This window comes from Juglans regia, chromosome 5 (assembly GCF_001411555.2).
Source record: "Juglans regia cultivar Chandler chromosome 5, Walnut 2.0, whole genome shotgun sequence".
NCBI classification, from domain to species: Eukaryota; Viridiplantae; Streptophyta; class Magnoliopsida; order Fagales; family Juglandaceae; genus Juglans; species Juglans regia.
The window spans coordinates 13118687-13181174 of NC_049905.1; the positions used below are offsets into that span (position 1 = coordinate 13118687).

Here is a 62488-nt window from a genome sequence, read left to right on the forward strand (position 1 = left end):
GAACCGGTAAGTCCCAAGAAACTTCGAATTTTGTGCACCGTTGAAGGATGTGGCCAAGCCAAGAAAACTTCGACTTTACTTGGATCAACTGCTACTCCATCTCGGGACATAACATGACCAAGAAATTTAATCTCCTCCAACCAAAATTCTCACTTATTCAGATTGGCATAGAGTTGATGTTCTCTCAACTTACCCAGAACCAATCGAAGGTGACTGGTGTGCTATTCCGGTTCTCGAGAATAGACCAATATATCATCAATAAAAACAATCACAAATGAATCTAAATAGGGTCGAAATACTCTATTCATCATATCCATAAAGGCTGCAGGGGCATTGGCTAATCCAAAAGGCATCACTGTAAACTCATAATGCCCATACCTAGACCTAAAGGTAGTCTTAGGTATATCCTGATCCTTTATCCTTAATTGATAGTATCCCGACTTTAAGTCAATCTTTGAAAAAGTTGTTGCACCCTGGAGTTGATCGAATAAATCATCAATCCGGGATAAGGGGTACTTATTCTTGATGGTTACCTTATTGAGCTCTCGGTAATCTATACACATTCTAAGGGTACCATCATTCTTCATAAAAAATAGCATTGGTACCCCCAAGGTGAATAACTAGGCTGGATAAACCATTTATCTACCAGTTCCTGCAGTTGACTTTTCAGCTCTTTTAACTCTGCTGGCACCATTCTGTACGGGGTCTTATGAACTGGTGCCGCACCAGATTCTAGATCAATGGCGAACTCCAAATCATGAACAGGTGGCAAGCCGGGCAAATCATCCACAAACACATCAGAGAACTCATTCACAATCAGAATATCTGCTAAAGATTTCTTCTCCGAAAGTGCAGATACCACTTGAACCAAGAAGGCATCCGCTCCATTTGCCAAGTCTCTACTTGCTTGAATGGCAGATATAACTGTAGGTTTTGACTTTACCTTACTTCCTGCAAACTCTAAATACTTCCCACCGGGTAGTTGGAAACTAACTGTCCGACTACGACAATTAATACTGGCAAAATACTGATTTAACTAGTCCATTCCTAAAATAATGTCAAATTCAAGTAATTTAAACATTATCAAATCTACCTTAAGAGTCATTCCACTAATAACCAAAGGACAACCTAGGGCAACCTTAGAACACCATACAGTCTCTCCATTTGGTAACTTTACCACCAAAGACTGAGATAAAGGTTTAAAGACTAGGTTGCAAATCCATGCAAAAGTGGTAGATATGAACGACTGAGATGCCCCCGAATCAAACAAGGTGCAAGCATAAAATTCAAATAGTCGAACTCTACCAAAAGAGATTAAAATTACTGATGTAATCTATCAATCAACTCACATGGTATAGCAATTTCAAATGATTGGATAGAAATCTATACTTGTGATGACTCTAGCATTTTGGGTCTCTGGAGCTTCATCATCTACCTCACCAGGGGTCATTGCGTACACCCTTGCCTGAACAGTTGGTCTCGGGCTAGTCTTTCCACCACGGTAACAGCCTCAGTTCGCCTGAATCATGGTAGGGCAATTGCGAGTAAGATGTCACGTTTGCCCGCATCTGAAACATTGAATCCCAGAAAAATGGCACTCACCTACATGTGACCTATTACATTTGCCACATACTGGAGCTCATCTCCCCATTCGTACTCTGGTGACCATCTGCGGTCGGGCTCCAGTCCTGGTAGTAAACTTAGGTGCAGACCCGGAACTACTACCTTCCCCGAAATTTCTCTTTTGACCAATTGGAGCGGCAATATGGTCAATGAATTCCCGCTCTGCAATCGTAGCAACCTCCACCAACTGCTGGAAGATCAGGATTTGCAGACAAGCAACCTGTCTACGAATCTCTTGCCATAGACCCTCCTGAAATCACTCAATCCATATTTCTTGTATGGCAATTAAATGCGTAGCAAATTTCTCAAGTTCTATAAACTTTCGAGCATACTGCTCTACCGTCATCTCCCCTTGCACTAAATTGTTAAACTCTCGGGCCTTTTGCTTCCTCATAGTGTTCGGGAAGAAATGGTCATTGAATTCCTTTTTAAAACGTGCCCAAGATACCACTGCAATAGATCCTAACTCCATTTCCAAAAGCTCTCGCTTGGTCCTCCACCAAGCAATTGCATCACCTTGCAGCTGGTAACTTGCGTATAATACTTTCTGAGCTTCACTACACCCACAAATCTCAAATGTCCTTTCGAGATCACTAATCCACCTCCTAGCTTGAAGTGGATCCTCTTGCCCAGAAAAAGCAGGGGTCCTATGAGCTAAAAAGCGCTCATACGGACAACCGTTCTGTTGCTCCCTTTGTGGCGGAAAGTTCTGTTAAAGAAATTATGTCATACGAGTTAATGCTCTAGCCATAGCGAGATTCCCATCAGTACGAGACAAGTCATTCTCAGGTTCCGGATGTGGTATCCCTGATCAGTCTATCTTTATGATAAAACGTGTCTTTTAAAACTCGATATTTAAATCCAATAAACAATTTAAAATACAATAATATTTTATGGTACCGCACTTAGGTATTTTTACGGTTTTACCCAGAGCCAGACCGTTCTGATACCACCTGTGACGCCCTCGACCCCCACGTGTTATTTTTTGTGGAGTTCGTGACACCGGTATGATGACCACACAGATCACGCACCCCAACGACCAGTGCTCAGAGTGTGTACATCATGCAATAAGTGTACAAAATAATATTCGTAACTGAGAAATAAAAGGTCTTTCTTTATTAAGTACCAGAATTGTTCAAAAACAGTAAAGTAACTTTACAAGGATTAAACAATCATCCGACAGATAAATTAAAAACAGGAAATAACATATGGGAAACAAATCCCATAACGCTGAACAGTTTCTCAGCAACTCAAACCTCCGGCGAAGCTGATCCCTCGGGTTCATACTCGGGCTCTGCATCAGACTCTACGGCACCATAAGACGGAACCGTAGAGTAAAACACCACAATGAGATTATGACATCTCAGCAAGTAATTAACTAAAACAACATCCAAGAGATTTATAGCACAATATTGAAATCACGCGTCCCCATACGGATAAATATGCAGAAAAACAACATCTCATTTCCTTTTTCCCAAAATACCCTTTTTAAAACTCAAGCCAAAAATCCCATTTTTGGTTCAGTCATAACCATTAATTAATATGCATGCACCACGGTCTCCCCTATGGACCGTCCGCACGCCTTGGCTCTCATCGTCACACCACGGGTAACATCCGTGCATGAGACTTTGTAACGAGCGATGCCCAGTTCCGCGCCCTGCGTGTACATGGCCAAGCATCCTCTAACCTCGCTATCCAAAAGGTCACGAAATCGGTATGAGAGTGTTACAGTTTCTTCCGTTCCCGTCGTCGCCCAGCGACAATTCAGGGGACTTCACGTCAGTCTATTACGCTCTCGAGTGACCAGAGGAGCTCCATCGAGATAATGCCCCATCTCGGCTTGGGGTCGTGATACACACACACCCACATATTCAGTCACAATTTCCAACAGACAACGTGACATCACAGCACAATTTACTAAAAATGATAAATATGTATTTCAACAGTTTATTGGAGTACAATTAAATAAGTCATTTATAAAATCTCAATCATTTGCAAATATACAGTTTCACAGCTACTCGCGTAATCCCGTCCTCCAATCCTACCCATGGCCCAACACCAAATCCAACCATGAACACAACTTAACATTTTAACGGCTCAAGACCCAATTTCCAACATGCCAACAGTTACAGATTTCATATGACAATTACAACAATATTATTTAAAACTAGAAAATTACATACACACGAAGATAGGAATAAATCTGAAAGATCAAGCGAAATGGGCGTTGCTCAAGGCGGTGACTCAACGGCGGCAACAGTGATTTTCAAGAATTAAAACAGTGGCTTTTCTAGAGGGTTCTCTCAAAAGAAATTCGATCTATGAAAAATGATGAAAATCTCACCCACGGCAAGTACAAAATTCTCCAAAAAACCGAGTAAAATTTCACAACTTTAGAACAAAAAGAGCACGGCACAACTCGTCAAACTCTCAGATTTTACCACCAAAATTCACAATTTTAGAATCAAAATAGAACTCAGCAAAGCTTCACAAGCTCACGGATTCAACACAAAAATTTATAGAACAATACTCAAAATACCAAGAGAAGCGAAAATCTTAAGAGAGAGAGAGAGAAGATGATGATCTCGGAAGGTTTTAATGTAGAAACCGTGGCCTATTTATAGACCAAGAATAGTGGTGGTAGGTGCCCGTGTGTCACACGAGTAGAAGAAGAGAAAACGGCAGCAAGTCGTGCATGGCAGTGCGGGTTGTGTGGTGAAGCAGGGGTCTAATAGCAGATGTGGTATGGTGTAGCCAAAGGACACGGAGGCAAGCAAGAAAGCTCGAGGTGGAAAGTGGTGGCCACGTGGAGTGATGGCTTGCCAGCAAGCCTTCGGAGTTACTACCAAAAGACACGGAGCTGCCATGAGGTTGAGGAGAGGAGGTGGTGGCAGCGGCAGCTGGTAAAACAAGAAGAAGCTGGAAACTGGTAGAAGAAAGAAGAAGCAAAGAAGGAAAGAGAAGCAGTTGTGCGGCACAAGAAAGAAAACAATGGAACCCTAAGGGGTTCCTCAAAACAGCACCATTTGCAATTTAAAGGGGAGGGCTGGGTTACAATCCGAACGGGCTGGGCTCACACGACATGGGCTTTAATCACACAGGTTGAGCCAATTTGCACATGGGTTGGGCTGGGTTACACATGCACGGCTGGGCTTCAATCTCAACATGGGTTGGGTTTTTTAAAACTCAAAGGATTGTGCTTCTAATCGAGCTGGATTAAAACAAAACACACACACACACACACTCACACATAGCCCACCAAAAATAAAAACACTACAAAATTAATGGCCCAAACCGAAAATACACCAACATAAACTAAAATAAAATAACATAAATAAAATACCATAAATAAAATTACACAAACAATAAAAATAACACATTAATTAAAATAACATGGAATTAAAAACACATGCAAAAATTAGAGACCTCACACGGTAGGCTAAGTTTTATGGGTTGCATTGTTGTAGAGTTGCTTGGTAAAGGTGTGATGGTGAGGAATGAAGGTGAGTAAGGCCCTTGCCGTAGGGAACCACCTCTGGGTGCACGTCGGGTGCACCAAATTTCTTTCGTCGCTGAGCTTCCATTGGTAGGGGTCGGCATACCAGTGATAGAAAACACTGGGGCATATGGTGGTGGCCGGCGGTTGCCTCGCTAGCTTACTATTAGTTGGCGGGATGGGGAGTTGAGAGTCCTAGGATGTATACACGATGAGATTTAGGTGGAACGGGCTCTGCCGACTCCATCCAGCTTCCTGAAAGGGTGGTTGGACACAAATGGTGCGGCTTATGAAGGATGGTGGGCACCACCCGCGACCTCAAGCTTCCTGGGTGCGCGATGATGTGCACCCATAGTGCCCCTGTGCATGGCACTGTACATCACAGCGGGTGCATGTGTTCTATGCATTGTGCAAGTAAGTGCACAATATGCTTAACTTGCATGGCCGGGGAACTTTCTTTTAGGGCGTAAAATATTGGGTGCATGTATTTTATGCATAGTGCACTTTAGTGTACATTGCTCTTAACCATATGGGTGAGGAACGACTTCTCGCCCATTCTTCTCTTTTTTCTTTTTAAATAGTCACTAATGAAATAAAAAATACGAAGTGAAAAGCTGAGAATACTTAACTGAGGAAAAATTTATCTGCTCATTCGGAGACAGTTTCATAAGCCAAAAATTCATTATTTCCCATTTCCTTTGTAGAGAATAAGTCAATCCCACAGACAACATCAACTGTTAATGTAAATTATGCACAACAGGCTAGAATGAAAGAAAGAGGCATTCTCGGCCATGGTGGTGGTGCAGGGCGTCAACACGGTGTTTGTACATACATTTATAACGATAAATATAAAATGAATACTGAAAATGTAAATATAGATGCAAACATACAGTTTTATGTGGTTCGGCATAGGGTTTTCGTCCATGGGTCGTATGGAGGGAAAATCTACTATAATAAGAGTATTTTATAATCTCTCTTGGTCTCTCGTTTCTCTATGTATAATCGAGGTTGGAGAACCCTATGCCCGGAGAAGATAATATCTCTAGGGCTCTCATTGTGAGGTTGAAGATGATGATCCCTCGTTTGATAAGATCAGATCCCTTTTTATTGAGGTCTCCTGAGTGGCTGTTCAGAAGTTCAGCTTTATGTCAGTTCTTTCTTTGCGTGTCTAACTTGCTTTCCTCTCTTTTCCCATTTTTCTCGTCAATTCTCTTTTTCATTGACACCCTGTCTTTTCTTTTTGTTTTGTCCCCTAACTTCGTTTCCCACTTGCCTCCTGATGATGGTTCTTTGATGGGTTGAGCCTGTTATTATTACCCACAATAGTTAGAATATAATATTTTAATATTATTTTTTATTTTAGATTTGAAAATTTTTATTTTTTTAAATATTTTGTTTGGAAGTTTTGGAAAGTTGTAATGATTATATGAAAATTTTGAAATTTGAAATTAAAACGTATTTGTACTTGTGTAATATTTGAGAAAAAAAATTAGATATGGTATGAGATGAAACATATTCCCAAACAACCCCTAAATCAAATAAGGGACTGTTAAATTGTAGTTTTTTTTATGCTATGACTAATGTAATACCCAAGTCCTACTACGTAGGTTTTTATGTCATTTTGTTAATTCTTTAAGTTAAATATTTTGAGATAAAGATTTTTATTATTTTTAATTATTTTATTTTAATATGAGTATGCTTTATTTTAAAATTTGGATTTTTAAGACTTTGAAATATTTCCTTTAAGCCCTTTAATTTTATTAATTTAATAAATGACTCAATTATTCTCTACCATTAGATTGGTAGGTGAAAAGTATCATTGAGGTGGATAGATCTCCACCATCCATTTGCTTCCTTGTGATGGAAGGAGGAAACAAGGACCAAAAAGTCCTTACCCCTCCCCAAGCTTACAGCGAAAGCAATACAAAAGGAGAAAAGAAAAACAAAAAACTAATCCTAAAGCATTCTACTCTTACCCGTCGATCAACACCCAAGAAAGAAATAAAATTTCACATTCCTTTCCAAGCAAGCTAAAGCCGATGCACACCATCCTCTCTTCTTCTCCTCTCTTTTCATCTTCAAGAAACTAGGTTCCCCTCATCTCCTTCAAGCTTTGTGACTCCATGGCAAGGGAAGAAGAAAAACATTTTTTCTCTCATCCTCTTCAAACCGCACGAGAACACTCCCTCCATGCCCATTTTCGGTTTTGCCTCAAAGCTTGGAACCAAATCTTGTTTTCATATTCAAAAGGGTGAAATCGTGAAGGTAATAGACTTTCGGTTTATTTCCTAGTATGATTTTCATATGGGTTTCAATTTTCATCACTTATCTTATCTATGGTGTTTTGATTTTTGGGGCTTAGCATAGTGCAATCATCCTTACTCTTCATCCACATGGCTATACCTTTATTTGGTCTTCCACTTGTGTTTTGAAAAGGGTTAAGAGCTTAAGGTAAAAATCCTAATTTGACTCATTTATTTTTAATGTGATTTTGGAAGCCAACTAAGTTGTTTTAGCTCGTGTTTTGATGTAGTTAATTTCCTATATTGCAAATAAATATGTATGCCCTGTTTTTGGCCCAAACTGAATGGTATTATGATTGTTTTGCTATGTATTTTCCTATATTTTGAAAATGCTATGTTGCTACTAAACGTGGTTTAATCATAGGTGATGATTAAAGTGATTTTAGTTTATATATATATATATATATGTGTGTGTGTGTGTGTGTGTCTTGTGTTGAGGTTGGTTGGTAATATGTTTTTAGCATACTAAGAGGTTGGGTTAAAGGTTTTGCTTGGTTCTATAATTTTATATTTTGCTTTCAAAGGGTATTAAGTGGATAAAGCATGAACTTGAGTGTTTAAAAGTTTGCTTATGAGTAACTTTGCTATACCTTATGCTACTTTAATTTTAATGGGAGGTGTTATCTATACTATTTAAATATTGTTTTTGTGATTAGATTATAGCATAGTTGGTTTAGGTATAAGAGATTAATTATGCATGATATATTATGATATGTAAAGCTGTCCAAATATTCCTAAGTCCATGTCATGCCATGTCTTGATGTAAAAATAGTTCATTTATGTTGTCCCTTATTTGGTTAAATTCTACCTAGCCCAAGAGTCCAAAATATTAATAAGCTAACATTTTTTATAATGAGGGACCACAAGTTGATTTAAAGGGCATGTTTCATAAGCTAGTTTAGCCTACTTGAGATATCTAAATCTATTTTAAAGCACATTGTTGAGAATTTCCAGACTTTATCTCCTAATGTCTACAACCCAAAGTGAGCTTGAACCAAAGAGACCTTGCTTGAAGCCTATGAATTCTTAACTACTTTTCATGTAAGCTTTTAAAATAGTTTTTCCATGGACAGCTAGCATGTCTTAATGTTTAAGTTATTTCTCTTGTAAGTTGAGGTGAGGAGTAGTCATTTAGGTTAATGCTAAGCATAGAAGGGATGTTAGATTGTAGTATCGTGACTTTCTCTTTTAACGGGAGAGCTAAAGAATATTGTATAAGTATTACCACACTTGTGCTATTTATTGGAATAAGACCTATATTGACGTTGGAAGTATCAAGAAGTATAAAGGTAAGTAGTTATGATCATGCTTCTTACGCCAAGTTCTCTTTATGAAAGAATGTTTATCTCTCTTATTGCAAATGTTCTTCTAAGGAAAAGAATAAATGAATATAGTATGTATAAGCCATTTCTTGATAGCCCCTATTAAGCACCCCATCGATTATAATTGTGTGTATGTGTATAATAAGGTAATGCATGCACGTAGGTTCTAAATCATGGGATTTTCATACATGCTCTCTCAAGAAACTTATTGATTATTCCTATATGTAGTATAGCATGAAAATGTATCTTGTTCATTAAAATGCATATGCATAAAACTAAGAAGGATGATGAAAAAATGTTTTGATTGCAAAGGAAAGGAAAGAAATGTCTCATGCCTTATGCTTTAAACGATGATTTAAATGCTGCGAAGGAAGCGTTTTAAAATGTCCCAATGAACGGATGCTTTAAATGACATGAAAAAAGTATTTTAAAATGTCCCTATGAACTGATGTTAAAATGTCCCTATGAGCTGATGCTTTATGGATGCCATGAAAAATTATATTTAAACTCATGCATTTAAATTATGTTTTTCCATGAATGCACTGTTAAATGAAAAGGACTGAAATAAATGACTGAAATAAATGAATGAAGGAAATGACTGAATGAATGAATGTCTTATTGTATGAAAATACGTAACGACCATATGAATGAAAAGGGTGCCAAAGGAATGGAAAGATTGCAATGTCGGGTAAGTAATATTGGTAGTGCACCTAATGCTGCCCCTTGATTGAAAGAGATTTTCAACCTGTGGCCACGGGCAGAATCCAGGTCCAAAGGAAGACCGCTAGCCCTAATACATAGGGTGTAATAGTGTGTATTGGCCAAAGAAAGTGAAATATGAAAGTATAGTTATTTCTTAAAATGTTTATGCATGAAAGCATAGTTATTGCTTATTTCTTAAATGTCTATGCATGAAAGTATGGCCGTTGCTTAAACTATTTAGGCATGAAAGCATTGTCACGATTAGCAAATGTTTATGTATGCATGTTTTCAAAAGAAAAGATTACGTGATTAATACGTTAACATCATGGTGTACTGCTTACTGAGTATTCGATTCACTTTTGTTTTAAATGTTTTAAACGTCCAGGTAATGATGAAAAGGCTGGGGAGCAAGGTACTACTGTAGAGGGAGAGGCAGATGCTCATTGTATTCCCTAACTAGAATAGTTATGTTTATGGATGATGGGTAATGTTTATGGTCAAACATTTTATCCGACCTTATATGTATAATGGGTTATGTTTATGTGTAGACGTTCTTATGTTAGGAGGACTTTGAGAGTCTCTTATGGGTGAATGTTTGAATAGAATGTCTATCAGGTGTTCCCTTTATTAAATTAGAAATTTAAAGTACACTTGTGTCATGTTCATATTGATCGCATATTACTAGAAAAAGAAAAGAAAAGAAAAAGGACAAGTATGTATACAGCGATCTCGCCCTTCCTGGGCTGGGGTTGTGACAACTAAAGACCATCTTTTAGAGCTTTTCGTGACCTTGTTCTTGATCCTTAGAGATCCGCATCCAGATGCATATTCCCTAAATTTTAGTAAAAGTTGCAACTTTATGACAAAACCACTCTCCATATGGCCCTATTTTAGGGGAAGGTTTTGAGATTTGAATAGTGGCTCTGCATATTTTTTATAAATATTTTATTCTAACTAATAAAATAAATTCTTCTTCCAATCATCTATAGTATTATACTTTCTCTCATGCTCATATACAGTCTTGGAGTGTGTCGTTCTCGCGTATTCCTTTTGAAAAAAGTAGGAGATGCCATTAAAAAATAATTTTTTCAAGTAGGTTCAAAGTTTACTCACATTTTTTAAAGGAAGTATGTGAGAGCTGCACACTCAATGATTGCAAATATCCTTTCTTTTTTATTAATCCAATCACACATTTTGCCTTTTTTCTCTATTCCACTTAAAGATTGGTCAGGAATCTGGTAGTTGCTCGACTAATAGGCAGGAGGACTTGCTAGGTTAGGATGCTTGCAAGAGTTGGCTTGAAAAAAAAAACCTAGCAGTTTCTCAATCAAGAAGTTGAGCAGTAGAAGAGCACAACAGCAAAGGTCACCCATCTGGCCACCTCTAGCGTCGATGGCCGATCTAGGCAAAGGCGTCGAGCTAGTCACCTCAAGCCAAATTGGTCACAGATTCTAGAGGTGGCCAAATCAAGACTACTCTAGTCGAGTGCTCTGATCCGGGCATCGAGCTCATGGTGCAATAGTCTGAAAAACCAATGTCCACATCTCAAGCACTGGCTCAAGGACTCGTGCGTTGCATCATGGACCCCCAGTTTGAGAACCATTGGCTAAGCAAACTTGGTCTGTAACGCCCTATTCTCGCAGGGATCGAAGAGTTACTCCCTATAACTTAAAATTCACAATTCATCAATATATTTATACACTCCAAAATATAACGTCATCAAAATACTACAAAATCTCTTAATAAAATCCGCTACTTCTCATAAATCTTCTATGAGTAATCCACTATGCTTAAATAATCATCTCATCGATGCTCCATAATCCTGATCCTTAGCTAGACTATTCAAAAATCATTTGAAAAATAATTGGAGATAAGGGGTGAGTTATCAACAACTCAGTAAGTAGAGAACATATACTAGTATGTAAACATGAGCATTTTTATAGAGTTCAAAATGCAGAAACCAGACATTTAAGTATCAATATGCAAATTTCAACAATACATATTATCAGAAAATCAGAGCAACTTTTCGAACATTTCATATTCAGAAAATCAACTTTTCATATTCAAATACTCATTTGGCACAACATGATTGAACATCTTCATCTTATCATATCTTATCAGAGCATCATATCATAATAGAGACCATGTTTAACCCTCGTGGTAGGGTTGTGCATCCTGCGGAAAGCCAAGCAGAACATAAATCACCATGTTACCAAAGCGATTGCACTAAGAACAGAAAATCACTATTATATCCCGTGGTGGGCCAGAGGTCACTATTGTATCCCGTGACAGGGCCAAAGGTCACTATTGTATCCCATGATAGGGCCAGAGGTCACTATTATCTCCCTTGATAGGGCCAGAGGTCACTATTATATCCCGTGACAGGGCTAGAGGTCACTATTGTATCCTGTGACAGGGCCACATATTAGAGTAAAACAGAATCAGAATCACCATATCAGAATTATAATCAGAGTCAGAACAGAATCAGAAAGTCATGCCCAAGGGTTTTTCAAGTGCCACATCTTATCAACACAGAGTACTGAACAAAATCAGATCACAACAACATAACTTATACACAAAATTTCATATTTGGTCTCTTTTTCAAAGTTTAGAAACAGAATGTCAAAAATAAACTCATGTCTACACCAGTCATGACAGAAAATACATTCTTCTTAAACAGAATCTCATGAGTAATGCAGAACAAATATCTGAGGATGTTTTTAGATTTCTTTTCATAGCAAAACATGCACATTTTCCAAAAAGGACCTCAATTCATTTTATTTAATGCAAAGTCTAGCATAGGAACCCCGCTTACCTAGACTTCTTAGCTTTTCAGGAATTTCCTCAAAATGCTGAACAATTATTAATTTTCACCTATAACATAATAACGTAATTCTCATAAATTTCCAATTGAACACAATTTCAATATTTAAGCCTAAGATGCTAAAATAACCTATTTTAATTCTTCAAAAACCTAACTTGACGTAACCCTAAAATATCGTCACATTTTCTAAATTCATCAATGTCCCAATAATCAGTCTAAACAAAACTCAAAACTAACTTATTTACTAATGAGATCAAATTATAAGATTTAATTCTAGCTAATATATTTATACCAAAATATTTTAAAAATTAAACAATTAAAATTATAATAAGCAAGATCATAATAATAAACACAATATTATTGTTTACTCTTTGGAAGAAAACCTTGCTTAATACTAATTTAATTTACTTAAAAGGTTTCTGTAAACATAAATAAATTAGAGAGTATTAATACATAATAAAAGTTTAAAAGCACATTAATACAACAATTAGTAAAGGGTACTAATGTAATTTCATATAATTCTTTGAAAACAAAAAGATAACCTGCGTGAAAAAAAAACTTTGCATGGCAGGGGCTTATGCAAGGAGAAATCATGCGGCAGCGTGCGACGGCTGGACTGGGTAGGCAGTGGCGATGAGGTTGGAGAGCAGGCGAGCGGTGGAGATGCTGCCTATGGAGGGCGGTGAGAGCGAGAGAAATGTGAGAGAACAAAGGGTGAGTGCGTGAGAGGAAAGAAAGAAAAAAAAAATAAAAAGAGCAACATAAGAGTGACTCACCGTGTGGGACAAGGCGGAACTGAGGCGGCTCGAGGCTGATGCAAAAGTGACAACCGGCAGATTCTGTGGCTAGTCCGATAGTTTTCCTATCGTATGGTGGTGATCAATCGGATTTGTGGTGGTGCTTTGTTTTCGGTATGGAAAACAGAGGATTTTAACTTGATAAAAGTTGTGGCTTGCTGTTTCCCGTGGCTGTCGAAAGTGTTTTCCGATGGTTGCTCTGAGCGTTGGTTTTACATGGAGATGGAGGTTAGGGGAGGATAAACCGGGTAGCAGTAGTGACAAACACGTTTGGGCTTCCATGAGGGTGTTGGACGGCAACGGGGATGGCTGAAAGGTGCAGAGATGACTATGGGAAACCGAGAGGAGAGGGAGAGAGAGAAAAATCAAAAGAAGAGGCTATTCTAGGTTTTCGTCATGCACACTAGTGGTTGGCTACGGGTGCAAGGTTGACGAGTGTTGAGTTGAGGGCTACGGGTTGGCTGAGTCAAGATTACTCTGTTTCGGGTATTAAAAATAGGGGTCGTTCGGTGGTAGTGAGCAGCGTCTTCCATCGTGCAGGGGGCTTGCCGTGTGGGTTGCAGGGTGGAAGAGCTTCGGTGGTGGTTGTGAGGTTTGGGCAGGGTGACTCCGTGCGGTGGACCTACGTGTGATTGGCTTTCATGGAGTGGCTCTCAGTGGGAGGGTCTCTTGCCATGATCTTAGTGCTCGTGGTCGAGTTTGACCTGTGCTGGCCGTGGGTGGTGCACTGCAGAAGTGCACGGTGCGGGGTGGAGGTCAGTGTAGTTGTTGACGGCAGTGCGGAATGCAGCTATGCACGGGTTGTTGCGGCAACTTCTTTAGAGAGAAAAATATGCATTTAGAGTTGATTAAAACCCTAGATGCGAAGATCACGTACGTGCATGAGATATGGAAATGAAAACTGCTTTCTGGTTGCATCGGGTTGGGCTTTCTGGTCCATTCCATGCATTTGGGCCCATGGGTAAGGTACGATAAATGATTTGGGACCCAAAAGAAACTAAAAGATACATAAACAGGCCTAGTCTAAAGAAAAAAAAAAAAGTCCAACAAAAGAAGAGGGCACCATAAAAAATAAATAAAAGCCAATTAAAAACACTGTAACTCAATATTAATAAAATAAAATAATAAAAGACTAACAATAAAAGTATTCATTAAAGTAAAGAGTAATTTAAATGCAAACACTAATTAATATCAAGAAAGCACCTCAAAGTAAATTTCACAACTAAAAAAAATTATAAAATAAATCCAACAAGAAATTCAACAAATTTTAAAACAAGAAAAATAATATTTAAATTAATTAAAAATAAATACACAAAAAAAATACAGAGTATCACATGGTCTGAGTCGCAATTCGCAATACGTGCACTCGTACGAGGACCACTCGTACGAGGACCAGTGCACGTGCTGAACAACCTAGTTCAAAACTTCAAGGACCATTGGCCTATGAGCTAATTATTGTTTGGAAAACAATATTTCAAAAAACCTTTTCGCTTAAAAATTATTTTAACTTTAAAAAGATATTTTTAAAAAAGATATATGTTAACTAAAAAATTATAAATCAGTTTAACTCAAAACTTCTCCCACAAGCAGAGTTGTTTTTAGTTTTTTCTTTTAATTTTCTAATTTACTTAATATTTTTAAAGTTTTTTATGTTTTAGTTAAATAGTTTTTGTCTTTTTTAATTGTTAGTTCATTAAATTTTCAGAATTTTCTTATTTACACTGATTTTTTAGATAAATTAATTAGACATATTTATTTAAAACTTGCATTGGATTTTATTTTTAGAGTTCAACCTATTTTCAAAATAATTGTTAGTTAGAAACTTGTATTTGCCAGATGAGATGAAACTTCTCATCTGGTATGCACGATTAATTTCATTTCTAAGTTTTTAAACCCATCTCATTACTTTCTGACATAAATAGTAAAAACATCGTGCACAGTAAAAAAAATTCATTTGTGCTAAAAATAGAATAATCAATAAGTCATTATTAGAATAATATATTTTCACAAAAAAATTGATAATTTTGTGAGTATTGAATAGAAGTGCATTTTGGGGGTTTTATTAGAAAATTCAAAATTAATAAATTAGTTAAAGCAAATCTACAACATAATTCATATACTTATTTATTATAATTTATAATTAGAATAAAAAATGATGAATTTCTTATATATAGAAAAATAAATAGATAAAAATATCTTTTAAAAAAGAAAAATTATGAATTTCGGCCAACAACTTCCCAATATATCTTGGGATTTAAATTATTTTTTAGAATAATAATATCTTCAAGAATAATATCTTTTAAAGAGAGAAATTATTTTTTGAAATTATAGAGTAATTTCAGCCAACAACTTCCCAATATATTTTGGAATTTAAATTTATTCATAAATATTATTCTTGAACTTTATTAATATATTCATCAATATTATTTTTTATTAATATATTCATAACTACTACTCAATAACTGGTGGGGCCCACCTCTTTATCAAAGAGTGCTTCTATTCCCACACATGGGGGATCCCGACTAGGATTTCCTTTTTTTTATTTTTTTTGCTTCTTTTTTATGCATTTTTTTTTTACCTTTTTTAAATAGATTTTTTTTTCTTTTTAAGAAAAAATCACAACATCAATAAAAATTCTTACTTAATAATTAATTAAGAAAAACCAGTCCGGATCCCAGTTAGGAATACCCAGTTGTGGTTTTAGTATTTTTATTTATCAAATCTCAAAAAGTCAAAACTATCTCATCTCATCTCACTATCCAAACATACACTTTTTTGCAAATTATCTCATCTCATTTGAACTCAAAAAATCTCACTACTATTTAAAATAGAGAAAATATATTTGCAACCGTGAATTGTGCAACTGTCGAATAATCACTTTGAAAAAAGTGAATAAAACATGAAACTCATATGAAAAAAATTAATTTTTTTATAATGAACCCCACTCTTTTTCAAAGCGATTACATAATATTTATGCACTTCATGATTATATGTAAAATTAATATTTAAAATAACTCTTCTCATTTCATCTTAATCTGTTTTTGGCGTTGGACCCACCTTTCTTACCTTTGTAAACTTTCGTGAGATCAATTTGGTGTTAGGCTTTTCAATCATTTTGCTCGGCCCATTAATAACTAATCGGGGTGTACACTGCAAGCTAGATCTCTAACTGCAGTGTTTGCTCATAGTTGCTTGTTGCTATAGAAAGTCATAATTTCAAGTCATGACGGCTGGTTTTGATTTGGTTTTTCGCCTTGTTGTCTGGTTGGTTTCATATTGTACCATCCTACCATCTCCCTTTCTCTTGAGAATGATTCTGATCGATCGTTGGTATCCCTTTGGCATCGCGATGAGATGGAAACTCAGAAAGAAAGAGAGAATGATGCCGTGTCTGCGTTAGCGTCGTGATGAGATGGAAACTCAGAAAGAAAGAGAGGATGATGCCGCGTTTGCGTTAGCGTCGTGATGAGAGAGAGAGAGTGAGAGAGAGAGATTGGTGGCTTTATGTGAGAGAGGAGAGAGATGCGTGGCAGAAGGCCAAGCGCTGTGCTACTGCGTGAGAGAGGAGAGAGAGAGAGTTTGAGATGAGAATCTGGAGAAGAAGAAGAAGAAGTAAATGGGGTATTAAATCCTAAATTGAAATGATGTCGTTTGGTGTATTAAATCAAAAGGCATCGTTTTATTCTAATTTTTTTTTTCTAAGAGCATTGATCGATCACCACACGATTAGTGATCTTGAAACCATGTTTTAAACTTGATTTTTATTTTTATCATTTCTCATCCTTTTGTTCTAAAATTTTCTTGTTTGGTTATCCATTTCTATTACTCTTAGATCATCATGTTAGAATTTTAGATAAACCTTTCCACATGTCATTTAGGGTAATGACATGTCAAACTCTAAAACCATACCAATCGGCACCCATGTGTACTTTTGCGTGAAGTTGAATGTCAAGTGGCTTAAACCTTTTCAAGGTCGTGTGAAGCTGAATGTGGATGAAAGTTATTTAGGCATTCTGGGCTATTTGGGTGCTAGAGGGGATGTAACAGCCCGCTAGAAATTCATTGGTAGAATTTCTATTGACTTTAGGAATCTCTTGAAAACTCCATAAGTTTTTACGAATCGACCAATCGCATAGGTTTTAGTCTGTAAACATAGTCAGTGTTATCACTCACTATGGTGCTAGAAATATAAGTTTTATTTATTTGAGGTGGTTAAAAGTGTCAGAATGCATTATGGTCCACGCCATTAGACTCAGTGGATTATTTAGGATTTTATGGTGCAATAGCCTATTTTCATAATTCCGGACGAAACGTCTGTTGGAAATTGTGAAATTATTTTTATGGGCACTTTGAGGTTGAATTTCAGTAAAAGATTTTCACTATAGGTTAATATGAATATTTAGGAATATTTAGTGTTAAGTTTATGATTCACTTTTTCGGAGTGAATAGTAACCTCGGTAAGCGCACCAATTGCAGTGTTTCAAAATCACGGTGTGGAATGTCCAAATTAGATTGGAGAAGTTTTATTTGGACACTTGGCAAGATCTTAGCCACACTTAGTGAATAATTTTAGACACTTGACACCATGAGGAACGTTTGTTGGATTTGAAAGAATCAGGGTGTGAGATAATGTCAATTAAGCAAAACTTTGTTTCATCTGCTCAACCAGATGGTGACAGACCAAAAAAAGGTTTCAATCCTAGTGAAACCCTAAATGGTGGGAATCCAATTGAAAGCCCAAAAGCTTGGTTGAAACCGAAACCCTAAAGGCTTTCCCCAAACCCTAAAGTTGGCCTCTGAACCCTTTCTAATCCGATTTCTAGCATTGTGTTTAATCACTTGATTAAATCACTTCCACATGCTATTAATCCTTCAAATTTGTGTTAGAATATCATTATCCAACCTTGTTAACCTTGAAAAATTGATTGGACCAAGTGATATTGGATTTGGGCTTGATAGCAACCCAAACCCTCTTTAAACCCCAAAATTTAGGCCCATTCGGTTTAGGCCCATTAAGGCCCACGAATTTGGTCACCATAGGATTGCTTCATGGCTAAGTTTTGTACCCCCCACTTGGCTGGCCAGATCTTTGCAAGAAGGGTCTAGAAGGTTCTTGAAAGACAAAGCTAAAGGGTCACCTCACTCTTTCACTCTCACACTCCACCTTGAGAAAAGATCTTGGTCTGATTTTTATGAGAAGAAAAGGCCAACACTCAACCATTCCTTCAGTCCTATCACTTTACATAGCTTGTGTAAGAAGCTCTCCAGTCCACTTCCCACAAAAAGCAGCTCTCCTTTACACTTTTCCTTCATAGAACACAAAAGACACTCTCAGACAGTTTGTCGTACTTCTTTTGAACGCCTGTTTCGAAGCTTTTGTAAGTGTTTTCTCACCAAGTTTCCTTCATGAAAGTTCTTTCTTTTGGAGTCTAGTTTACGTAGATACCTTATTAGTTCCATTTGGAGATCATTTGATTGGCAAAAAGTTGTTTAGACCCTAGAAAGGTCATTCTGGGCGATAAACTGCAGAGTGTGTTATATTTTGGAGTTTTTGACCTAGCTAATGAAAAGATCTTGGTCCGAAATTCTATGGAGTACTGTTAACATGTGTATATGATTATTGGTTGAGGATTTGTTGCATGATTAAAAGTTTTGGTGAAATATTTTCTTAGGTCTAGAAACTTAGAAACTGGAAGAGGAAAAACAGTTTCTGTTTTGAGAAAGTTTAAATCTTTTATGGTTTAATCTTATTCCAATGGCTTTGATATTTTTATTGGAAGATCCTAAGCATCTTATATACATGTTAGAATGTTATTTTGAAGATATTTGATGTTAGTTTCGAACATATGAAATTTTATGCATTCAGATATTTGGTTAGGCCAAAGTGATGATGTTCTTGGCTAAATTTATGTTTTGGGTGATGTTTAACCATGTGATCTTGAGTTTGAAGCTTGGATCTGTTTTAGGACACCTTTTTAAACCATGTGATGTTTTGGTTTGAAGATCACTTCTTTATAAGTCATGGATCAGGAGGTTGATCAAAACGAGTTAGAAACAAAATTCTGTTTTAAACTTAGAAGAAAAACCAAAAAGTTTAAGTATGGTTTTAGTGATTTTGATGACATTTGTTCATGATTCAAAACATGATTATTCTTAAGAATATGTTATGAGTATAGTAGAAGAAAAATTTTGATTTAATCATGAGTTTTGAAATTTGAAAGAATTATAACAAAATCAAAGGAAATAACCTTTGTAAGTTTCGGCCCTATAGAGTTTTAATGGTTGTGTTTAGTTTTAAATTTTTTTGAATTGATATTTGAGCTTAGGACAAAATTTACACAAGGTATGTAAATTTTGGTGATTTTTGGAGTTAGGATACAAAATCCTTAACTTAGGGGTAAAATGGTCATTTTCCCACATGTAGAGGGTAAAATTGTAATTTTACTCGAAGTTGATATTTCTCCATATTCCTAATTGTTAGTGATTAAGTTCTAATTTTTAGAAACCGCTACTTTCAGTTTCTCGTGATCGCACTTGAGTTTTGTCTCGAAGCGCGAAGATCGAGGTAAGTTAGCTTTTAACTTACTATCAGTTTAATGTGTATGAGTGATAAGTAAGGGAACTAAAGTGTATGTATGCATGTTATCATATGTGTCATGCCAAGTCATTACATATTTATCTGTTACACAGAATTTATTCTGTCATGAATTATTCATCTGTTACACTAGAGATTATGTCTCGTATTGCTATACATTGCAAGTATGTCATGTTAAATATGCCATCTGTTACAAGTATTTCATGTCACGTAATATTCACTGTCACATGTTACGCCATGTTAAGAAATGTTGTCTGTTATATAGTATGCCATGTTACGAAATGTTGCATGTTACAATTATGCCATGTTATGAAATGTTCTCTGTTACATTTATGTCTTGAGGTATGTCATGTCTGTCATCTTAGTTCATGTCACGTTATGCTACGTCAAACTTCTGTCTTTTATGTCACGTTCATGTTATGTCACGTTACGAAATGTCATGTATGCTAGTTAAGTTATTCATGTCAATCACGACCCTAAGCGCTAGGATGGGGTAATATCCTAGTGGAACTCCTTTGTTCACGTTGGAGTGTCTAAATAGGTGTGAAATTCCCTGGGTTGACGAAGTACAGTCAACAGGTTGCGAATGATGCCTAATTAGCTGGTCACAGGAGCGCGCCAGGCACTAACGCCGATGGTGCCACACATTATGTTATGTGTGTCCACAGCAAGTGTGGCACAAACAGATAAGTCATGGGGCCACAACAACTGTGGAGCATGAAGTATGGGGCCACAACAACTGTGGAGCATACACTACGTGAGACACAGCAATTGTGACACGTAGAATACGTGGGGCCACAACAACTGTGGAGTACGTATTAACGCACTCACAGCTGGTATAGACACCTGTGATGTGATGCGGTAATCGGCAGGGACACACGGCTCAAGGGGACCTGTGTAGCACCCATATGGTCGCTTTAATGATTAAGTCTATTGAATAAGATTCCAAGTTCAAGTCATGTTTCACGTTATGATATGTTCAAGTTTACGTTCACGCAATCATGGTAATCCCATGAGACAAGAATATGTTTTAAGTTCATGTTATGTTATGTTCACGTTTACGTTATGTTCCAAGTTCACATTTATGTTATGTCATGCTCAGGTTCAAGTTCATGTTCAATTATGAAGATTATGAAAAGCCTCGGTTCGAGCAATTATGAAGATTGTTGATGTTGAGCTTGATTCTATTGGCCGAGGTTTTGCAGAACATATTGGCCTCGGTTCGAGCAATTATGAAAAGCCTAGATCTAGTTCATGTTGATGTTGAGCTTGATTCTACGATTGATTTCCAGTGGGTGCATAAATCTCATTGTGGTCTGTGGTATTTTGAAGATTGTTGGGAAGAAATTCTTGATATTTTTGGTACGTTGAACTACTCTATTTCTCACATGTATAGACAAGGTAATGCTCCTGCGGATTTTTTGGCTCAGATGGGTGCAGAAGGTAATAGTATGATATGGGTGGATTTTTCACTACTTCCTCATTTATTAAAATGAATGTTGAAGACGGACAAGATGGGTATTTCGTATGTTAGATTTGCTTAATTTAATTTTATTTTTTTTTCATTGAGCTTTATTTGTACCACGGTATTGCTCTGCCACGAGTCTTTATCAATAAAGTGGCGGAGGTTCCTCCAAAAAACAAAGTGTACTTTTGTGTGCAATGGACCAATGTGCCCCTAGTTTGAATTTTTTTTACACCATTTTTATCAAGGAAATTTCTGTTATTGGCCCCTCAATTTATTCATAAAATTTCCTACCAAACTTGATTTTCAAAAACCCTATCTAAAACCCCAAATTTTGTCCAATCCGAAAATGCCCTTGAATTTTCGGCAACTACCCATGAAAATTCCCCATTTATTGGATTTTGTTTGATCACCACTTCACCACCCAATCTACATTGTCTACCACCTAAAGAGGATACTCATGTATATCTTAAACTAGCCATGATATGCCAAGAGGATAGTGCAAATGAATAAGAAAAAAAGTTTTGCCTTGTGAATTACCCCATACCCAGCGGCATCATTAACCCTTAAGCATTGCATTAATTGCATCACCCTTTCACCACTACCACACGACAAAGCCCCTTTCCCCATAGCCATTTCAACCTACCCTAAGGTGCAATGATCACCAAGTTAGCCAACCATCCAAGGAGGATCTAGGCTAGGTAGAATCATCACCGCCCAAACCCCCTAATGGGAGGCTACCTTGCCAACACCAAACACACTCCTTGGAGCCTATATAAACTCCACTCCACCCCCACTTCTTCCTCATTTCACTTCTTCAAACTCCCTTGAGTGTTCTTGAGAGTTCTCATCCTCTAGTTCTTTGAAGTTCTTAAGTGTTCTAAGTGAGTTCTTGAGTTGTGAGCTTTGAGTGGGAAGCTTCAAAGGCTACAGAATCTTTGTAAGTTTTCTCTCTAGATCATAGTTTAAATGTTAAGTTGTGTATTTTAGTGTTAGCATTAATTCTAGGTGATTATAGCATGAGATACCATATTTAGCTAGAAGCCAAAATGATGGGAACCAAAGTCGGCCTAGTTTTAAAGATCATTTGCAAGTTTCAGATGGGCCAATCATAAGATCAAGAGCCAAGAAGATCAAGGATGCAATGCAAGGATTGGTGCAGTCCACTTGGGATGAAGCTTGCAAGAGCCCAACACTTAAGATGGGCTTGAAAGAAGGAGAACCAGTTTTGATCCACTTGATACAAGCTGTGAAAGACATGACTTGGAGTTATTGTTTGTGCCTATTGTTATTGAAGGCTTTCAATTTGTTAAAGGATTTATTTTATTAGTTTACAATAAGTGGGCTTGAGGATGCTTGGCCCACATGTCTTATTTCTAATGAACTAGAGTTTTTGGGAAGGCCTTGTATTTTGGCCAAGGGCTTATTTGGAAAGTTAGTTTTTAGGAACTAGGATTTCATGAATTTACTGTAGCGTTACTGTAGTCGCATGTACTATAGCCAGGTGCTGTTCATCCAGGGTCATTTTGGGTAAAAGGGGTTTTATTTTGGGTTTTGATTAGGTTTGGGTTTAAATACTCTTTGTAGCCTCATTTGAAGGGTTAGACAATATTGAATTTTCATTGTGAGTTGAGTTTACTTCTCTTGTTCTTGATTGAACTTTTGAACTTATTAAAGGTAAATCACAACCTTTGTGACGTTCCTCCTTGTAATTTGGGTTCTTGAAACGGGTTTTCAAGAGATATAGATTTTAATATAATCTAAGTTCTTAAAACGAGTTCTCATCGGGTCTGGATTTTCCATCCATTGACTTGATTTTGGCTTTCTTGGGTGAGTTTTTAAGTTGATTGTGGGTTCAAAATATTCTATTCCCACGGGTTCATATCACAAAATATTGGTGGATAAGTTTATTGTTTAAATTATTTTGGTGAAAATATTAGTTATGGCATGTCTTGATAATTCCTGATATGATTCGAGTATGTCTTAGAATAATTTTTGAAGGTTTAGTTTGAGGTTAGAAACATGCTATAATAGGTTTTAATCTCTATCTTGTGTTTATCATCAAAGCATGTATGGTTTGACTTTTAATCATGCTTCATTTGAGGAAATTGACTTATTTTACTTAGGCTTGAAATATGAGCATTTAGAAAATCTTGTGGTTGGGATAAGAAGAATGCATGATTTAATTTTAGCATGTCATTGATAGAAAGGTCATATCATGCATCACTTGAGATTTAGTTAGAATTTAAGAATTTTATTAGACATGATTAAATGTTGGAATGAACTTGCTCAAAGTTAAGCTTTTATTACGTCATTGAGGATTTATAGTGATAATTTTTTTTTTATTGGAGAATTTTGTCATGCATGCATTCATGAGGATCAATAGTCAAAATTTTGTATAGGCATCAACTAGAGAGAGCATGTCACGAATTGAGAATGAATAGGTTAAGATCACTTTGATTTTTTTTAAGGCATATACGGTCTTACAATGTGCAAGATATGAGGACTATGAATTTTGGTTAAGATTGGAGAGCATTTGCATTAGTAGCAATACTTGGAAGTTGCATTAGTAGCAATACTTGGAAGTTTAGGGGTATTTTCATAATTTCTCCTTTATTTAGAAAATTTTATTTTTCCTTAAGCTAGAATAGATTCTAACTTAGTACAATTTTTATCATAACCACTACCTCACTTCCAACTTCAACAGTCTGTAAATTGGCCTCAAACTTACACTTTGATGATTATTCATGATTTATTGATAAATATTGCATTCATTTTATAAATGTCAATTTGGAGCATGAAGTGCCATATCTTATGTTCATCTTTTGCATTTCGCATACAACTATCATTTTTGAACTATGCCACATACATGCATATCATATGAAAATCATTTTTAAAAGTATTGCATGAAAAATTATTTTATCACGACCCCAAAGGCTAAGATGAGGAAGTATCTTGGTGGAACTCCTCTGTCTACTCTAGAGTGATTAAATATGGAGTGGTAACCCCTGAATTGATGAAGAATAGTCAATATGCTTTGAATGGGTTCTTTTTAAAGAACGTCAAAGTGAAATCATATGTTATGACACCTAATACTATTGGGTATACATGTAATAATTTTTACGATGTTATGTTATATTATGTTACCAATGCATTGAGAACGAGTCTGTAGACAACGTAGTTTCAACTTGAGTTGCTAGAAGGTACTTACAGTGCATATGAGAAACTGTGATGATACCATACATTATGTTACTTCTATGATTTTATGTGATTCATGATAAAAACTAAGTTTTTTTTAATGAAGGAAATGAAATTATGTTCTCTGTAAGAAAATATAGATTCTTGAGAAATCTGAATGAGAGACAAATATAGTTTTTCTGCATTACATGCATTTCATGTTTATCATTCTTCATGCATTATCTATCTTTGTGCACGTTGGTTGTCTAACTTACTGAAATTTCAAGTAAATCTCACCCTTTGTGGATCCACTATCATTTCAAAATGATAGAAGTTGTAGATGTAGATGAACCCAATGGACTAGTGGATCAAGATGATTCAGAAGGAACTAGATGTTGACTGGAGACTTGATCTTATTTTGATATTTCTAGGCCTGACCCTTTGCGCCATAGAGCGCATGAAGCAGCTGGTTTAGATTTTTTGGAAACTTGGTATTTTGTACTAAGATTAAGCTACCTGATGATTTGAACTTATGGTTTAATCAATATTATTGGAATGATTTTAGTTATTTTGGCATAAGGTAATTTTCACCCTTACTTTCCGCTGCGATTATTGTATACTACTAGATGCATTTTTAGGATACATTGCATATTAACTGTCATGTACGGGGGTATGTAACCTTGTGTTGTATATCCTAACGCTCTAAGTCTCCGTTACATCCCAAGCAGAGGTTGTGGGCGTCACATGGCACCTCCTTCTTGGTTTGGCTTTTGTGCCCTTTGTTGTTCAATTTTTCCATAACCATCACTCACCTTATTCCCTCACTTTTCTTTATTGCTTGAAATCTTCCCCTTTGCGCTCGACTATTCCCTTCCATTCATTTCTTTCTCTATATTCGAGCTTTTCGAAACCTTATGTTTTGATGGCTTCTAGAAATTCTTCTTGAGATTCTCCATGTTCTTCTTGTCTGTGTAGATCATTATATGGCCATCGTGGATTTGACTCTTCTCATTCTATTGCTTTCAATGGGAGCTAATGGACAGCTACCACCACTCAGGTGGAGCTAGACTTCATGACATAATGGTATGCTATTCTAGATTCAGTGAGCTTGAGTCTTCCAGAATCTCGCAAAGGCCTTGTTAACTCGGAAGGGGCTGTTGAACATGTCGGGCTCTATATCGGCATGTTCTCAATGGAGCTAAGGATCTCTATCTAGGTATGGCTCTCACCTAGCTTTTACCCAATGCCTGGAGGATCTTACTGTCATGTTGAGTGGTTGAAGTGGCTGCACTGGTGAGAGTTGAGAACCCTGACCTTATCGCTCGCGAGTTTTTTCACGTCCATGGAGTGAGGGGGCATGATGGGAACCGATGTTGTTTCCATTCACTTGTCGGTTATCGAGTCATCCACATAATGTCCCAGTACTCCCACATCAAATATTAGGACTGGTAGTTTTTCTTTGTGTCTAGAATATGTTGGGAGTTTTCTACTGATGAGGTGGTCTGCTGCGAATTTCACTTCAGAGCCTCTTAGAGTTCTATCTTTGACGGTCGTTGCTTCGATGTGACCCCCAACAAGGGGAAGATTGGACCTCATTTGTGTGTGGGTTAAGGAGGACTCAAATTTCGTCATTTCTAAGATTGCCTTTACTTGGGAAAACATTGATTATTTCTTGGTCATGCCCAACAGGTCACGCGTCAAGGGTTGTCATGCCCTAGGCTCCACAGGTCTTGGGCTTGGCCGCTAATGCAAAAGGGATGGCCCTGCTCCCTCAGACCCTTAAGAAAAGAGGCCTTACACAGAGGGTGATGAACCTCACTACAACGTCGCAACCTCGCTCGCACCGAGGGTGTTACGTAGAGCACCTTATGCTACTCCTTGCTTCAAAAGGTCAATAGGAGACTCAGAATTGCCACCATCGTTATACGTTGATGGTTTCGCAGATGTGACTGGTTAGGGGGTCCAGGACTTGAACTCATTGTTGGATCCCAACTTGTTTAAAAAAATTCCTAACGCCTTTCCTAGCTCCTTTCCTGACTCATTCTTCGAGCAATTTGTGTCATTATCTTCCTCATATTCAGCCTCCAACAACTTTGTTGAAGTGATAAAGGTTGGTGAGGAAAGGTGTGCCCCAAATATTACTGGGGGCGTGATGAAGAGTGTCGAACTTCATGTTGACTCGGTTATTCCCAAGGAATGGGTTGCGAGTCTGGTAGGGGAAGCTCCTTCTAGTTTTGGTGATACCACCAGGGAGGCAGCGACCTCTCTGAAACTACACCCTCGACAGTCGTTGCTCGTGATGAGGATGTACCTGTGGCAACCATTGGTGTTGACCCATGCACCGTTCGAATTATTGGTAGGGATGAGGCCATATCCTCTGACCCTATTATGTCTACTTGTGTTGCGCCTTTGCTGCCCAGGGAAATGCCTCCCCCAATGTGTCCCTTCCAATGAGGGCCAGGTCAGAAGTTTCCATTGAACTGAGATTTTCTCCTTCTCCCGAGGCAATCCCTCAAGGACCAACACCTCAGGGGGACTTTGACTCTGGCGGGGACCACACACTTTGTTCAACCCAAAAGTGGGCGAGTCTTCTGACTCAATTGTCACCATGATAGATACGAAAGTTGGCGAGTTCTTCGCCCTAGTATGTGATTTTGTCACTCACTTTCTGTAGCTTTTTTCCTTGTTCGTTATAGTTGACCCTAGGCAATTCCTTGTAGCTTTTATCTTTTCTGGCCCAATGGGTTGCCCTACACCAATCCAGACTAGAGGAGAAAGTGCAATCTTCCTAGTAGTTTATGGAGTGAGCTCTTTAGGCCGTGTCCAAGGTAGTGGAAGAGAAGAAACAAAACGATGGGAAAAAGCTTGTTCGCGTTTGGGCGGCCACTCGCACATGTAAGAGGCTAAAATTGCCACACTAAAAGTTGAGATATAGAGCTATAGTGTGCTTTGGCCTCAGAGATGTCTTTGTTGGCAAAGACTCATGGTGACCTCAATCAAGCCTTGGACCATGAGTGGGAGACCGCTCAGGCCATGTCATCTCTGGAGAATGAGTTGGTTGTTGAGCACCAACTTAATGGTGAGCTACAGGCAAGTTGGAAGAGGCAATGAGAGTTGCTCAAGTTGCGAAGAATTGTTGTTACGCATATGTGGTGAGGGTAGCATCAACTGAGGAGTCAAGTGGAAAACTTTGGATGCAACTCGACACTACGCAGGGCAAGCTAAGGTTGGTTGAGGTTCGATATCAGACCACCAGGGAGGAACTTCACAAGGCAGACAAAGTTTACCTGAAGCTGGCCCAGGCTATCGAGGCATTGCAAGATAAGCTTGCAACGGCTATGTAGCATGCTAGTGAGCTGGATGCCCAACTTCAGGACGTGGGAATGATATAACACGCCTTTCTCCACAATTGTTTGTAGCCCTTAAAGCTTGTAATTGTAGTGTGGAACTGAGTACAACCTCAACCGCTCGACGTTGAGAAGGTTCCTACTAGCCCATCCTAGTCCTTCTTGATGTGGTGCCCTGGCCATCCTGGACACTCTAAGGGCCGACATGATGCTTGATGCCTTCTTTGCTCAACTGCTTCCTCCTCTTCCTGATAGTGGCCTGGGGACCTAGCTCCAACACTCGCTCTTTTATTTTTGACTTAGGTTGTCCCTTCTTTTAATATTACTGAACATCCCAGCCCAAGCTAGGTTCTTGAGGTTAAGACTTAATTTTTATTTTGAGCTAAGTAGACTTAAGCTTAATAGATTATGAATACTACAACTATGTGAGTGAAATTGACCCTATCTTTTGTTAGTAGGATAGGCACCCAAACCCAAAAGAAGGCCCAAGGTTTAGTGAATTTTAGCCATAAAGGGGTTTAGGGTTTGAGAAAAGCCATTAGAGTTTTGTGTGTGAGTGGAAGGTGCCACTTGGAGCCAAGCAAGAAGGGGAGCTTTGAGTTCCCAAGGCTAGGGGTGAAGAAGTTTCAGTTCGGACCGGACAAACCAATAGGATCACTGGACCAGACCGAAACTATAAGTGGTTGATTTCGGTCGCACAGATGGTGAACCAAAAGGGTTTCGGTTCAGTCCCAGGTTCTATGATTTTTGGACTAGACCAAACCGAAATCAAGTGAACTATATTTATTTATTTTTAAATATTTATATATACAATATATCATTTTATTTAATAATTGTATTAGCTAATTATGTAATTTTTATCTAATCTATTATCATTGACTATATAAAATGTTAAATAATATATGCTATCAATTAATAATATATCATAAATCATATGATAATTTATGTCATTATATGTTGATACACTTATACATACTCTACTGTTTACACTTAATTAAAGTAATACTAATTAGGTAATTTTTTTTTTAAATACCTAACTTGCAAGCAAATATGAATCATTGTATTTACAATGAAATTATTTGATATTTATTAACCATATATAAAATGTAAGACATTATTAATATTATGCATGCTAAAGAGTGAAATCTAGGTTAGTAAGTTGTAGCTATTGGTATCATAAATATAATTATAGTGAAATAATTTTTTAATGAGTTAGTTACATAATCCATATTAATAATTCACTTAATTTTTATTTTAGTAATTTAAATATTTTTTAATAATTTATTTGCCAAAAAAAATGATGAATCAAAATAAACAAAATAACTAGGTTGAACCGAATGGACCAATTGGACCAATAGCTATCGTTCCGGTCCACTAGGCATCAAGGAAATGGGAGTTTCGGTATTTACAAAGGATGTGCCACTTGGACAGCATGCAACCAAGCTTCTAGAAGAAGTTACAAGAAAGAGGAAGGACTTAGGATTCGGTTTACCAGAGTGCACGCCAACCCCATGGAAGCCAACTTTAGCATGGCCACTTGTCACACATACATAAGTCTATGGAGTTTCTAGAAGAATCTAATGATGGAAGATGAAGAGGATTTCAGATTTTTAAGGACCCAAGTCACTTGGCAAGAGGATTCTTTTCAATAACAATTTTCAGATTTATGTTCCCCATACTCTAGCCTAGTGTGCCGCCCACCATCATCCAAAAGTACTCAAACATTTAAAGTTTAGTGGTGGTTGGTAGAGCATTTATGGAGAGTCATTAATGGCGTTTGTGGAAAATTGCATAACATTTATAAAAAGTTATTAATAGAACTCGTAAGAAATTGCACAATATTTATGGAGAGTCATTAATGGAGCTCATGGGGAATTGTACAACACTTATGAATAATCATTAATGGAGGTGCCACTTGTCTAGCATGCATTAGTTATGCACCACTTGTCCAACATGCATCAACTAGGCACCACTTGTCCAACGTGCACCAGCTAAAGACCTACCATGTGCCACTTGTCCAACATGCAATAGCAGAGATCCAGGGCCATTGTGATGAGCCAAACTTTTCTAAGTCCTTACTTGCCACTTTTATTATTTTAGTCTTAGTTCACTTAAATATTTGCCCAAGTTTTGACATAAAGAGAACATAGGAAGCAACAAGGGCCTTACCAATCTTAGAGAAAGAAAAGTGCCCAAACCCACTAAGAGGCCCATCATAGGCTAGTGATAATCGGCCACTAAGGACATAGGGCTTACGAAACCCTAATTAGGGGCGTCTAATTGGTAGATTTCCCATCATTAAAAATCTAGGGAAGGAGCATCTTGGTTAGCACATTGTTGCAACTTGGCAAACATGCTTGAAGGCTTCTAGAAGAAGCCAAAGTGATGGAAGAAGATCTAGGGTTCGGCACACTTAGGGCACACGCCCAAACCACTTAGCCACACGACATATGGCCAACATACAAAGCTCATCACTAGGGCTCTATGAATCTAGACTTGATAATGGAAGAAGGCAAAAGAGAGAAAAGAGGGTTTCAGACCCTAGGAGCTGCACAACACCCTTTTCATTTATCAATGTGAGTTCCTAGGGAATTTTGCAATAATGAGCGGTGCATGGAGAAAAATACCAAATCTGAAGCACAAGTAGGGGTGTAAATCGGTTCGATCCCTTGGGGGGGGGGGGTGATGGATCAGACCAGACCGAACATCCATAAGGACCAGATCGAACTGGTTCGGCCCAATTATTTTTTATTTTTTTATTCAAATAAATTAATAAAAAAAGTTATTTAAATTACTAAATTATAATTAAGTGAATTATTAATGTGTATTATGTAACTAACTTATTAAAAAAATATTTTATATGGTCAATGATAATAAATTATATGAAAATGATAGACCCTGAGACCAGACTGAATTTTCTCAGTGCATAATTTATGTGATCAAAACCGACCGATGTAGAGTTCGGTTCGATCGATTTTTTTGATCTGGACCTACCAACTTACAATCCTAAGCACAAGTCTCAAAGAGACTCTAGAGCTTCGATCAAAGGGATACACACCCAACCAAGGGGCATCAACCATCGTGTCTGCCATGTATCACACATGCATGAAGTGTGGGAGTTTCTAGATGAATGCAATCATGAGGAAGATGAAGAGAGTACTTAGGGTAATTGCGCACAATTTCTTAGGGTTCCAGAAGAATCTTAGGGCGAAATGAAGATAAGAGAAAGATTCAGCTAGGGTAAAGACCCACATGCACACGCCAAGACCCAAAAGCCAAAGACACCCATTTAGGGTTTCGGCCAAAAGACCTACACACCCTTGAAGGTTCATTAAACCTATACCACATAAGGAACACGCCAAGGGCATTTAAGATTTCGGATTAGGGCAAGGGCCATACCACTTGTCACTCATGCATTAGGGTTTTTGGCATTTCCAAAACAAGGTAATGATGAGAAGAAGATAAAGGGAGATTTCGGCCAAAGCAAGAAGCTTTGTGCCTGATGAGTGTACGAAAGTGCACTCTAAATATCCTATTATTGGACTAAAATGCTAAAATATGAATAGAAACTATAGGAATTAATGTGTATTCTTGAATTTAGTTTCTATTTATTTTGGGATACTCCTAAGTAGATTTTTATGTTTAACTTTAGGGGTATAAAAGAGCAAATCAAAGCCCAGTCCAATTCAAAGGACTTTCAAGTGGACAAGATGTTGGAACAACTTATGAATTTTCAACGAGTGTAGGACTCTTCAAATAAAGATAATGATAGAGTTTGAGAGTAATTCGGATTAAGAGAAAAAGTTAGAGTCCAAAATGCGCAAGGGGACAACCTAGACATACTTTAGTATTTTACTCATAACTTTCCACTCATATATCGTATTGATGTGATTCTTGATGCATTGGAAAATTATCTTAAAGGGCTACCAATTTATTTCTAATATGGATTTCTAAACTCGAACTCCTGAATTGTGTACCAAGATGAGTCCTAAAATTTAGGCGATATTTTATGCGGAAAGTATGAAGACATTAGGGTTTCTTTCCTACGCTATATAAGCATATCATTAGCATGAAATTGGAGAGTTTTTAAAAGAGAGATAGCTCAGTTCTGAAGAGAAGAGAAAATTACTATTTTTATTAATTTTTAGTTCTTCTATGGAGAACTAAATCTTGGATAAAGCCTAGGGTGGAAATTGATCAGTGAAAAAACTTTAATTTTATTTCAATTCATAGATTAAGTTTTATTGTTTAAGACTTTAGGATTAAATTCTCTATTTATTTTGGATATTATAAGTTTGAGACAATTATATTAAATCTTGCTATGGTTTGATTTTGTTGAGCCATATGATTATGAATATATGATTGTAACTTAAACCGGCTTTTCATTCCATTGATGTGATCTTTTACTGCATTATTGTTTGAGAACATTGTCTCGTCTTTAGATCTGATATTCATTTTTATATATGAAAACTGTGGTTTGTAAAGGGATAATAAACTCTAGATTTAAATTTGAGAAAGTAAATGAATATAATGTCATATCTTCCAATTAGAAATTTGGTGCTATAATTCTTAATTGTGTATATAGTTTGGATTGAAAAAGTTAGAGTATTGAATCCGGTTGATGGAAGCCCAAATCTTTACTTGCCTTCTTATCCGTGCCCTAATCTCATTTTAATTACGTGCTTTAGGTAGAATTTTCAGATTCTTGTCATATTGCAATTTGATCTTTCCTTTTAAGGTTGTGTCTTGTTGTATTTCTTTCGACTCCCTGTGGATCGACACCCTAAGCTATACTATAACACCGCGTACTAGTTTGGGTGTAATCAGTGTCACATGGCGCCCATGCACTTATAGACTTTTGGTTTTCCTATGTTAGAAGTAATGATGAGAGGGAGAGTTAGTGTGGGAAAATGAGGAAGTACTTAAGGGCTCTTTATGCGGCTGGTACCTCCCCCTCCCCCCAAAAAAAGGACACTCAAGAGTCATTTTGCCATTTTTCTTTTCAGATCTCTCACCATCCCTCTCCTCTCTCTCAACCACGGTCACCTTAGAGAAAGGTAACCCCATTCTCTTAGTTTATCTCCATCAAACACCCTCACCCTCACATGCACCATACCTTTCCCTCCATCCAAGTGCACTTCACGCATGGTTGACAAGAAAAGCAAGGAGTCCTCGTTGGAAGAAAACCCCACGATAAGAACCACTAAGCTTCTATTATGATCACCCTCCTAAACACACATGACCACATGGGTTTTTCTTGGGTGAAAGAGGGTTGTTTGAGTGAGGAGGTCTCCACCTTACTCGAGTTGTGGCGAAGAACAAGAGTGTTTGGGTTTTATCTTGAGGAGTTTTGTCAAAACGTAGAGGCTATGGCTTTCTTTTGGAGAATTCGATTCCCCACTAGCTAAGAGCAAAAGTGAAAGAAACCTTTGAGAGGTTGGGGTCACGACCACCATTAGGGTTTCAAAGTGAGGATTTATCTCTAATGAGTTTTAAGCCATGGGGTTGATGATCACATGGACGACATGCATACCACACACATGCCATGAACACTAGGAAGCCACTAAGACAGAGTCATTGCCAATGAGCATGAGCACCTTTTGGCCTAGGGCAACCCCTTAAGGCTGAGCACCTAAAGAGTCACACCAAGTAAGGAAAATCACCCTAGAATTGAATGGGGTAAACCCTAGCACGACACACACACCTTCTAGGATTAGGGTTTCATTGGTTTCGTTAAGTCTAATATTTTAAACGTAAATCTGACCTCGCTTGGCTTCTTGGCTCGGTGTTATTGCAGCACAAGGTTAAACTTGGTCACACGAGCGTGGGTCAATCTTGGTTGCGTATCTTTATCCTACCTATCTACTAAGCATAGTTTTATGGGGGAGTAGGAGTCTTGCTCGCTTGTGATTGTGGCAGAGGCTAATCCCGATTGCATGCGTGTGTGTTAGACGTGGTTGTCTATATTTGGTGTTAGTGGAAACTCTAGTCGCATGCATGTACGTTACGAGTTCTCACTAGTATGCCTTTGGCGTGTTGGGGAAGCGGAAGACTTGCTTGACTATGAACTCTGGCAAAGGCTAACCTCAGTCGCATGTGTTAGCCTTCATCGCCTATGCTTAGCTTACATGGTTTGCTAAGCTTACCTATATTGTTGTGGGAGACTTGCTTGACCGTTGTTGTAGCTAAGGCTAACCTCGGTCGCATGCGTGTGCATTAGCTCCCGTTTGGATAGTGAAAGTGTTTCATCTCATCTCATTTAATCATTGCAACTTTCTCAAACTTTTACAAAAAATATAATAAACAATTCAACTTTTTCAAATCTTAAAGCAATAATAATATTAAAAATAATATTCTAACAATATTTTATTCAACTTTCAACTTCATTTCAATTCATCTCATCTCAACTCACTATCCAAACGACACTTAGTCGTCTATGCTTGGTGGGAGTGTTAACTCTGGTCACATTAATGTGTTAATAGTTCTACCTAGCTCACCTTTGGGATGTTGGGGGAGTGGGAGACTTGCTCAACCTCAGATTTTGGCAAAGGCTACCTCTGTTTGCATGCGAAGGCTTAGCCTGTATGGCCTGCTAGGCTTAGTTATATTGTTGCGGGATACTTGCTCAACCGCTATTGAGGGTTGTGTGTGTATGTTATCCTTAGTCGCCTATGCTTGGTGCGAGTGTTAACCCCAGTCGCATGCACGTACGTTAACAGTTCTGGCTAGCTCGTCTTTGGTGTGCTAGGGGAGCAAGAGACTTACTAGACCGCGAGTTGTGGCGAAGGCTAATCCCGATCTTAAGCACATGCGTTAGCCATAGTCGCCTATATATGCTTAGCCTGCCTAGTCTTCAAGGTTTAGCTATATCATTGCGGGATATTAACTACTATCGCAATTATGGCAATCAGTTGCATGCTCATGCATTAGCTTTAGTAGCCTATACTTAGTCTGCCTAGTCTACGAGGTTTAGCTATAGCGTTGCGTGAGATTTGCTCAATGATTTTTGTGTACTCAAATAAGTGTTTTTTATTCATTCTGTGTTTCAATTACATTGAGTTTACTAAACAAAATACTTTCTCAGGCGGTACATTCCATGGGTATGGCAGCTTTTTCCGTTCATGTCCTCCAAGTGTTACGAGTTGGGCCTATTGCATGCTATAACAACGTATGACCCCTCCCAACTTGGCCCGAGCTTCTCTTCTCCTCTTTCCTAGTAGGAGTACCTACTTCCTTAACATGAGGTCTCCGACTATGAATGCCTTCATGTGTTTGACCCTCTTATTGAAGTACTTCTCTTTCTTTTTGCAATAGGTTGTTGCTCTTGTCTCAGCCTCAGCCTCTCCTCTCTTTCTTCTAGAAAGTCGAGCTCCTTTCCAAGCCATTATTATTTGCTTCCTCGCAGTAATGCTGAAGTTGGTGACTTGGTATGTAGATTTCCATGGTCATCACTGCCTCACTGCCATACGTCATCGCGAAGGGAGTCTCTTTTTGTTGGGGTTCTCATGGTGGTTATGTATGCCCACAATACTTCTGGGAACTCCTCGGCCTATGCTCCATTTCGATCATCATTTTCTCTCCATATAGTGGTCCTGTCAAAGACTTTTATTCTGCTTATGTTTTTGTTTCTTCTTCTTGATGGAGACCTCCGATTTAAATTGGATGAAACTGCATAGAGACAAATTATTAGTTTAAAATATGTGGTCTTAATGTTCAAATTGAAAAAAAAAAAAAACATGTTATGACGCTTACCAACATGTTATGCTATGGTTATGGTATGTTATGAAAAAAGAATGTGGACTATATGAAGTGAGTAATGGTTTGGAGTTCCAAGTAGGTATTGTGTTCATAAAGTTTTGAAAATGAAAATGCCTTTTTAAATGAAAATGTACTATTTGTATTGGCCTTGCTTTGGTAGCACATTTTAAATGCACCCTCAAATGATAAATGTGATGCGTGAGTATAATGGACTAGATGTTTCTTAAATGTTATCACTTGGTTATATGGTATTACCATATAGTTAATGAAATGAATGATGAAAAGATGAATGAAATGAAGGTCTGGAAAACATAAATGATGGGCCACATGAAGATTATGATGTTATGGTACCAAATATGTGGGAAGAGTGCAATGCGAGGATAGTGACATTGGTAGGGTACTCAGTTACGCCATTCGCACGAATGGATTCCTAACCTATGGCTACAGGTGGAATCAAGGTCACAATGATCACTAATCCTAACACATGGGGCGTAAATATGTGTATTGACGAATGAATGTAAGAACTGTAAACTATATTTAAATGAATATTGTAGAGTTGAATGTTCTTTTATAAATAAATCAATTATTCAATATGTTTACATTATGTAATAATATTTATTGAGTATTCAACTCATTTTATTTTGTTGTGTTAATGTCTCATGTTCTAAGTAAAATTGGACTCCAAGACGGAGATTTAGCTTAGGGAAAAGAGACAAAAGCTTAGATAGACTTTTTTTAATTTGTAAAATGATTATTTAGTTAATTAAGGTTTTAAAAGATGTCTGCACATGCTTTCTTTTAATTTTAAAGCATGTATAATTTACTTATGAAATCTTTTATACCTTATGCAATATAGAAGAAAAAGAAAAATCTTAATAAGGTTAGTAATAACTGTTTTGTCACATTTTCCCCGTGAGAAACACGGTATTACAAAGAAGAGTTTTACCACTCATCATCTCCACACATTACACATTATATTTATTTTTATTTTATTCTTCTTAAGCTAATTGAGTTTTTTTACTCATCAACCATACACCACACATTTGGTAAGGAAAAAAAAATTGCGTCATGTGTGATATGAAGATGATGAGTATAAATTTTCTGCAAAGAAACCCCCATACCCCTCCTCTATATAGGATGTTTCTAGAGATTCTAAACCTTTTAATTGATAATCAAAATTTGTTAACAAAATTGATTCAACAATCGATATTCTTATTACTATGTAATGGACCCAATATATAAACTAAACTAGTGGAAAGGAAGAAGTAAGAAGATAATAAGAAGATGTAAAGAATTAGGAAGGAAGAGGGAGACTGAGAGGATTAGAGAGGATTGAAGAAGATTGAGATCGAGAGAGAGATAAGTTTGCATGAATAACATCTGAGTTTCCTCCTTCATTGAATATGTTTTTATAGTTACTGCATGTGCAGAACGACATCGTTTACAATTGTATCAAAACGCATGTTTCACTTATTCACTTATCAACTAAACGACCATGTCGTGCTTACCACTTTTATTTACATACAAACGATACTTGCACTAGACTTGCTAACAGAATTAACTATCATCTATATTAAGTGTTGTCTTCATGGTTTTGATACAATTGTAAACGATGTCGTTCTGCACATGCAGTAACTATAAAAACATATTCAATGAAGGAGGAAACTCAGATGTTATTCATGTAAACTTATCTCTCTCTCGATCTCAATCTTCTTCAATCCTCTCTAATCCTCTCAGTCTCCCTCTTCCTTCCTAATTCTTTACATCTTCTTATTATCTTCTTATATCAGATTTCATGCCTGGCCAATAAAAATCACTTCCGGCTCGATGTAATGACTTGTGAAATCCTGAATGACCAGCATTAGGACTTGCATGAATGAAGTGCAAGATTTTTAGTTTTAACTCAGCACAATCAGGGATGTAAATCCTTCCATTTCTGAATAAAACCCCTCATTTCCAAGAATAACTCACATTGGAGGAGGAAGTCTGCTGTATTTGAGGAAGTTGTTGTACCATTTGGTCAGTCGTATAAGCTTTCTTGATGTCTTCTAACCAAACTGGGTTGGGAACAGTTATGGTGAGTAACATTGAGTCTTCTTCAGTTGCACCTTGCCTGGATAATGCATCAGCAACCTTATTATCCACACCTTTCTTGTACTCGACAGAAAAGTCATAACTAAGCAACTTTGACAGCCACTTTTGTTGAGCAGGAGTGCCAATCTTTTGCTCCAACAAATTCTTCAAGCTGTGATGATCAGTCTTCACAATGAAGGAGCCTCCAAGCAAATAAGGTCTCCATTTCTTGACTGCCACTACTAATGCCGGGAATTCTTTTTCATAGGTTGACAGCAGCAAGTGTCTACCCTTCAAAGTTTGGCCTAAGAAGGCTAATGGCCTTTGGTCCTGCATTAACATAGCTCCTACACCACTAGCACACGCATCACATTCAATTATAAATGGTTTAGAAAAATCAGGTAAGGATAAAACAGGAGGTTGAGTTACAGCTTGTTTAAGGTGTTCAAAGGCAGTGGTTGCTTCAGCAGTCCACTTAAAGGCTTCCTTTTTCAACAAGGCCGTGAGTGGGGCAGCTATGATGGCATAATGCTGGATGAATTTCCTGTAGTAGCCAGTCAAGCCAAGAAAACCCCTCAAAGCTTTCACAGTTTTTGGTATTGGCCATTGTAGCATTGAGTCTAGCTTTTTCTGATCTACTCTGACTCCTTCCTTGGAGATAAGGTGCCCTAGATACTTGATCTCAGTAGAAGCAAAGTGACACTTTGATTGTTTAGCATACAACTGATGGCTTTCCAAGGTATGTAAAACAGAAGCTAAGTGGCCCAAATGAGACTGAAAATCTCGATTGTAAATCAGTATATCATCAAAAAACACAATGACAAATTTTCTCAAAAATGGCCTAAAAACATCATTCATGAGGCCTTGAAATGTGGAGGATGCATTAGTGAGTCCAAAGGGCATTACAAGGAACTCATAATGACCCTCATGTGTTCTAAAAGTTGTTTTTAAGATGTCCTCGTCCTTCATTCTAATCTGATGGTAGCTTGATCTAAGATCAATCTTAGAAAAGAAACTTGCTTCAAAAAGTTCATCTAATAATTCATCTACCACTGGTATAGGATACTTGGTTTTAACTGTTGCCTCATTGAGTACCCTATAATCTATAGACATACGCCAAGAACCATCCCCTTTTCTTACCAAAAGTACAGGTGAAGAAAAGGGAGATTGATTGGGTCTTATACCACCTGACTGCAGTAATTTTGTGACTATTTTTTCAATTTCAGTCTTTTGATAAAAGGGGTATCGATAGGGTCTTACACTCACTGGTGTTGTGCCTTGTTTTAATATAATTTGATGGTCATGAGACCTTGGAGGAGGAAGGCCTTTTGGTTCATCAAAAACCTTTTTGAATCTGGCCAGTAAGTCTAAAATATCCTGAGGTAGCTCAGTTGGTATCTCATGAGGCTGAATAGGTGTAATTTGCAAAAAAAGACATTTAGAGTTTAGTAAGGAAAGTGTAGCAATTTCAATGTCATCAATTAAATTGTGAGAAGTAGAAACTAACCCTGTTAAGGAAGTGAGGTTGTTCTTATAAGTAAACTGCATGTAAAGCTTACCAAAATCCCATAAAATGGGACCTAAAGACAGCAGCCAATGGATTTCCAAAACGACATCACAACCACCCAGTTCCAAAAGCAGCAGTTCAGTTTCAAAGGTGGTGCCCTGAATGTGTAGATCCACTCCTTCACACCTGCCCACACTATGGATCATGTCACCATTTGCAATTCGGACTGGCATAGGACTAGAATCTTGAATTAGCAATCCACATTTCTTTGCTACTGTAGTATCCACAAAGTTGTGGATACTTCCAGTATCTATTAGAATGCTGACCATTCTCTTCTTTAACTGACAAAAAACCTTCATTGTTTTTAAGCTAGGTGTTCAAACAATAGCTTGCACAGAGATGGATGCAATTCTAGCCATATCTTGCATATCTTTATCATCTATAGTGAACTGCTGGTTAGAATCATTCTCTGTATCCAATGGTTCTAGCTGAGACAAATCCATGGTTTCCAAGACATACAATCTTGGTTTAGAACATTTATGGCCTTGCTGCCATTTTTCATCACAAAAGAAGCAAAGTCCTTTTTTCCTACGATCTTGCATCTGGGTGTCTGATAATCTTTGATAAGAAAGTTTAGGGGTAAATTGCCCCTTGGATGGGGGAGGGCCCAAAATTGAAGGAGTCTGAATTGGTCTCTGTGAATGAACTGATGAGTCAAAGAATTTGGTGCTCCAGGGTTGCCGTGTACTAACATATTGCTCTTGAATCTTTGCAAGCCCAAAGGCATCATTTAAACTTTTGGGACTTAACATCCTCACGGGCAGCCTAACTTCATCCCTCAAGCCACTTAAAAAGCAGCTCAATTTATTTTTTTTCAGAAATGCCTCTTACTCTATTTGAGATTAACTCAAATTCTGTTTTATAAGTTGTAACTGATCCCACTTGCTTTAATCGTGTAAGTGATTCCATAGGATCATCATAGGGAGATGAGCCGAAACATACTTGAATTGCTTGGGATCTCAGATCCTCCCAAGAATGAAATACTCCTGCTTCACTAGCATCTTGAAACCATACCAATGCTTCATCATCCATATGAAAGGAGGCAATAAAGATCCTTTGCTCTGGTGGCACTTGATGGTAGAAAAAGTATTGATTGGCCCGATATACCCAAGCCGAAGGATCTTTACCAGAAAATCTTGGAAACTCAATCTTGATGCCCCTCAAATTTGTTCTGCCAACTAGTTCTCGAAAGGGAACCTCATCCCCACTGCCGTGTGTGTCATGGTTTCTGTCAACATTGTGCATGCCACTAACGTTTTTTGGAACCTCATCATGACCCACTGAACCATTAAGGGAAATCTTGGAAATGTGTTGCAAAATTTCTGTAAACCGGTGATCTTGTTTCTCTCTATCAAGTCTTGTCGTTTCTTGTTGTTGAACCAAGATAGCTATGGTGTCCTCGATTTGCATTTGTTGACAATCGTGTTGCTGTTTAAGCTGGTTCAATGATTCGACCACCCGAGCATAAGATCGTGTGCCTTCTGCCATGGCTCTGGATACCAAATGTAATAGACCCAATATATCAACTAAACTAGTGGAAAGGAAGAAGTAAGAAGATAATAAGAAGATGTAAAGAATTAGGAAGGAAGAGGGAGACTGAGAGGATTAGAGAGGATTGAAGAAGATTGAGATCGAGAGAGAGATAAGTTTGCATGAATAACATCTGAGTTTCCTTCTTCATTGAATATGTTTTTATAGTTACTGCATGTGCAGAACGACATCGTTTACAATTGTATCAAAACGCACATTTCACTTATTCACTTATCAACTAAACGACCATGTCGTGCTTACCATTTTTATTTACATACAAATGATACTTGCACTAGACTTGCTAACAGAATTAACTAACATCTATATTAAGTGCTGTCTTCATGGTTCTGTTTCTCCCAACATCTGCATATTGCAGCCCCTTACATATCAACATCAATGAGCTTCCAAAGGCTTATTAGATAAAGAGGACTGATACATTCCGAGAATATTTCATGGATTTTGCATGGAAACGTACAATTTTTAATGTTCATAACACTGTTAATATGATATTTCATTTCTTTTTAATAAAATAAAAAACTACATAAATTACTTAAAAGACTGCAAACTAATCTTAACATTAATGTATTTCCTTATTAAAATAACAAATAATTTCAATTTCTAACAAACTATCCATTTTGAGAAGAGTGATGTTAGATATAAGTTTTAAATAAATAAATTTCGCATAAATCATTTGTAATAAAATAGATTTCACTAGAATATATATATTTTTTTTATTTTACATTTTTTAAAGTGAAATCCATTTTTTTTATAAAAATCTGCACGAGATTTATCTTATTTTGAAATACTTTACAAACCATTCGTCTTTCGGAAATGAGTTTATACATACAATTGCGAAATAAGTAAACGTTGTATTATTATTTTAAAAAAAAATATGATTTATTATTAAAAAAATAATTTTTTTATATTAGTCTCATATTTTATTTATTTTTTTAAATCAATTATGTAATTATTATACAATTCACAATTATAAATATCTTCTATTTGAGAATACTTGAATTAGTTACTGTATGGATTTTGTTCAAGGGTGATTGATTTATTACTTTGGTCTTGTTTGGCATATTCTGGAAGGGAGTACGAATCAGAATATGGTAACTTTGATAAATCCCACTTTCTTGACCCGTTAAAGCAGAAAATATCTGGATATACAGCGAAGAAGAAAGGTAGAGAAAATGGAGAAAAGGCAAGGCAAAGAAAAAGAATCCAAAAATGGAATCTTTTATCTCGAGAGCAGTTTGTGGATGCAAGTGGAAGTGGAGTGGAACAACCACTTCAAAAAATATAATTAACTAAAAACCATAAACCCAAAAAAAAAAAAAAAATCAAACCGAATCAAAACAAAACCACACAAAACAAAACGAGAAAAAGCTCCATGTTTTACTCTGATATTCCCAAAGCCGATCCTCCTGTCTTTGTTGACTCTCTTTCTCTGCCTCTGACGTACCCAACCAGACCTAACGAAAAGAAACCCTAAAGGAAAGGAGATCGAGCTCAGGCATGGCGGCACTGGGCTGGGTTTTGAGCCTCTCTCTGGCTGCTACTCTAGGATTTGTCATTGGGAACTCGGAAGGGGACGCTCTGTACACGCTGAGGCGGAGCTTAACAGATCCAGACAACGTCCTCCAGAGCTGGGATCCCACCCTTGTTAACCCCTGTACTTGGTTCCACATCACCTGCAACCAGGACAACCGCGTCACCCGCCTGTCAGTTTTTCATATCCCTCTTGTTATTGATCTTTCGTTCTGAGGCAAATAAAGTTGATCCAATTCACTTTTTCTTTTCTTTTTGGGGTGATATTCTGGTTTAGTTTTTCGGCTTTAATTTTAATGCTGTTTTTTTTTAGTGGCACAAGGCTTTTGAGTTTGTAATTCTTGGTTTTTGAGCGGGAGAGAAGAAAAAATAGGTTTTGTTTTTATGTATTTATGGAAGGCAGCGTTGTGGAATTGTGGTCAAAAACTTGGTTAGAGAAAAGGGTTTTTAATTCAACTAAGAAAACCATGCTAGTTGTGTTTGCTTCCTGTTGCTTTTTGGATTCTGATTCGAATAAGTTCGCTTGGTTTAAAAATTCAAATCTACTCGATTAAACTTTTCTCCGTAGGCAAACTCCGTATGTGGATGTTATTGTTCCTAACCAACATTCCTTTTCTTTTTAACCCTTTAGGTATTGGAACTTTGCTTCACCATCTACTTCCAGTTGTTTGCATTGCTTTCCAGCAAGATATGCCTTTGTCATAGTCTAGGGACCTTTTTTTTTTTTTTAAGTGACGGGGGTAGCGAACAAAGTGTTTTTACCTTAAGAAGTTTACAATATGGGTTATTTTGGACAAACATGGACTAGTGCCAATGAATGACCCAAAATGGAGTTCTCGACTTCGAAGTGATGTGGGGGAAAAGGGCCTAGGCATGCTGAGGACTCTGTGCTATGCATATGCATGTTCATACGCAAGTCTATTATGTATGTTACTAAAAAATGTACTGCAAGGCTTTAAACCAATATTATGATTCTCCCTGCAAGTGTATTTTTTGTTTGAAGTGAATAGGCCCATATCAGAGTCTCCACTACTCATTTAAAGTTTGTAGAATTAGCAACATATTCTTATTGACATTTAATTTGGGTTTGTGGAATTAGCGACCAACCCGAGTTTGATTGTACAACTATGTGGTTATTATGTTAGATACACTTGCAGTTTTTAAGTTACATGTGCAACTTTGTTGTAATGTCTCAAGAATAATTTTTTTCCTTTTTCTGTTCTTATATTGCAGTGATCTTGGTAATTCAAATTTATCTGGACATTTGGTGCCTGAACTTGGGAAGCTAGAGCATCTACAGTATCTGTATGTTTATTTTTTTCTTGACAGTATGCTCACTTGATTTATTGTTAGTTCTGAAATGATCACATATTTGATATTAAGGCATTTGTCTCCCGCTTTGACTGCCATGAGTATCCGTTGCCAGTGTCCTCTTCATATTGGGGTATCCTTTAATCAATTGAGACCACTTTTTTCTTTGTTGATACAGGGAGCTATATAAAAACCACATTGAAGGGACTATTCCTTCAGAACTTGGTAACCTAAAGAGTCTCATCAGCTTGGATTTATACAATAACAACATCTCTGGGACAATTCCTCCTTCGTTGGGGAAATTGAAGTCTCTTGTGTTCCTGTGAGTTTTATTAAATTTACCAGTGTTCTCTTTATGCATGATTAGACTTTGTTCTGGGATTTGCTTTCTCTCAATTGCCCTCTTTAATTAGAGCTGGATATATTATTTTTCCTTTCTCATTTCATTTTCTCTCAGATTGATCTGTAAAATAATAAATGGGCAGACATCTGAATCGACCAAGAGCCTAAATTTAGGATGCCAAGTGAACATATGAGCATCAATGTTGTGGTTCGCTACCTGCAAGTAAAAAGTTTTGTGGTTCGCTAACGTTTTCACCAAATTCATGTAATTAGACATTGACAAATTGTTGTCATATAATTACTTGATCTGATGATTATTCTTTCCTATGTATTTTCAAGTATAATTTCCATAGCATGAACACATCCAATAAATAGTCTTTCTCATTATTCATTAATACTTGTTTTGGCAGGCGGCTTAATGACAACAGGTTAAATGGGCCAATCCCCAGGGAGCTTACTGGTATTTCTACCCTCAAAGTTGTGTAAGTTTTATTAATATCCTTTTGGTGGATCCGGTCTCATGCTATTTTGTAGGGTAACACACTTATAGAAAAGACTTGAAAACTCTGTCTTTTCAGAGATGTCTCGAACAATGATTTGTGTGGAACTATTCCAACCAGCGGACCATTTGAGCACATCCCTTTGAACAAGTAAGTTTTTTTATGTTTGTATCTTTGGGAAAGTAAGTACTCTTATGTGGTTAGACAGTAAAACATGAAACCGGCATAGCGTCCTTGTGTTTAAGTTCGGGGTATAAAGTTGAAATGTCTTGCATATATCCAATCAAGTTGTGTCACTTCATGATTTATTTTATAAGCTAAGTTTATATCTTTAACACTTCGACATAAACAATTGCAAATTATATGTTGGACTTTTAAAAGTAAGACCTCATTTAGTTCAAACTATTGGGAGGTTTTGTGTTTTCCATTTTATCTTTTCTCTGACTATCTCCATCTCATTGTGTTCTTTTTAACTTCAAGAGTTGACTACTTTTTTTTTTTTACTTTCCATGGGACCATTGTTTGAAACTTCACATAGACCACAATGCATCTCTATAGCTCTCTCTGTTCCTCTCCCTTGGTTCCCCCCTGTTCCGTATAAGTGCTCATTTAAAATTGTATTATATATGTGTAATGCATCTCTGGTATGTACTCGGGTGTGTATATTTTACCTCTCTGCCTTGACCCTACGAATTGGAGATTTATAATGTTAGTTGCATTTTCCCACCCGTTCAAAATTGACAACCAAAAGGGATGAGTACATGATCATATGACAATATTTTCACATGTTGGAGACAATATATCTTTCATGCTATTTTGAAGTGATTATAATATTCTCATTAATTGTTAAAAAAAATCATTGACAATTCTTTTTTATAAACCATTATGTCCAATACAAGTATGTAATTACCAAAGAAATTAATAACATAAGAGAATGGAAAATGCTCTTTTACTTATCAAAAAAGATAACACAGAGAATGAAAAATGTTTGAAACAATGTATTCGTGTAAAACCCCACATTGAGTGTGCGAAGGTGGTGAATTGGTTACCACATTGCTTGGGAGGGACTGGTTCTTGCCCTTTATAATGATTCCAAGGGACTCCAATCATAACATTGACTGGTCGTTTTGGAAAATAAGTCTAGATGCGGTTTGGGTGTTCTTTGGGTCATTACAATTGGTACATTGTAGATCTTGGGTATTTAATGAGCCAATTCAGAGTGGAGTTGCTATAAACTGTTTTATTTTTGGGGAAGCACAAAATATTTTCGCACCGAGACTTCTATATGAAAGGTTGAGGATTAAGATGGTAACTTACTGCTATAGAGTTTGGTTTTTTTAAATGATTTTTGTATCTTTCTATTTACCAAAAACTCTTATTTTGAGTATAACTTCAAGGTGTCTCACACTGTTAGATTAGTTAGCAATGCCATTTTCAATGAATTAGGCATGGATATTCCTTGGAATCAACTCTCTCTCTCTCTCTCTCTCTCTCTCTCTCTCTCTATGTATGTATCTCAAAAGAATTTTACACACTGACTGTACAAAAGCTACATCTTTTTCAGTGGAAACAAAACTGAAAAGGTTCTAATGCCCCCTTACTAGAACTGAGTCTCGTTATTAAGATTGAATTCCAGATTAGAGTTTTTTCCAATAATAGAATTTAACGAACAATCCAGATTATCCTAAATTCACTTTTGTGCAATTAGATCAGGTTCATAGGATTAGGTTGGTGGACCAAGCTGTAGGATTGGACCATGAAGAATATAAAGAACTAAAGCTCCTAGATGGACTGTTGAGCTTTCCATATTATTGTATGACAATACTAACAAGTAATTGTGGATAATAAATTGAGGACATGATAGAGTTCAAGAGAAACACAGCAGCCAAGGAAAACATTAAAGAATACGAGCATTTGATTCTCGTATACATCTTATAAATTACAAGTTACCTCTAAGACCTACCCAAATTTTTGGGTTACATCATATTTCTGGCGGTGAAAAGTTATGTTAAGATCAAATATTGTCATCTTACAGTGTGCAAATGTCTGGGGTCTCTCGGCTTGTAATTTCCTGAATTAATTGAGTACAAGTGCCTTGTGATTATACCAACTTAACATGCAAAGAACCTTTTACGTTAGCAGATCCAAAAATCGCTCTAATAATAATGCAGAGAGATAAATGTCATTTGACTGTGGAACTAATCATGGATATTTCGATACACAATGAATTAATACTGTCATATCAAAGGAAACTTCTAAAAGCATAGTGACAGAGCGCAAGGAAACAACTGATTGTGTTGCTGAAAGGAACCTGTTTCAGAGACTGAGCATCTTTGCTAGCCTATCCTTGTTTTCAGCTTGTTTAGACGCTTCAACCCACTTGGCCTTCTTCATTGTGGGTGCAACTTGTGTTAATGTTGTTAGTGTCTATTGTGACATGACTACATGGAAATGTCAGTTGTCTGTTACTCTGTTATATTAATTGCCAGAAAACAATATTGTAGTGTTAAAATGTTTTAATCACATTGACTGAGCTCGTTTGGATACAGAAACCATCTTACGTCATCTCATCTCATTATTACAACTTTATCAAATTTCCAGACAATATAATAAACAATTCAATTTTTTCAAATCTCAAAACAATAATAATATTAAAAAAGAATATTCTAACAATATTTTATTTAACTCGTCTAAAACCATCTCATTTCATTCTCATCTCACTATCTAAACGAGCCCTTAAGAAAAATATTTTGTTTTAGTCACATTGTATTTTCAACTGGTGGCATACTTTTCATTCCTTTTTTCTTTTTTTTCCCTTTATTAATGTTTCAGCTTGCTTTGTTATAAAAATTGGCTGCTTTTATGGTGATTTACTGCTGAATTTTGAGTTAATCCTACTGTGTCATCTTTATGCCCATCCTATTACACTTTTAATCTCACTGCTAGCCGCTCTTTCCTTTTGTGGTCATCCAAAACTTATATCGTTCCAATGATGTAGCTTTGAGAATAATCCTCGGCTAGAAGGTCCAGAGTTGCTGGGACTCGCAACTTATGACACAAGCTGCTCATGAAGATGTATGATGCTGCAAAACCTCGACGTCGCATCAAATTAGATATGTACTTCAAAAAATTGGAAGTGTATTACTCTCTATAAGGGGGATGGTGGGAAATTCACTCCCTCATATATAACTATTTGTAAAGTTTACACACTACTGCATTGTAATGCTCTTTCTGTTTCTAAGATGTTCAACACTACTGCCTTGTTGCAATACTATAGAAGGGGTTTACCTATTGTGCCAATCCATGATTTCATTTTCGCTTATTTCAAACCCATATTCTTTTTGTTGGATATCTTTTTCGCATCAAAATTTGCGAGATTCCTACTTTGTAAAGGAAAAACAAATGTTATATACTTTAGTCTTATTATATTAATATGGCACTAACCTATTCAAGTGTTATCGTCAATGGCAGTACATTAGGAAGATGGTATGGTCTATAATATGTTTAAAAAGAGTTTGTGCCCTTCCTATAGGCCAATGTTATATATATACACTAGACTTCATCACAATTTTTGAAGGGTGAGAAAAAAGTGGAGCATGTTGAATTTTCTTTCCCTTGTACATATATTAAAATGGAGTGAACTTGGTTCTCCTTGTAGTGAGAATGATGTGCATGTGTACAATAGTAACGGGGTACTCTAAAGCAGGGTGGCAATTCGTGCTCGCGGGTCTGTCAAGTAATGAGTATTAGATTATATAGATTAATTCGAATACGACCCGTTTAATTAAATGTGTCAGATCTTAAAATCTTAGTACGACTCATATAAATTATAGGTAATATGTTATATAATATGATCCGCTTAACCCGTTTAATAATAAACTTCTATTGGGTTAACATGGACATAGCCCATTTAATCCGTTTCATACAGATAGGTTAAGCTAATTCATATATATTTGTTTAACCTAATTAATATAATTTCATATATAATATAAGGATAACTATATAAAGAATTCACAATTACAACTATATTCATAATAAAATATTATATTATCAATATCCAAATCAATGATATGTAAGAAAATTTATTTTTTCATAAAGTAAAATTACATATTAACAAAAGAAGTTTAATAGTTTGAGATATTAAGCAGTTAAGTATTGATATTAATATTACATTCCATAAACTGAAAAAGGCATATAAAACTAAACATTTATAAAACTTAAAAATATAATCTATTCATATTATATAGGTTGTTTGCATGGGTCGACCCACAATTAGTCCATTTATTATTCATGTCTTATTAAATCAACCCATTTTAACCTAACCGATTTATTTTGTGTAGTGTTGGTATATTCAAGGGTTATACCGTATATTACCACCCTCACCTTAAATGATTTTTTCGTTGTTTGTTCCCTCAATGCACGATAACGTGTAGCACACCAAATGCATCTCCAGATCCCAAAAATTGCTCTTATGTACAGTTAGTTGGTTTATCTAAATTTATTTTCTAAACAAACATTTTAAACTTTTCCATTTGTACCTCTTATTTTTCCGAAGGCTTTTAAATTTAGAGTTTTTAACTTCAGTCAACAAACCTTCTACCTCTCTTGGTTTCTATATATTTTGAATCATATTTGCAAGTCAATATAAATAATATATTCTCGATACCATTGACATGGTAGAGATAAAGGTCTCGTTTGGATACAAAAAATATTTTTTATCTAATCTCATCTCATCATTATAATCTTTTTAAATTCGTATATAAAATATAATAAATAATTTAATTTTATTAAATTTCAAAATAATAATAATTACTAAAAAATAAAACTATAAGACATGAGATGAAAAACGCTTACAACAATTATTCTCACACACACACACATATATATATATATATATATTTATATATGTATATTATTATAAAAGTGGCAGTAGATTTGTTCATCCATTTTTTCCTTTATCACGTTTATGCCCTTGTGCCAGATGCTTGTTCTTTTGTTTTTCGTTTTATTAGATTGGTGTTTCCGTGTAGTTAGAACTTTCTGTCCTTTGTTTAGTTCTTGCAGTGTCATTTCGTTGCTGTGTGAGTTCCTTTTTGGTTTTTTCAAAGCGAGTTCGTGGCTGGGTTTTGTTGCTGATAAATGATCTCATTGTCTCAAATTTATCTTGAATATTTGATTCTTGTTAGAATCGTTTCAAATGAATTGTACCAATTATTATATTATTTTTTTATTTTCTTAATTTTTGATCTTATAATCTATCTAAAATTTATAAAAGATCTTTAAAATTAAGTCTATCTTAATATCTATCAGTTTCCTTTTAGGATGAGGGGATGGTTTGGGTGGCTGATGAGAGGGGTACAATAGTTTCTGTTAATCTGCCTGACTGAGTCTTTTAATGTTGTCCTTTTAGTCTTTAATTACGGTTGTGAGTCTTGTGACCGTGTTTTATCTCTTCCATTTCTTCTTCTTCTTCTGTTTTTTTTTCCCTGTTTAATGTTCTATTTTTTTCTCCGCTTGGCCGAGTCTTTAATGTTTTTTTTTTGTGTGCAATTACAGTTATGACCCTCTATTTTATTAATTGATTGGTGCGTCTTTTTAATGTTCCATTTTTTCTTCTATTTTTTTTTTTTTATCTCTTTTGTCTCTCTCAGTCTGTATGGCCGAGTCTTTTATTGTTTTGTTTTTGTGTAATTACAGTTATGACCTTATGTTTTATTAATTAGTTGGTGCATACAATGTGGTATCATTCGTGGGTGACCACGTATGGGCTTTCTTGCTTAAAAAAAAAAAAAGTCTAAAAAAAACAGTATGGGCTTTCTTGTTTGCATTTTTCATTCATCTGGGTTGTATAATTGGTTCTTGGAGATCTGAATTTGGTTTTTCTTTTTTTGTTTTTTCTGGTTTATTCTATAGTTTCATGATAGGACATTGTCAGGATGAAGGGATTTTTTTCCTGGTTGATGTGAGGGTGGACGACAGAGTGTTGGATTGTGGTATTTTTCATTCTCTCATCAAAGCTTCTCTCTCTCTCTGATATCAAGCTTTTTCTATCCTTCTCAAATCCTTTGTTTGTGTTTGCTTTTATCTAAAGATTGTTTCTTTTCTCTCGTCAAGATTGTAAATCGTCTTCTTTATGGTCATAGGTAAGTGTTTGTATGTTTCTCTTCGATTTCCTCAGCGAGTTTCTACGGTTTGGCTTCTAAATTTTCTCATATGGCGAGAAACACTGGTTACAAAACCCCTCTTGGGCACTGTTCAGACATCTTAATTTTTTTCATCAAATTAGACTGCTCGGTACTGTGAGCATTTCATGTGATACCCCATATGATATGGATAAGGGTAGGTGGTGTATGAGATCCCACATTGCTTGGGAATGAGAAGTTCTTGCTCTTTATAAGGTTCCAATATGGTTCCAATTGTATCATTGACTAGTCATTTTGGAGTATAAGCCATGTGGTTTGGGCCTTCCATTGGGGCGTTACATAATAAACGCCAGACCTAGGAATACTAGACGTGTTGTGCCACTGGGGGACTAATACGAGTATGATGGAATTGCCTATGGAAATAGACTTGAGAGAACATTACTCATGCTTGTTGGGAGTTGTTGATGGTATGATCCTTCCGAGCGTGTTTTGGGTTGTATCTTCTATCCTGCTTTAGCGTCATGTTTGACCTTATAAATTTCGAGGACGAAATTTTTTTTAAGGGGGGAAGGATGTAACACCCCGTATTTTAGTATATTTTTAATTGAAAGATTATTTGTTATTAATTTAAAAATTTATTCTCTTATTTTAAAATTGGTTGGATTTTTAGATGGTTTATTTTTATGATTTTAATTTTGTAAAAATTATTTTGAAGTGCTTTCTTATAATTGATTATTGTAATACATTTAAATTGTTTTTCATATTTAATTAACTTATTGTTGGGTTTAATTATTTATTTTCATTTTAATCACTACGTTTGAATTATTTTATTTTACTTGTTGTTTTGAAATCGTTTCCGTTGGATCATTTTTGTGACCCAAGATGTGGGGATTGAACCTCATTTCTTTTCCTCAATTTTCTCTTTCCTCTCTTTTTCTTTTCTTCTTTCCTTTTCTTTTTCTTTCTTTTTTCTTTCCTTCTCCCTGGTTCTCCCGCGCACACGTCGTTCCCTCTCTCTTCTCTCTGTCCATGTGTCGTCCCCCAGCCCGCCGCCATGCACCTGCCCGACACCGGCCCTCCCTTTCACCTCCCCTTCGACCGTCGATCACCCCCTGTGATTTTAGCCCCTAACTCGATGCTGATAGTCCCCACACACCACACCAAGCCGTAGCACTCCTTGCACCGCTGCGCTGCCGTCGCGCCATCTCCGGCCACCATCTTCTTACCACATCATACTCGACCTCCTAGCAATCCAATGGACCCAACCCCACCTCTGATTTGTCACCGGTGAAGCCCCGCCATCAATATTTCAGTTTTGAGTATTTTAGCTTTCGACCGCCCTCTACGCCGCCACCCACGGCCAACCACCACCACCACTAGCTTCACCGACATCCCTAAGCCCTACCCTATCAATCTCGAGTCTTCGTTTACACCCGTTCAAAAGTGGGTTTTTGAGACCCACGGTCACAGTGCATTTGGCACTGTTTTGTTGCTGCGTTGCCGCTTCTAGCACCTCCATGATCTTTCATAAATTATATTATAGCATTGTAATTATTTTCCCAAAGAACTTTTGAGATTTAAATGTATTTCTGCACTAATTCATATTTACTGTGGATTGGTTGGTTGTGCTGGACTGAGTCCGAGGAGTAAGGGGGTCGGTTGGATTGGATGATGAAATTGTTTGTGTGATTGGTTTATGCTATGAAATTTGTTGGCTGTTTCAGGTTTAAATATTGGTGTTTTGAGTTTGACGTTGGTCATGATGGATATTGGTGATTTTTAGGAAGTGATGATATATTTTGGGATTATGAGGGTTTTAAGTTTTGAGAAATTAGAATAGGTTACTTTAGAAGTTTAGGCTTAAATATCAAAATCCGTGATTGATTGAAAACTTACGGAAATTATGTGATTATTTTTATAGGTGACAATTTATATTCGACTCGACATTTTTGAGGAAAATTCTGAAAAGCTAAGTTGTCCAGGTAAGCGGGGTTCCTATGCTAGGTTTTATACAAGTTAATAAGACTGAGGTTGACTTTATGAAAACTTGCATATTTTGTGATGTAATGGGAACTTGGGAAAAACAAAGACCAACCTCGGTCGCTTATCTGCATTATTCATCAAATCTTTATGAAAAAAGGAAAAATATGTTCTGACATGCATTGTGTAGACATGAGCTAAATTCTATCATGTGGTTTATGAAATTTGAAAAAGGGAGCGATATAGAGAATATGGAGAATTGTGCATTTATTTAGAAAGATGTTCTGGCTTTTGTTGTCAGTGTGTGTAAACTGTCTGATTCTATTTTAATACTCTGTATTATTTTAATAAAACATCTGAAAACCTTTGGCATGGTGTACTGGTATTTGTATCAGACTCTGTCTCTGCTCTGCTCTGTTATGCTCTGCTCTGTTTAGGTTGGTACCAACTTCTCTGTTTCTAAGTGCACCCACTTTGGAAACAAAATTGTAGTCTTTCGTGTGTGCACACTGGGGGTTTGAGAAGAATAAAGGAAAGATTTCACCTGTCTTTGCCTGGTTTGGCCACCGGGATTAGCACAACCCTACCATGGGGGTGAAACATGGTCTTTACTCTGTGTAATGCTCTGTTTTGATCTGATGATGATACTCAGTTTATGTTATGCCAAAGTACTATGGGTTTTTACGTGTCTTAAAACCATCGCTCTGTTACTTTTGAAAATATGTTCTGTTCTGCATGATAACTTTGGAAAATATTTTGTTTCTGCATGCTATACTTTGTAAATGCTCATGTTTGCACGCTAGCATATGTCCTCTGCTTACTGAGTTGTTGATAACTCATCTCCTATCTTCATAATATTTTTCAGATGATGTGGAGAGTCCAACTGGAGACCTGGATTAGATTGGTGAGCATGATTAAGCTGAGGAGAGGATTTTAGAAGAAGGAATTCTGATGTCCTTTAGTATTAATGTATTTTAGATTTAATTATATCTTTGGCTTGGGTTTAATAAGACTTATAAAATTATTAGTTTGGTTTGTTATGACTACCGGGAGATTGTGGACTCCTTAGTTTATTTTGCTGCAGTAATGACTTCGTGAAGTTTTCAATGTGGTTATTTAGAGTACATGAGATTGAGTTTTGCTAATAATAAAGTTTTGGAGTTTTATTTTAGTTGTGTTGGGAAACATGTTCTTAAGTGACAGGTAGTAATTCTCCTGGCCAACCAGGTTTGGGGTGTTACATTCCAAATCTTCATAATTTCCAAATCACAGCTACCTACAAATCTCGCATGTGCGACTCAAGTCTTCACCACACTCTAGCAAAATGGTATAGGTTTGTAAATCTCAAATTTTTAATTTGAATTATTTGCACTAACCTATTTGGTTTTTTGCAGAAACTTCTAAAAGTGGTTGAGCTCCATCTCCCGTGACAGTAGTGCAGTCGAGACCGACCTCCTGGGACAACAGTGCAGTCGAGCCCTGCCTCTCACAATAGCAGGCAGCGCTATCTAACTTAGCCTCTCGCCACAATAGTGAGATCGAGCATCTCCTTTAGCAAAGTTGAGTCCCTTGACTAGTGGCGAAAAACGAGCGATGAAAGTCCCTTAATTGCTTCGACCCTCACCCTCAAAGTCGAGTGCCTTGACTTACATGGCGAACAAAGGGCAACGATAGTCTCTTGATTTCTTTGACCCTCGCCCTTCAAGCCGTGTGCCCTTGCGCTCATGCCACAACTGCCCAGCTCAGGTTACCTTTGGGAACGAGTCAACGGCTCGAAAACTGCCTAAGATGGACCTAGAGGGTTGGTAGGCTCTCTGACCATTTAGCACAGGTTACGACAAACAAACTCTAACATCAGTACCAACAGAAAACTTCTTCAAGAGGCAAAAAGTCCACCAACGCCATAAAAAATAAAAACATTACATTCAACAAAAATACACGCTCGTTGCTTGCGGTAAACCATCACATGCAACCATCTCAACACTCAGTTATCAGGAAAGCGTTTATGACAAACGAACATCTTGGAATTCATTTTCTCTATAGATTATTGACTTGAAGATTTTCAAGGCATTTTTCATGAAGAATTTGACCTTAAGAATAATAGGCTTTTGTTAGGGGAGAAAATCAACCACCCATAATCAAGCCTAAGGATAAGGCCAAGAAGAGATAAGGTAAACTGACTCAGATTCCTAAAAGAAAAGAAAATTATAAGGCAAATAGGGCTCAATCACTCCAAGGAAGGAAATATATATTTATATAAGGAGATCTCCACAGGCTCTCTATGACTTCTATACGCATAAACTCCACCACGCAGAATGACTCCAAAAGATCTTCTCTCAAGGGAGGCTTTATCTTCAACCTCCCGAAATCCTAAATTTCTTCATCTTCAACCTTTCTAGAATCATTCTCGTGGGCCGGATATGACTCTTTCTTCGTTCCGGCCTATTTTGTGAATTTATGAATTAATATATATATATATATATATATATTTAGATATTTGTAAAATATGTTTGTTAAGTTGAAATTGACGGTAAACTATTCTAAGTCAAACCATTTTACTTCAATGGGTTAGAATTTTCAGCTTTGGATTACCAAAGATCAGCACACATGCAGAGTGCTATCTTCCATGGATTTGGACCGAAAGGGTATTTATAGAGATTAGATGTTCAAATCCAGGGTTATAATAATTTATATATATATATATATGTATATATGGAGAGAGAGAGAGAGATGGCTATATTAGGATCATGGCCTATATTATATATTGGAACTGTAGTAAAAAACGGACTATGGTGACCCAAGAAACAAAAAGACCAAGAGGTCCCCCCTATTCCAAAGGCTGAAAGCCATGACCTCACCTAGAGAGAGGCATGCCTATGTAGAGGGAAATCCTGATTAGTAAAGTCACGGACAACAGCATTCCTAGAGCTAGGTAGAGCAAATCCAAACCAACGTGGTGCAAAGAACCTCAAGGATCAACCTCGCGTTGATAGCCAAGAGGGAAAAATACAGAATCTCTTTGTAATTGAAGTCTCTCCAAAATTCAAACTTGGTAAAAATGGCAAATGCCTTCTCCTTTCCATTTCGACCTTGTTTAAAGGATTACATTGATTACGATAAACTAGGAAATAAATTAGAAAAGAGCTAACAAAATAACAAGAATTCAAAACAAATTAGATAAACAAGAATTCAAAAATCAATTGGATAAAATCCCCCTCGATGAAATAATCTTCCTTCCTGCATGATCTCCATGCACCATGATTCATGGAACATCATTCACGGAACAACCTCCATATTTGCATCAAGTGCCGCCCATCCGGAAGAACTTGACTCCGACAAGTGTTGTTGAACATAGGCTATAAATAACTCTGAGTGTAACTGCTTGAGCTCCGAGGCCTGCAGCCAGACTGACTTGGACTTGGGGCGATTTTCCCACTGGACCAAAAATTTATAATAACCCCCACGATGTGTAGTAACGAATTAGTGATCCAATATATAAGCAATTTCATCTATAGGGCCTGTATTTTTAGGGACCCGAATAACTATCTCTTGCACGACTGGTGTGGTTGGAGTTGCTGGTAATTGATCTTCGAGACTATGGAACACGGTAAGATCTTCAATGTTGAAAACATGGCTAATGCCAAAATCAGGGGCAATTCTATTACATAGGCATTTGAACCCAACTTCTTAACAACCTTGAAAGGTCTTGTGTGCCGTGCATGTAGCTTGGTAAAGCTACCTTGAGGGAAATGCTCTGATCTCAGGCGGATAAGGACCTTATCACTGACATTGAATTGTCTATCCTTGCACTTGGTAATGGCAGAGGCCGTGTAGGCTTCAGTGTTGAGGGAAAGACATCACTTCGCCTCTTCATGGACGTCCCTCATATAGCCAAAAAAGTCTAATGCAGCTTCACTTGGTCTAGAAGTCAAAGGTAAAGGATGAAGGTCCAAAGGAGTTTGGGGCCGAAAGCCATAGACCACTTCAAATGGCGTGCAACATGTGGAATGATTAACATAATTGTTAAAAGTAAATTTTGCTTGAGGTAATACCAAGTCCCAACTGGTTTCATGATCTACTATGAGACAACGCAATAAATCTCCCAAACTTCGGTTTGGCCATCGGTTTGGAGATGAAATGCATTGGAGAACAGCAACTTTGTCCCCATTTTTGCCCACAATGTCTTCCATAAATAGCTCATAAACTTGACATCTCGATCGGACACTATAGTGGTTGGAACACCATGTAGTCGAATTACCTCCTGCAAAAATAAAGTTGCAGTTTTGGAAGCATCAAAAGTCCTATGGCAAGGAATGAAATAGGACATCTTTGAGAAGCGATCCACCACTACCATAATGGAATCATGTTGTCGGATAGTCTTGGGTAATCCAAGAATAAAATCCATACTAAGATGTTGCCAAGGTTTATCCGGAATTGGAAGTGGAGTGTAAAGCCCCGCTCTCTGCTTAGTACCTTTGTTAATCTGACAAACTTGGGAACGAGCCACCACCTTGTGCACATCTCGATGCAATCGTGGGCCAAAAGAATCGATTGACGACAATAGCAAAGGTCTTGTCATAACCAAAATGCCCCGCTAGTCCCCCTCCATGAAGTTTCGAAACAACAAACTATCAAAACGATCCTCGAGGAATACACAAACGGGTTCCATAAAATAAATAACCATCCTTTAATGAATAATTGTCGATAATTGTGCCTCCACCATTAGTTAAATTATTCCAAGTATTGCCAAAGTCTTCATCTGCAACATATTGGAGTTTAAGGTTTTTGAATTCCCTGGCATTAACTGAAGATACAAACAGCAAGTGTGGTCGACCACTTTATTTTCAACACCTGATTTATGCTTGATAACAAACTCGAACTGCTACAAATAATCCATCCCACGAGCATGCTTGGCATTTTAATTTGCTTTTAGAATTTAGATGCTTCAAAGAATCATGATCAGTATAAAGTATGAACTCTCTATGAATTAAATAAAGACTCCAATGTTTGACAGTTTGAATCAAAGCATAAAATTTCATGTCATATGCCAAATATCTTCATCGGGCCTCATTAAGTTTATTGTTGAAAAAAGTGATAGGATGACCTTCCTGACTTAATACCCCTCCAACACTCACATGTGAGGCGTCACAAGCAACCTCAAATAATTTATAAAAATCCGGTAACTTCAAAATTGGTGCTTCTCCCATCTTGGTCTTGACTTCGTTGAATGCCTTGCCAATAGCTACGGTCCAAATGAAATTTTTGGACTCTAGGCACTTGATAATAGGGGCCATTATGGTGCTAAATTTCGGATAAACCATCGATAAAATGTAGTGAGGCTGTGGAAATTTTGAACCTCAAAAAAGCTTTGTGGTACAGGCCAATTTTGATTGGCTTGAACTTTGGCTGGGTCGGCTCCCACACCCTGATCCGAAATGATGAACCCAAAATAACTCACCTGCTGTTTCATAAAAGAGCACCTATTTCGATTGATAAATAGTCGTTCTCTCTTCAAAGTCTCCAAAACTTGTCGTACATGGTCTAAGTGGTCTTGTACACAACGGCTAAAAATTAAGATATTGTCAAAATAAACAACTACAAATTTACCCAAGAATGGTCTGAGTGCTTGCGTCATGACTCGCATAAAAGTGCTTGGCGCATTGGTTAATCCAAAGGGTATGACCAACCACTCGTACAAGCCATCTTTTGTTTTGAATGCAGTCTTGCACTCATCCCTGGGACAGATTCAAATTTGGTGATACCCACTTCGAAGATCGATCTTTGTAAAAATCGATGCACCACTTAATAAATCCAACATGTCATCAAGCGGCGGGATGAGAAATCTATACTTCACCGTTATCTTGTTGATGGCTTGATTTTCTATGCACATCCTCCAACTACCATCCTTCTTGGGTGTAAGTACAATTGGAATGGCACAAGGACTAAGGCTTTCTCGGATAAACCCACTGTCTAATAGTTGTTGGATCTGTCGCTTAAGCTCATCATTTGCTGTTGGACTCATGTGATAGTGTGGAAAATTGGGCAAAGATGAGCCAGGAATTAAGTCAATGGTGTGCTCCATGTCCCGCATTGGTGGTATTTGTTTCAGCATCTCATCGGGCATGATGTCTTGAAATCTCCCTAGCAACTCGACAATTTCCGTAGGAATAAGACCATCTTCCTGTTTAGCTTCCTGGTTCACCACCAATAGCACCACTTGCTCATCTTTTAGAACTCGTAAGAATTGACGTATAATCAGTACCAAGACAGTTTTTTTTTTTTTTAATTGTGCTTCAAACTTCGAAATCTGCAAAGGGTCTAAAACAAATTTCTTACCTTTAAATTTAAAGGAATAAGAATTGGCGTACTTGTCATAAGACACCCTCTTGTCATAACGCCATAGTCACCCCAACAACATGTGACAAACGGTCATGGGAATCACATCACACCAGGCTTCATCTTCATACTTATTTCTCAATGAGAATTTCACTAGGCACCGATGCTTTACTAAAATTGGGTTGTCTTCATTGACCCAACCGACCCGAGAAGGAGTAGGATGTTTCTCAACTTTCAATCCCAAGTGCTCTACTGTATATTCAAAAATCACATTCATACCTCTAACGTTGTCGATGATGACTGTAACAACCCGCTAGAAATTCATTGGTGGAATTTCTGTTGACTTTAGGAATCTCGTGAAAACCCCATAAGTTTTTACGAATCGACCAATCGCATAAGTTTTAGTCTGTCAACATAGTCAGTGTTATCACTCACTATGGTGCTAGTAATATGAGTTTAATTATTTGAGGTAGTTAGAAGTGTCAGAATGCATTATGGTCTATGCCATTGGACTCAGATGATTATTTAGGATTTTATGGCGCAATAACTTATTTTCATAATTCCGGACGAAACATCTGTTGAAAATTGTGAAATTATTTTTAGGGGCACTTCAGGGTTGAATTTCGTTAAACGATTTTCACTATAAGTTAATATGAATATTTAGAAATTTTTAGTACTAAGTTTATATGTATTTTTTTGGAGTGAATAGTAACCTCGATAAGCGCACCCATTGCAGTGTTTTCAAAATCACAGTGTGGAATGTCCAAATTAGGTTAGAGAAGTTTTATTTGGACACTTGGCAAGATTTTAGCCACACTTAGTGAATGGTATTAGACACTTGACATAAAGAAGAACCATTAGATAGATTTGTGAAGGAATCAAGGTGTGAGATCATGCCACCTAAGCAAAGTTGTGTTTCATCTGTTCAACCAAATTGTGCCAGACCAAATAGGGTTTCAACCCTAGCAAAACCCTTAATGATTGGAATCCAATTGAAACCCCAAAAGCTTGGTTGAAACCAAAACCCTAAATGGTTTTCCCAAACCCTAAGTTGGCCTCCAAACCCTTTTTAATCCGATTTCTAGCATTGTGTTTAATCACTTGATTAAATCACTTCCACATGCTATTAATTAATCAAATCCTTGTTATGACATCATTATTCAACCTTTTAAACCTTGGGAATTTGATTGGGCCAAGAAAAATTGATTTTGGGCTTGATAGCATCTCAAACCCTAACCAAACCCCCTTTAAACCCCAAATTGAAGCCCACTTGGTGGGGCCCACCAAGGCCCACGAAATTGGCCACCTTGGCAAAGCTTCTTGGAGAAGTTTCCTCCCCCACATGGCAGACCATCCACTGCCATTGGCTGCACCCAATAGTGCCTTGATGTGAAGGAGAAATCCACTCCATCAACCTCCATCTTTCACAGCTGCTGCAAGCAGTCTCTGCCCCTCTCTATTCTCCACTTTATGTCACATATCCACCTCCAATCAAGGGTCATTCAAGCCCATAACTTCTCCCTCCAGAAGTATAAAGTCATGCAAGACATACATCTCTCCATTTTATCACTTCTTTCTCCCGTTCTTAGAGAGAAACCCAAAAGAGCTCTCTCGGGCAGATTTCTGGGACTTTTTGCGTGGCCATTTACGACCCTTTGTAAGTATTTTCGCACGATTATTCCTTCACATAAGTTGTTCGTCTTTGAGTCTAGTTTCCGTGGATATATTATTAGTCTCATTCCATTCTCATTTGGTTGGTCAAAAGTATTTTTAACCATGGAAAGGTCATTCTGGGCGTGAAACTGGAGAGTATGTTATGTTTTGGAAGTTTTTACCAAGCTAATGGACTTATCTTGGTCCGAAAATTTTATGGAGTGTTGTTAACATGTGTTTATGAATGTTCATTGAGGTTTTGTTGCATGAATAAGGCTTTTGATGATAGATTTGCTTAGAGTTAGAAACTTGAAAACTGGAAGTGGAGAAACAGTTTCTGTTTGGTGAAAGTTTGAATATTTCGTGGTTTAATCTTATTCCAAAGGCTTTGATATTTTTATATGATGATCCTAAGCCTCTTATATACATGTTAGGATGTTATTTCGAAGATATTTAGTATTAGTTTTAAAGATATGATTTTCTATGCAAGAGGATTTCGGTTAGGCCTAAACTTTGATGTTTTTGAGTTAGATCCATGTTTTATTAAATTTTAGCCATGTGATTTTAAGTTTGATGGTTGGATCTTCTTTAGGACACATTTTTTTAAACCATGTGATGTGTTAGTTTGAAGATCACATGTCTTTAAGCCATGGATCAAGAGATTGATCATAGTTAGTTGGGAAAATCAGTTTCTGTTTTGGACTAAGTTTAAAACCAAAAACTCCAAGTGTTGTTTTGTGTTTTTTGGTGAGTTTTGTTTGATGTTTTAAAGTATGTTTGATCTTAGGATGATGTTATGAATATGTTAGAAGTAAGATTTGATTTTTTTGGAATTCTTGGAGATGTTTTTATTAAGGTCAAAACATGTGATTTAAGGTTTACTTTTGTTAAAAAGTTTGGGTCTTTTTACAAAAAGTTTGGTATTGATAATTAGCTTTTTCTTAATGGATAGTTTTAAGGGTGTTTTTAAACTTAGGATAGGAAGATCTTTGTTACAAGATTTTAGTTTATTCATGAGTTTTGAAACTTGAAAGAATTGCAACCAAAATCAAGACAAATAGCCTATGTAGATTTCGGCCATAGTAAGTTTTTCATAGTTGTGATTGGTTTTAAATTTTTCTGAGTAGATATTTGAGTTTGGGACAAAATTTACATGAGGAATGTAAATTTTGGTAATTTTTGGAATTAGGATGTCAAATCCTTAAGTTATGAGTAAAATGGTCATTTGCCCACATGTAGAGGGTAAAATGGTAATTTTACTCTAAGTTGTCTCTTTTCACATTTCTAATTGTTAGTAATTAATTTCTAACTTTTAGAATACCCTCTTACAGTTCCTCGTGTTTCGCGCTTTATCCTAGCAGAACGCGACGATTTAGGTAAGTTAGCTTTTAACTTACTATCAGTTTAATGTGTATGAGTGATAAGTAAGGGAACTAAATTGTATGTATGCATGTTATCATATGTGCCATGCCAAGTCATTACATATTTATCTGTTATACAGAATTTATTCTATCATGAATTATTCATCTGTTACACAAGATATTCTGTCACGTATTCTTATATATTGCAAGTATGTCATGTAAAGTTAAGTATGTCATCTATTACATGTATTTCATGTCACGTAATATTCACTGTCACATGTTACACCATGTTAAGAAATGTTGTCTGTTATATGGTATGCCATGTTACGAAATGTTGTATGTTACATGTATGCCATGTTATGAAATGTATTCTGTTACATTTATGTCTTGAAGTATGTCATGTCTGTCATCTTACGTTCATGTCACGTTATGTTACGTCAGGACTTTTATCTTTTATGTCACGTTCATGTTATGTCATGTTACGAAATGTCATGTATGCCAGTTAAGTTATTCATGTCAATCACGACCCTAAGTACTAGGATGGGGTAATATCCTAGTGGAACTCCTTTGTTCACGCTGGAGTGTCTAAATAGGTGTGAAATTCCCTGGGTTGACGAAGTACAGTCAACAGGTTGCGAATTGGGCCTAATTAGCTGGTCACCGGAGTGCGCCAGGCACTAACGCCGATGGTGCCACACATTATGTTACGTGTGTCCACAGCAAGTGTGGCACAAA

The 62488-nt window shown here is 36.9% G+C and overlaps 1 protein-coding gene across 1 annotated transcript; it reads left to right on the plus strand.

The window, feature by feature from the left end:
- Positions 1-41932: 41932 nt before the first annotated feature.
- On the plus strand, positions 41933-47580 carry LOC108986894 (leucine-rich repeat protein 1-like). Its single transcript, XM_018959693.2, has 6 exons — positions 41933-42300; positions 43361-43432; positions 43617-43760; positions 44191-44262; positions 44359-44430; positions 47279-47580. The coding sequence occupies exons 1-6, from the start codon at positions 42095-42097 to the stop codon at positions 47349-47351; spliced, it is 639 nt and encodes a 212-aa protein (XP_018815238.2). The 5' UTR covers positions 41933-42094; the 3' UTR covers positions 47352-47580.
- Positions 47581-62488: the final 14908 nt, after the last annotated feature.

Coding starts and splice junctions, on each gene's coding strand:
- LOC108986894 (XM_018959693.2), top strand. CDS start 42,095: ATGGCGGCACTGGGCTGGGTTTTGAGCCTCTCTCTGGCTGCTACTCTA. Junction 43,761..44,190: donor TTGAAGTCTCTTGTGTTCCT/GTGAGTTTTATT, acceptor TTGTTTTGGCAG/GCGGCTTAATGACAACAGGT. Junction 44,263..44,358: donor ATTTCTACCCTCAAAGTTGT/GTAAGTTTTATT, acceptor CTGTCTTTTCAG/AGATGTCTCGAACAATGATT.